The 71827-nt window shown below is 50.1% G+C and overlaps 1 protein-coding gene and 1 pseudogene across 3 annotated transcripts; one reads left to right on the top strand and one right to left on the bottom strand.

Annotated features, from left to right (window-relative positions):
• The first annotated feature begins 14548 nt into the window (after window positions 1-14548).
• On the top strand, window positions 14549-33971 carry LOC139232586 (zinc finger protein 271-like). 3 transcript variants are annotated; one of them, XM_070863013.1, is made up of 2 exons: window positions 14549-15150; window positions 32791-33971. In XM_070863013.1, exons 1-2 carry the CDS (start codon window positions 14564-14566, stop codon window positions 33800-33802), a joined length of 1599 nt encoding a protein of 532 aa, XP_070719114.1. In that variant the 5' UTR covers window positions 14549-14563; the 3' UTR covers window positions 33803-33971. The 3 variants fall into 3 exon arrangements, with proteins under 3 accessions (XP_070719114.1, XP_070719112.1, XP_070719113.1); XM_070863011.1 differs by lacking the exon at window positions 14549-15150 and adding an exon at window positions 31225-31319 and having other exon boundaries at window positions 32674-33971; XM_070863012.1 differs by lacking the exon at window positions 14549-15150 and adding an exon at window positions 31225-31375 and having other exon boundaries at window positions 32674-33971.
• Window positions 31871-32109, bottom strand: LOC139233222 (U2 spliceosomal RNA; annotated as a pseudogene).
• Window positions 33972-71827: the final 37856 nt, after the last annotated feature.

The raw sequence follows: 71827 nt of genomic DNA, 5'->3' as shown, positions 1-71827 counted from the left end.
CCAGACAGGGATGTACAATTGTTGAAGTTTCTGAATTAACTGTGTCACTCTCCATCTTAATAAAGAATTCTACCATATTATGGTCACTCTTCCCCAAGGGGCCTCGCACAACAAGATTGCTAATTAGTCCTTTCTCATTACACATCACCCAGTCTAGGATGGCCACCCCTCTCGTTGGTTCCTCGACATATTGGTCTAGAAAACCATCCCTAATACACTCCAGGAAATCCTCCTCCACCGCATTGCTACCAGTTTGGTTAGCCCAATCAATATGTAGATTAAAGTCGCCCATGATAACTGCTGTACCTTTATTGCACGCATCCCTAATTTGTTGTTTGATGCTGACCCCAACCTCACTACTACTGTTTGGTGATCTGTATACAACTCCCACTAGCGTCTTCTGCCCTTTGGTATTCGATAGCTCCATCCATACCGATTCCACATCATCCAAGCTAATGTCCTTCCTTACTATTGCATTAATTTCCTCTTTAACCAGCAACGCCACCCCCCTACTTTTCCTTTCTGTCTATCCTTCCTAAATGTTGAATACCCCTGGATGTTGAGTTCCCAGCCTTGGTCACCCTGGAGCCATGTCTCTGTGATGCCAATTACATCATATCCGTTAACTGCTATCTGCACAGTTAATTCGTTCACCTTATTCCGAATACTCCTCACATTGAGGCACAGAGCCTTCAGGCTTGTCTTTTTAACACACTTTGCCCCTTTAGAATTTTGCTGTAATGTGGCCCTTTTGGCTCTTTGCCTTGGGTTTCTCTGCCCTCCACTTTTACTTTTCTTCTTTCTATCTTTTGCTTCTGTCCCCATTCTACTTCCCTCTGTCTCCCTGCATAGGTTCCCATCTCCCTGCCATATTAGTTTAACCCCTCCCCAACAGCACTAGCAAACACTTCCCCTAGGACATTGGTTCCGGTCCTGCCCAGGTGCATACCGTCCGCTTTGTACTGATCCCACCTCCCCCAGAACTGGTTCCAATGTCCCAGGAATTTGAATCCCTCCCTTCTGCACCACTCCTCAAGCCACGTATTCATTTGAGCTATCCTGCAACTCCTACTCTGACTAGCAAGTGCAAAGAAAGTACTAGGGTTAATTCCCAGAGGAATATAATACGAATGCATGTAGGTAATGTTACATTTATATAGAACCTTGGTTAGACCACACTTGATGTACGATCTCCTAGGATCCTCTAGGAATGAGTGACCATAACATGGTTGAATTTCAAATTCAGTTGGAGGGTGAGAAAGTTGGATCTCTAACCATTGTCCTAAGCTTAAATAAAGGAGACTACAAAGGTATGAAGGCAGAGTTGGACTGGGAAAATAGATTAAAGTGTGAGATGGTTGATGAGCAGTGGCAAATATTTAAGGAGATATTTCATAACTCAACAAAAATATATCCCAATCAGAAGGAAAGACTTTAAGGGATAACCATCCGTGGCTAACTAAGGAAATAAGGGATGATATCAAATTGAAAACAAGGCATACAAAGTGGCCAAAAAGTGGGAGGCCAGAGGATTAGGAAACTTTTAAAAGCCAGCAAAAAAGGACTAAAAAAATGAGAGGGGGAAGATAGATTATGAAAGTAAACTAACACGAAATATAAAAACATAGAAATTTACAGCACAGAAGGAGGCCATTTCGGCCCATCGTGTCTGCGCCGGCCGACAAAGAGCCACACGGCCCTTGGTCAGCAGTCCTAAAGGTTACATACAAACCCATGAACAATGACGGAAAGGCAAAGAGCACCCAGCCCAACCAGTCTGCCCCACACCACTGCGACACCCCTTATACTAAAAACATCTACACTCCACCCCAACCGGAGCCATGTGATCTCCTGGGAGAGGCAAAAAACAGATAAAAACCCAGGCCAATTTAGGGAGAAAAAAATCTGGGAAAATTCCTCTCCGACACATCCAGGCGATGGAAACTAGTCCAGGAGATCACCCTGGCCGTATTCTCTTCCCTGCAGTACTTAACATTTTATCTGCGCCGACCAAAAGGTCATCCAGTCTAATCCCAATTACCAGCTCTCGGTCCGTCACCCTGCAGGTTACTGCACTTTAAGTGCCCATCCAACCATCTCTTAAAAGTGGTGAGGGTTTCTGCATCCACCACTCTTCCAGGCAGCGAGTTCCAGATCCCCACAACCCTGTGTAAAGCAGCCCCCCTCAAATCCCCTCTAAACCTTCCACCAACCACCTTAAAACTATGCCCCCTCGTAATAGCCCCCTCCACTAATGGAAATAGACCCTTACTATCCACTATGTCCAGGCCCCTCAATATTTTGTACACCTCGATGAGGTCTCCTCTCAACCTCCTCTGTTCCAATGAGAACAAACCCAGCCTATCCAATCTGTCCTCATAACTAAGATTTTCCATTCCAGGCAGCATCCTAGTAAATCTCCTCTGCACCCTCTCTAGTGCAATCACGTCCTTCCTATAATACGGCGACCAGAACTGCACACAGTACTCCAGCTGTGGCCTAACCAAGGTAACATAGAAAATAGGTGCAGGGGTAGGCCATTCGGCCCTTCGAACCTGCACCACCATTCAATATGATCATGGCTGATCATGCACTTCAGTACCCCATTCCTGCTTTCTCTCCATAACCCTTGATCCCTTTAGCCGTAAGGGCCACATCTAACTCCCTTTTGAATTTAAGCATTATTATACAATTTAAGCATAACCTCTCTGCTCTTATATTCTATGCCTTGGCCAATAAAGGCAAGCATTCCATATGCCTTCTTAGCCACTTTATCCACCTGGCCTGCTACTTTCAGGGATTTGTGGACAAGCACTCCAAGGTTTGTTCATCTACACTATTAAGTGGCCTACCGCTTAATGTGTATACCCTTTCCTTATTAGCCCTTTCAAAGTGCATCACCTCACATTTCTCTGAATTAAATTCCATTTGCCATTGCTCTGCCCACCTGACCAGTAGATTGGTTTCCTCCTGCAGCCCATGACTTTCCTCTTCATTATCAATCACACAGACAATTTTAGTGTCATCTTCAAACTTCTTAATCATATGTCCTATATTCAAATCTAAATCATTGATATATACCTCAAAAAGCAAGGGACCCAGTACTGAGCCCTGCCGAACACCACTGGAAACATCCTTCCAGTCACAAAAACATTCATCAATCATTACCCTTTGCTTCCTACCTCCAAGCCAATTTTGGATTCAACTTGCCACTTTGCCCTGGATCCCATGGGCTTTAAACTTCATGGCCAGTCAACCATGCGGGACCATATCAAAAGCCTTGCTAAAGTCCATATATACTACATCGTATGCATTACCCTCATCGACCCTCTTGGTTACCTCCTCAAAAAATTAAATCAGGTTAGTCAAATACGATCTTCCCTTAACAAATCTGTGCTGACTGTCCCTAATTAATCTTTGCCTATCCAAATGCAGATTTATCCTGTCTTTCAGGATTTTTTTCAATAATTTTCCCACCACTGACGTTAGGCTGACAGGCCTGCAATTACTCAGCCTATCCCTTTTTCCCTTCTTAAACAAGGGTACTACATTAGCAGTCCTCCAATCCTCCGGCACCATGTCCATCTCCAAAGAGGACTGGAAAATGATGGTCAAGGCCTCTGCTATTTCCTCTTACTTCGCTCAACAACCCGGGATACATTTCATCCGGGCCTGGGGACTTATCAACATTCAAAGCTGTTAAACCCCTTAATACTTCCTCTCTCACAGATAGTAAAAGTTTCTACAGGTATATAAAAAGGAAAAGAGTGGCTAAAGTAAATGTTGGTCCCCTAGAGGATGAAATTGGGGAATTAATAATGGGGAACAGGGAAATGGCAGAGACTTTGAACAAGTATTTTGTATCGGGCTTAGAAACATAGAAACATAGAAAATAGGTGCAGGAGTAGGCCATTCGACCCTCGAGCCTGCACCACCATTCAGTAAGATCATGGCTGATCATTCCCTCAGTACTCCTTTCCTGCTTTCTCTCCATACCCCTTGATCACTTTAGCCGTAAGGGCCAAATCTAACTCCTTCTTTAATATATATCCAATGAACTGGATCAACAACTCTCTGCGGTAGGGAATTCCACAGGTTAACAACTCTCTGAGTTTCTCCTCATCTCAGTCCTAAATGGCCTACCCCTTATCCTAAGACTGTGTCCCCTGGTTCTGGACTTCCCCAGTATCGGGAACATTCTTCCCGCACCTAACCTGTCCAGTCCCGTCAGAATCTTATAAGTTTCTATGAGATCCCCTCTCATCCTTCTAAACTCCAGTGTATAAAGGCCCAGTTGATCCAGTCTCTCCTCATATGTCAGTCCTGCCGTCCCGGGAATCAGTCTGGTGAACCTTCGCTGCACTCCCTCAATAGCAAGAACGTCCTTCCCCAGATTAGGAGACCAAAACTGAACACAATATTCCAGGTAAGGCCTCACCAAGGCCCTGTACAACTGCAGTAAGACCTCGCTGCTCCGAAACTCAAATCCCCTAGCTATGAAGCCCAACATACCATTTGCTTTCTTCACCGCCTGCTGTACCTGCATGCCAACTTTAAATGACTGATGAACCATGACACCCAGGTCTCGTTGCACCTCCCCTTTTCCTAATCTGCCGCCATTCAAATAATATTCTGCCTTCATGTTTTTGCCCCCAAAGTGGATAACCTCACATTTATCCACATTATACTGCATCTGCCATGCATTTGCCCACTCACCTAACCTGTCCAAGTCACCCTGCAGCCTCTTAGCGTCCTCCTTAGAGCTCACACCGTCACCCAGTTTAGTGTCATCTGCAAACTTGGAGATATTACACTAAATTGCTTCATCTAAATCATTAATGTATATTGTAAAGAGCTGGGGTCCCAGCACTGAGCCCTGCGGCACTCCACTAGTCACTGCCTGCCATTCTGAAAAGGACCCGTTTATACCGACTCTCTGCTTCCTATCTGCTAACCAGTTCTCTATCCACGTCAGTACATTACCCCCAATACCATATGCTTTGATTTTGCACACCAATCTTTTGTGTGGGACCTTGTCAAAAGCCTTTTGAAAGTCCAAATACACCACATCCATTGGTTCTCCCTTGTCCACTCTACTAATTACATCCTCAAAAAATTCCAGAAGGTTTGTCAAGCATGATTTCCCTTTCCTAAATCCAGGCTGACTTGGACCGATCCTGTCACTGCTTTACAAATGTGCTGCTATTTCATCTTTAATAATTGATTCCAACATTTTCCCCACTACTGATGTCAGGCTGACCGGTCTATAATTGCCCATTTTCTCTCTCCCTCCTTTTTTAAACAGTGGTGTTACATTAGCTACCCTCCAGTCCATAGGAACTGATCCAGAGTTGAAAGACTATTGGAAAATGATCACCAATGCATCCACTATTTCTATGGCCACTTCCTTACGTACTCTGGGATGCAGACTATCAGGCCCCGGGGATTTATCGGATTTCAATCCCATCAATTTCCCTAACACAATTTCCAGCTTTATAAGGATATCCTTCAGTTCCTCCTTCTCACTAGACCCTCAGTCCCCTAGTATTTCCGGAAGGTTATTTGTGTCTTCCTTCGTGAAAACAGAACCAAAGTATTTGTTTAACTGGACGGCCACTTCTTTGCTCCCCATTATAAATTCACCTGAATCTGACTGCAAGGGATCTATGTTTGTTTACACTAATCTTTTTCTCTTCACATATCCATAGAAGCTTTTGCAGTCAGTTTTTATGTTCCCAGCAAGCTTCCTCTCATACTCTATTTTCCTCCTCCGAATTAAACCCTTTGTCCTCCTCTGCTGTATTACAAAATTCTCCCAGTTCTCAGGTTTGCTGCTTTTTCTGGCCAATTTATATGCCTCTTCCTTGGATCTATCCTTAATTTCCCTTGTTTGCCATGGTTAAGCCACCTTCCCTGTTTTATTTTTACTCCAGACAGGGATGTACAATTGTTGAAGTTCATCCATGTGATCTTTAAATGTTTGCCATTGCCTACCCACCATCAACCCTTTAAGTATCACTCACCAGTCTATTCTAGCCAATTCGTGCCTCATACCATCGAAGTTACCTTTCCCCAAATTCAGGACCCTAGTCTCTGAATTAACTGTGTCGCTCTCCATCTTAATAAAGAATTCTACCATATTATGGTCACTCTTCCCCAAGGGGCCTTGGTAGAAGACACGAAAAACATCCCAATAGTGGATAATCGAGGGGCTTTCGGGAGGGAGGAACTTAATACAATCACTGTAACGTAGAAGCAAGTCATCCTCGTTTTGAGGGACTGCCTATGATGATGATGATGATGATTTATATCAGACAAGATATTCGTGTAAATGGAGTGATGTCTCCTGCAAGGTTTTGCCCTGGGAAAATGTTGGTGGTTAGTTGGGAATGTGGGTAATGGAGATTTCCTGTGTAAATAATTACAGAATCACAGCATCTTTAACATGCACAGCGGGATGTTTACTCGGTATCTAACCCATGCTGCACCTGCCCTGGGAGTGTTTGATGGACAGTGTAGAGGGAGCTTTACTCTGCATCTAACTCCGTGCTATACCTGCCCTGGGAGTGTTTGATGGGACACGTGGGCTCACCTCGATGATCACAACATTTAACCCAAAGGTGATAGAATATAAAGCCATCAGTTTCTTAATAGAGTATTAAAGATGCTAACACTGGACTCTTGCACCTGATAATTAATAGGACAAGGTGTTAGCTAGAATCTTACACTCCTAAGTCTTTCTGCTCCTCTACTCCTTTCAAAGTTTTACAATTTCATGTACATTTCCTACTTTTTTCTTCCTCCTAAAATCTATCTCCTCACAACCCTGCAGTCTAAATATCCATGAACCACTACTCTGTTTGCTGCCCTTTATCGAACTTCCTCTTCATGCTGCCCCACTCCCGTTAATACCATGAACCTTAATTTGATCAACAGCCTGTCCGGCACATTTTCAACCACCTTTTGACAATACATCTGCACAAGTGCCGAGTGGATGATCCATATCGGCCTCCTCCTGAGGTCTCCATCATCACAGAAGCCAGTCTTCAGCCACTTCGATTCACTCCACGTAATATCAAGAGGCTGAGCGCACTGGATACAGCAAAGGCTAAGGGCCTTTGTGCTGAAGACTTGTGCTCCAGAACTAGCCGTGCCTCTAGCCAAGCTGTTCCAGTACAGCTACAACACTGGCATCTATCCGACAATGTGAAAAATTGCCCAGGTATATCCTGTCCACAATCATCAGCAAAGTGATGGAAGGTGTTGTCGACAGTGCTATCAAGCAGCATTTATTCACCAATAACCTGCTCACCGATGGTCATTTTGGGTTCTATCAGGACCCCTCGGCTCCAGACCTCATTACAGCCTTGGTCCAAATATGGACAAAAGAGCTGAATTCCAGAGGTGAGGTGAGAGTGACTGCCTGTGACATCAAGGCAGCATTTGACCGAGTGTGGCATCAAGGAGCCCGAGTAAAACTGAATTCAATGGGAATCGGGGAAAACTCTCCACTGGCTAGAGTCATACCTAGCACAAAGGAAGATGGTTGTGGTGGTTGGAGGTCAATCATCACAGCCCCAGGACATCGCTGCAGGAGTTCCTCAGGGCAGTGTCCCATCTTCAGCTGCTTCATCGCTGACCTTCCCTCCATCATGTCAGAAGTAGGGATGTTCGCTGATGATTGCACAGTGTTCAGTGTCATTCGCAACTCCTCTGATAATGAAGCAGTCCACGTCAGCATGCAGCAAGACCTGGACGACGTTCAGGCAAGTAACATTTGCACCACACAAGTGCCAGACAATAACCATCTCCAACAAGCGAGTCTAACCACTGCCCCTTGACATTGAATGGCATTACCATCGCCAAATCCCCCACCATCAACATACTGGAGGTCACCATTGACCAGGAACTTAACTGGACCAGCCACATAAATACAAAAACAGGTCAGAGGCTGAGTATTCTGCGGCGACTGTCTCACTTCCTGGCTGCTCAAAACCTTTCCACCATCCACATCACTTGCCTGGATGAGTACAACTCCAACAACACTCAAGAAGCTCAACGTCATCCAGAACAAAGCAGCCCACTTGATTGGCACCCCATTCCCCTCCTTAAACATTCACTCCCTCCACCACCGACACACCATGGCTGCAGTGTGTACCATCTACTGGATGCACGTCAGTAACTCGCCAAGGCTTCTTCGGCAGCACCTCCCAAACCTGCGACCTCTGCCATCATGATCATCATCATAGACGGTCCCTCGAACAAGAATGACTTGCTTCCGCACCAAAAAGATTGAATTCACAGATGTTTCAATGTAGAACCCGATATTCCAGTCCTGAACTCCAGAGGTGGAAAATGCCTGTGCGTGGATTTTTTTTAACGTGGGGTGACCAGTGCACATCAGCTACCACACGGGCTTGAGAGAGCTAGGACTTTATCCAGTGGCCAGGGTTAACCAGGATGACTGGAGGCCTGCTCTGCTGCACGGACGAGTGTGCACACATATCAAGTGTGGATTGGCCCGTGCTGCCCCTGGGCCCTCGGCTCTTCTGAGCCACGAACCCTCATTTACCACACCTCTGCCACAATCTCTCGCCACTCCTCCGCCACAATCTTTTGCCTTTCCTCTGCCACAAAACGTTTGCTGCACCTCTGCCACGACCTCTACCGCCTAGAAGGACAAGGGCAGCAGGCGTATGAGAACCCCATCACCTCCATGTTCCCCTCCAAGTCTCACACCACCCTGACTTGGAAATACAGGCAACTCTCGATTATCCGGGTCCCTCGGGGATTGGGCTATTCTGGGTAAACGATTTTTCCGTTAGGATGAGTCTACATTTTAAAGTTAAAACTTTAATGAATAAATACAAACAGTAATAAAAGATGGACATTACCAGCATGCATGTACAGATTCTGTGTCTGGTTTGCTGGTACGCTGGTGAAGTTAGCAGTCTTGTGATTAAAGTCTGTGCCTGGAACCCAGTGCCAGCACTGCCCCCGTTCCCAACATCAGCGGAGGCCGCGAGAGACAGCGGCTGCAGCAGCGCGCACACACACACGCCAGCAAAGCAAGGGCAGAGGAGAGTGATTTTTATGGTGAGAGAGAGTGTGTGTGTGAGAGAGAGACCCTTTGACAGGTCGTCCCGGAGTCCCCCCGAATCCGGTGCAGAGTCCTTTTGGCCCGGGACAGAAGTGGTCGGTACGGGGTCTCTTCGGACAGGGACAGAAGCGGCCGGCACGGGGTCCCTACGGCCAGGGAGAGAGAATGTGCGAGTGTGAGAGAGAGAGAGAGAGAGAATGAGCACAGTGTTCGGAAGGTGATTTTTCCAAATTATTTGGGGCTGTCTTTTCACTTGTTAGCAATAGAATTTTAAATCCTATTACAACGGTTTTCCATTGGATCCATGTACGGATAATCGAGAGTTGCCTGTATATGTTCAGCCATGAACTCATTGAATGGCGGTGCAGGCTAGAAGGGACGAATGGCCTACTCCTGCACATATTTTCTATGTTTCTATGTTTCTATATCGCCGTTCCTTCATCGTCACTGGGTCACAATCCTGGAACTCCCTCCCTAACAGCACTGTGGGAGCACCTTCACCACACGGACTGCAGCGGTTCAAGAAGGGCAATTTGGGATGGGCAATAAATGCCGGCCTTGCCAGCGACGCCCACATACCAGAATGAATAAAAACAACACCCACTGCATTTCCTTTCTCACCGCACTGTGTGTCCTGACTGAATCCATTCCATTCCCAGATGCTGCAATGTTTGGGTCCAGTTCCTTCCGGGAGTTTGCGAGAAATCAGCTTCAACAATGGGTCAGAGTTTCAGCCAATGAGGGAGATCCGGGCTCAGCCCCGCCCACTGGCCCCACCCCCACACTCTGATTGGTTGGAGGACCAACCGCCCGCTCGGTCCTCCAGCCCCGCCCCCGCTCTTCCTATTGGTCCGGAGCTGCCGTCACTCCCCCGGGCAGTATGAGCTGAGCATGCGCGGGCCTTGGCAGCTGAAGCGGACATTTCTGGTGAGCGACCGGACCCCAGGGGGTTACAGACCCCAGGAGGTGGGAGGAGAGGTTTACAGACCCCGGGGGGAGCGGGATATAAACGCAGTGAGCGTGAGCCACCGGCCCGTTTCCCCCAGACCAGGAGGGAAGTCCTGGAGCGTCTGTAACTGAAGGACAAATGAGTCAGTATTTGGGGGCTTGGTTTGTGGAACAAATCTATCGGTGATTGTAATGCGACTCTTCCCGTGTCCTAGCTGCTGGGAATGCTGGCTGTGAAGGGCCGGACTGTGAGGGGGCTGCCCCCACGGTGTGTCACTGATCTCCCACATTGATGTGTTTGTGCGGTGTGTGTGTTTGATGCAGTGCCCGAGGCCCTCACTGTAACACTCTCACATCTCCCACCTGCAGTGTAATCTCCGTGCTGTCTGCTTCCTGTCCAATGTGCCCCTGATCCCAGGCTGTCCTCTTACACCCACTGGGAACACTGGGACAAGAGCCAGCTCACACAGGCACAAATCAGGGACGCAATGTTCAGAAGAACAAAGAAACAGGAGCAGGATTTGGCCCCTCGAGCCTGCTCCACCATTCAGTGAGATCATGGCTGATCTTTACCTCAACTCCACTTTCCTGCCTGCTCTCCGTATCCCTTGATTTCCTTAATATCCAAAAATCTATTCATCTCTGCCTTGAATATACTCAACGACTGGGCTCCCACAGCCCTCTTGGGGTAGATTCAAAAGATTCACCACCTTCTGAGTAAAAACGTTCCATCTCATCTCAGTCTTAAATTCTGAGACTGTGGCCACTGGTTCTAGACTCCCCAGCCCGGGTGAAACATCCTCCCTTCATCTACCCTGTCAAGCCCTGTAAGAATTGTGTATGTTTCAATGAGATCACCTCCCATTCTTCTAAACTCTAGAGAATATCGGCTCAGTCTACCCAGTCTCTCCTCAGTATCAGCTGTGGCTCACTGGGTAACACACTGACTTCTGACTTAGAAGCTTGTCGGTTCAAATTCCACTCCAGGGACTTGAGCACATAAATCTGAGGGAGTGCTGCACTGTCGGAGGTGCCGACTTTCGGATGAGACATTAAACCGAGTCCCGTCTGCTCTTTGAGGTGGATGTTAAAGATCCCATGGCACTATTCTGGTGGCCTGGCCAATAGTTATCCCTTAATCAACATAGCAAAACAGATTATCTGGTCATTATCACATTGCTGTTTGTGGGAGTTTACTGCGTGCAAATTGGCTGCCACGTTTCCCACATTACAACAGTGACTACACTCCAAAAGTACTTCATTGGCTGTAAAGCGCTTTGAGACGTCCGGTGGTTGTAAAAGACGCTATATAAATGCAAGTCTTACTTTTCTTTCTCATAAGACAATCCCCCCATCCCAGGAATCAGTCTGGGGTTGCACTCCTTCTATGGCAAGTATATCCTTCCTTGCGTAAGGAGACCAAAACTGTACACAATACTCCAAGTGCGGTCTCAGCAGGGCCCTATATAATTGCAGTAAGACGTCTTCACTCTTATACTCAAATCCTCTTGTAATAAAGGCCAACGTATCATTTGCTTTCTTAATTGCCTGCTGTACCTGCATGTTAACTTTCAGTGATTTGTGTACAAGGACACCCAGGTCCCTCTGAACACCAACATTTCCCAATCTCTCATCATTTAAAAAATACTCTGCTTTTCTATTTTTCCTACCAAAGTGAATGACTTCACATTTCTCCACATTATATTCCATTTGCCATGTTCTTGCCCACTCACTTAGCCTGTCTATAACCCCTTGAAGTCTCCTCACAACTTACATTCCCACCTAGCTTTGTATCATCAGCAAACTTGAATATATTACTTTGGTCCCCTCATCCAAATCATTGATATAGATTGTGAATAGCTGGGGCCCAAGCACCGATCCTTGCGGCACCCCACTAGTTACAGCCTGCCAACCGAAAATGACCCGCTTACTCCTACTCTCTGTTTTCTGTCCGTTAACCAATCCTCAATCCATTATTAAATATGAAATAATTATTTTGTTTCAGTATTTACTAGGGAGGTAGAACAGGTGGATATGACATTGGATGATGAGATTAGTAATGAGATAACTACATTTAAAATGAAAAGAGAGGCTATATTAAATAAACTAATCATTTGGGAGGTCTAACAAGGCAAGAGAATACACATTAAATGGTACGACACGAAAAAGTGTAGAGGAACAAAGGGACCTTGAGGTGCAGGTCTACAGATCCCTGAAGGTAGCAGGCCCAGTTTTGAGCTGCTAGATCTGTTCTGGATCTATCCCATTTAGCATGGTGGTAGTGCCACACAACACGATGGACAGTGTCCTCAATGTGAAGACGTGACTTCGTCTCCACAATGACTGTGCAGTGGTCACTGTTACCAGTGCTGTCATGGACAGATGCATCTGCGACAGGTAGATTGGTGAGGACGAGGTCAAGTAGGTTTTTCCATCGTGTTGGTTCTCTCACCACCTGTCGCAGGCCCAGTCTGGCAGCTATGTCCTTCAGGACTCGGCCAGCTCGGTCAGTAGTGGTGCTACCGAACCACTCTTGGTGATGGACATTGAAGTCCCCCACCCAGAGTACATTCTGTGCCCTTGCTACTCTCAGTGCTTCTTCCAACATGGAAGAGTACTGATTCATCAGCTGAGGGAGGGTGGTAATCAGCAGGAAGTTTCCGTGCTCATGCTTGACATGAATCCATGAGACTTCATGGAGGTCCGGAGTCAATGTTGAGGACTCCCAGGGCCACTCCCTACAGACTGTATACCACTGTGCCGCCACCCCTGGTGGGCCTGTCCTGCCGGTGGGACAGGACATACCCAGGGATAGTGCTGGAGGAGTCTGGGACATTGGTTGAAAGGTATGATTCTGTGAGTATGTCGATGTCAGGCTGTTGCTTGACTAGTCTGTGGACAGCTCTCCCAATTTTGGCACAAGTCCCCAGATGTTGGTGAGGAGGACTTTGCCGGGTTGACTGGGCTGGGTGTGCCGTTGTCATGTCCGAGGCGGTGCCGAGGCTGATGCCGGGTGGTCCGTCCGGTTTTATTCTTCTTCTTATGTTTTGTAACAGTTGTGTACGACTGAGTGTCCCGCTCGGCCAGTCCAGAGGGCAGCTAAGAGTCAACCACATTGCTGTGGGTCTGGACTCACATATAGCCCAGACTGGGTAAGGACGGTAGATTTCCTTCCACTTTTGATAGAATGGATACAGAGAGAATGTTTCCACTTGTGGGGAAAAGCATAACTTAAGGTCATCAAAGTAAGATAGTCACCAAGAAATCCAATAGAGAATTCAGAAGAAAATTCTTTACCCAGAGTGGTGGGAATATGGAACTTGCTGCCAAAGGGAGTGGTTGAAGCGAATAGTATCGATGCATTTAAGGGGAGGCTAGATAAGCATATGAGGGAGAAAGGAATAGAGGGTTATGCTGATAGATTTAGATGAGGAAAGACGGGAGGAGGCTCGAGTGGAGCAGAAACGCCTTCATGGATTTGTTGGGCTGAATGGCCTATTTCTGTACCGTATATCTGATGTAATCGATGCTAGTATATTAATCCCATGAGCCCTAATTTTGTTTAATAACCTCTTGTGTGGCACCTTATCGAATGCCTTCTGAAAATCCAAATACACCACATCCACTGGTTCCCCCTTATCTATTCTACTAGTTACAACCTCAAAAAACTCTAAAAGATTTATCAAACATGACGACTCTGCCCAATCGTATTATAATTTTCTAAGTATCCTGTTACCACATCCTTAATAATAGATTCCAGCATTTTCTCTATGACTGATGCCAGGCTAACTGGTCTGTAGTTCCCCGTTTTCTCTCTCCCAGCTTCAGACATGTGGAATGTTAATCTTACACAATGTGTGAGATGCTGAGCACCTATCTAACATTTCACCTTCTTTCAAATAGTTATTTCAATTTCTGTTCTGAAGCCATCGCTTTGTGACAGATTCCACTCCCCCAGGGGTCTTAGTGAGTGTAGAACTGAACCCAGCCAGAGTCAGCACCTTCAGGGGAGGGGAACCAGTGAGTGTAGAACTGAGCCCAGCCACAGTGAGCACCTTCAGGGGAGGGAGAAAAGTTGACTGACAAGAAATATGTTGGAGATGGTACAATGGGTTTAGATTTCTGCACAGGGAGGAGGGAGTGTGTGTGGGACGGGGATTCACAGCTTTGGGGAATAAAAGAGGAAAGAATGTTCCATAGTAACTAGAATTGTCTGTTTCGAATTTCGATCCTGTACTTAGAGATGACTTTTGTAAACTCCCTTTACAGGTATCAGAAGGGAAGGATTTGGAGTTGGGAAAGTTAAACCAAACATCACGTCAAGTTCCAACAGTCACTCCATTCATCAGGACCTGAATACCATCGGCCTTTGAATGTGGAAGGAGAAATATTTGTCTGAATCTTTTCACAGCCTGAAAAAACATCGCACCATTCACAGCGGGGAGAAACCGTACACGTGTTGTGTGTGTGGACGAGGCTTCAACTGATCATCCAACCTGGAGACACACCCGCACCATGGAGAAACCGTGGAAATGTGGAGACTGTGGGAAGGGATTCAATTACCCTTCTGAGCTGGAAATGCATCGCCGTACTCACACAGGGGAGAGGCCGTTCACCTGCTCCGTGTGTGGGAAGGGATTCACTCAGTCATCCTACCTGCTGACACACCAGCGAGTTCACACTGGAGCAAAACCGTTTGCGTGCATTGAGTGTGGGAAGGGATTCAGTCAGTCATCGCATCTCCTGAGGCACCATCGTATTCACACAAAGCAGAGATCTTTTAAATGTTCTGACTGTGATAAGAAATATAAAAGCAAAATTGATCTGCAGAAGCACCAACGCATTCACACTGGGGAGAGGCCGTTCACCTGCTCAGTGTGTGGGAAGGGATTCACTCAGTCCTCTGCCCTGCTGAGACACCAGCGAGTTCACACTGATGAGAGACCTTTCACCTGCTCTTTATGTGGGAAGGGATTCACTCAGTCATCCACCCTGCTTAATCACCAGCGAGTTCACACTGAGGAGAGGCCGTTCACCTGCTCTGAGTGTGGGAAGGGATTCACTCAGTCATATAACCTGCTGAGACACCAGCGAGTTCACAAGTGACTGCGGGGGTTGGATTCTGCTGTTATTGGTGCTGTTAATCACATCCAGGACATTGTGATAGTTGGGGTTTGTTTGTGCTGATGTTGTTAATCTCTATAATTGGCTGCAGATTAATATTCTGTATAGATATTGAATTAATCATCTTTGTTTCAAATAGTGTGTCGAATATTTGATTTCTCCACAATAAGAGGAGACTAATTGATGTTCTGCTATCAACTGTTCTATTTTTGGGCATTTTCCTACTCTGGACTATTTCCATTCTCATCTAGTTCACCTTCTACCACATCGAATCCATGGTCTGTTTGTGTCCATGGCTTGTGGGTGTCATAGACTGAACTGTACTGTTTCACTTAACACTCATCTGAAATCCCTTTTGAACCGCCCCTTTATAGAACTATCTGGCAGAAGATTTGAAATCTGTTATTTGCTGTATCACTTCATCCCTTTTGGATCCCATTTAGTAAAAATGCTCCACACATACTGCATGTGACAGCCTTTGAAATATTCTGATCTTTGTAATGGTCTCATCAATTAATCTATTGTTCCCAACATACCTTGCATTCTTTCTTTAATCATGATAATTGTTTCGACGGCCGTAATTATTATGTTCTTACCACTAACTCTTCAGGTCTTTAGCTCTGTTGGGGTAGAAGGAAGACTTCCTTTATCAGGTCTTTAGCTCTGTTGGGGTAGAAGGAAGACTTCTCTTCCTCAAGGTGGATCCCCTGAAATAAGGGATCAACACCCGCCCTCTGTATAGCGACCATGGAGTCATTCAGACGAAACCTCGGTTAACCGGTTTTTATTCAAGCATGCTCGGGAAGGGTTCTGATGAACACTTCTCCGATCAGAGGTTTTACAATTACAGTTATACAGTTTTTGAGGTGTGTGACCCTCCTACAAAACCACCCGTTGGCCGACTGCTATCAGCAAAGTTACATTGATTTGTTGATCCTTGTCAGCCTGACTCAGAGTGGTTTCCCCCCACTTGTCCATCTCCCATCACATGTCACCCTCCCGCAATGTGTGGTTCAGTGGTGTCAACTTAGCCTCAGTTCCTCATGACGTGTCGATTAACTTTTCCAGGGTGGTGCCTCCTTATCCCTCCCCCAAGAGCTCTAGTCAAAACGACCATATAATCTATGTTCCCAAACATTTTATTGTCCTTGTTCTGTACTGAATACAGTTTCCATGAGTCTGTTCTAAGGTTAATACAACAGATGGTTCATTAACCATCAAGCTTTGCTGCGTAGCTTCTCCTTCTTAAAACCCATTCCAGCGCGTTTTACATACAATCTGGACCATGTGTCAGATCCATTCACTACCGTCAGTATCCTCTTTAGTGACCATCTGCCTGTCTGTCTCCCACTTTGGTGACCGTATTTTATCCCCTTACAAGCTCCTCCATCAATACCTGTCAATAATCCTTGGTTAGGGGCTGGGGAAAGGTTGTAGGTTTAATGGTGAGTGGTTGTGGCTACTGGTTATTGGTTCGGATTGGGGTTAGTGGTTATTGGTTCGGATTGGGGTTAGTGGTTATTGGTTAGGATTGGGGTTAGTGGTTATTGGTTAGGATTGGGGTTAGTGGTTATTGGTTAGGATTGGGGTTAGTGGTTATTGGTTAGGATTGGGGTTAGTGGTTATTGGTTAGGATTGGGGTTAGTGGTTATTGGTTAGGATTGGGGTGAGTGGTTAGGACTCGTGGTAAGAACATAATAATTAGGGCCGTCGAGCCTGCTCCGCCATTCAATGAGATCATGGTTGATCTTCTATCTCAACTCCACTTTCCTGCACGATCCCCATTATATCCATAATATCCCTTGATTCTCTTAATATCCAAAAATCTATCGATCTCTGTCTTGAATATACTCAACGACTGAGCCTCCACAGCCCTCTGGGGTCGAGAATTCCAAAGATTCACCCTCTGCTGAGTGAAGAAGTTTCTCCTCATCTCAGTTCTAAATGGCCGACCCCTTATTCTGAGACTGTGACCCCTGGTTCTAGACTCCCCATCCAAGAGAAACATCCTTCCTGCATCTACCCTATCAAGCCCTGTAAGAATGTTGTATGTTTCAATGTGATCACTTCTAATTCTTCTAAACTCCAGAGAATATAGGCCTAGTCTACTCAATCTCTCCTCATAGGACAATCCCCATCCCAGGAATCAGTCCGACGAACCTTCATTGCACTCCCTCTATGGCAAGTATATCCTTCCTTAGGTAAGGAGACATTGGACTTAATTTTCCTCAGTGATTTGCGCAACTTTTTTTGGCGTAAGTTAAAAAATTTAAGTTTTCCCAATTAATGTGTGCCAGCGTAACTCAGTTACGATTTATTTAGGGTTTTATTTGCGTCATAACCTGATGTCTGTGCCAGTTTTTGTCAATTATGGAAGTTTGCCCCTCAAAAAATTTCTCCTAGGTCAGCGTATGTGACCACTCCTGCAAAACCTTCTGGTGAGTTAAGAAAAAGCAACGCGCATTGAAAACTTGGCGCAGAAAATGCCATTGTTTTTCAGCCATGAAGTTTTGGAGGGAGTCAAGAAGACTTAAATATGCATAATAAAGATTAAATGTTTTTACCTTATAACGCAGTAAATGGAAGTTTGATGGAATTCTGTAAGTTTTCATATTTTTTCAACTGACATGACATGCCACCACCGGTCATCAAGGGTCGCCAGGTTAGCAGTGAGGTGCTGACTGTATAGGGCTCTCTTAGCTGGGTCTTTGAGTGCCCCGGTATTGATTTTTCTGCGGCACTGCTTCTGTTGCCGTTGCTGCTTTGGGGCTATATTGATGTTGATGACAGAATGGATTAGGCGTAGGTCCATGCAGCAGTCATTAGCTCCTGTCATGGCCCGGGTGATGCGCACATCCTTGCAATCCCTGGCTCGAACAATGACGTAGTTGAGCAGGTGCCAGTGTTTGGAGTGAGGGCGTTGCCCCGATGCCTTATACTTGTCCCTCTGGCGGGACAAGGTATTGGTGATAACGAGTTCATGTTCTAGGCTTTTTGTCAGTAATAGGGTACCGCTGGAGTTGGCTTTCCCTACCCCCTCTCTGCCGATCACGCCTCCCCAGAGAGCTGTGTCCTTACCGACCCTGGCATTGAAGTCACCGAGGAGGATCAGTTTGTTGCCCGGAAAGATGCGGGACAGGGAATGTTCGAGGCTGGAGTAGAATTCCTCTTTGGCCTCGTCTACTGCGTCGAGTGTTGGGACGTTCGCACTGATGACTGTGGCGCACTGGTGAGTCAGGTTGTCATGAGACGTTTGTTAACCCCGCAGGGGGAGTCTCTGAGATGGCCATTTTCTATGGCGAAGCGTACGCCATGGAGGCAGCGTTCTTCCTCTGGTTTGCCTTTCCAAAAGAAGGTGTAACTTCCACCTTGTTCCTTGAGCTGGCCTTCCCCTGCCCGCCAGATCTCACTTAGGGCGGCGATGTCGACATCGAAGCGTCTAAGTTCCCGGGAAACTATGGCGGTGCGGCGTTCCGGTCTGTCACTGTTGGAGTTGTCCATGAGGGTCCTGACGTTCCAGGTCCTGAACTTCATATTAGAGGAGTGAAAGATGCCTGTGCGTGAGTTCTTTTAACGTGGGGTGGTCATTGCACACCGGCTACCACATGGGCTTAGCCGAGCAAGGCCTTGGTCCAGTGGCAAGGGTTACCCAAGACGACTGGAGACCAGGCACTATTGTATGAGCCTAATTGCCTACGGCGAGATGCGAGCCATATGTTCAGCGCTGGGCAGCGCTCTTCAGTGAGGTGGTGAGAAAACCGAGGCCTGGCTGAGGGCAGGCATTGGGATGGTCAGAGGTCCACTCTGTGGAAGGAGGAGAGGTCAGAGTGACCACAGCCATTGTGCACACCACGGGCTCGACACAGACTCCGCCGTTGAGTGGGGTCAGCGGCCGGGGAGGAGGCCAGGACATCACTGGTGGAGTGAGGGTCCGAACGTCGCTGGGGGATGGAGGCCAGGACATTGCCGGAGGGAAGATGCTCGTGCGTGAGAGCGAGGAGTGAAGGTCGGGCCCAAACCTGTGGGTGTAGCTGGTCAGAGGCTCACCACTGGTGAGATCGCAGGGGATTGGTTGGAGCAGCTGAATCGGCCAATGGGGAGTGAGAGTCCAGTTGGAGGGACTTGGTAGTTGGGAGGTCGACCTGGAAGGTAAGTCAGGATGGGAGTGGGCAATGGGTCCTTGCAGCACAGGTTTTAGGGATAGGTAAAGTACTTTGGGGGTCGAAGTTAGGGCAAGAGGGGGCTTAGACAGTGAGGGGAGGTTGGGGGGGGGGGGTGGGGGGAAGGTTGAGGGAGAGAGAGGTGAAGGATGGCAGCAGATGGTCAGAGGAAGGTTTGTTCGGGAAGAGCTCCCTCTGGAGCTGCTATCCCATCCGCCATCCAGTGTGAACAAGCTGGTGCGCCCACAGGTTGGCTGAATGCACGAATCTCTCCCACATACAGAGCAGGTGAACGGCCTCTCCCCGGTGTGAGCTCGCTGGTGTGTCAGCAGGTGGGACATATGAGCGAATCCCTTCCCACACACGGAGCAGGTGACCAGCATGGACTGGCATATCCCTCACTCTACCACCACCGTCAAGCCAGGGGACCAACCCTGGTTCAATGGGGAGTGTAGGAGAGGATGTCAGGAGCACCCTTTGTGATGTAGAAGTGTTTCCTAATGTCACTCCTGAAAGGTCTGGCTCTTAATTTTTAGACTCTGCCTCATAGTCCTAGACTCCCCAACCAGTGGGAATAGTTTCTCCTTATCTACCCTATCTGTTCCCTTAACATCCTTAAAACTTCAATAAAATCATGCCTTAACCTTCTAAATTCCAGGGAATAGAACCCTAGTTTGTGTAATCTCTCCGTGTAATTTAACCCTTGGAGTCCGAGTATCATTCTGGTAAACCTAAGCTGCACTCCCTCCAAGGCCAATATATCCTTCCCAAGGTTTGGTGCCCAGAACTGCTCACAGTGCTCCAGGTGTGGTCTAACCAGGGCTTTGTACAGCTGCAGCATAACTTCTACCCCCTTGTATTCTCGTCCTCTGGGTATAAAGGCTAGCATCCCATTAGCCTTTTTGATTATTATCTGTACCTGTTCATGACATTTTCTATGTACCTGGACATCCAAGTCTCTTTGGACCTAGAATCATAGAATAGTTACAGCAGAGATGGAGGCCATTCGGCCCGTCGAGCCCTTGCCGGCTCTCTGCAAGAGCACCTCAACCAGTCCCACCCCTCGCCCTTTCCCCATAGCCCTGCAATTTTCTTTCCTGCAGGTATTTATCTAACTCCCTTTTGAAAGCCACGATTGAGTCTGCCTCCACCACCCTCTCAGGCAATGCATTCCAAATCCTAACCACTCGCTGCGTAAAAAAGTTTTTCCTCATGTCATCTTTGGTTCTTCTGCCAATCACCTTAAATCCATGTCCTCTGGTTTTTGACCCTTCTGCCAATGGGAACAGTTTCTCTCGATCTACTCTGTCTATACCCCTCATGATTTTGAACACCTCTATCAAATTTCCTCTCAAACTTCTCTGCTCCAAGGAGAACAACCCCAGCTTCTCCATCTATCCAGGTGACTGAAGTCCCTCATCTCTGAAATCATTTTTGTAAATGTTTTCTGCACCGTCTCTAAAGCCTTCATATCTTTCCTAAAGTGCGGTGCCCAGAATTGGATACAATTCTCCAGTTGGGGCTGAACCAGTATTTTATAAAGGTTCATCATAACTTCCATGCTTTTGTACTCTATGCCTCTATTTATGAAGCGCAGGATCCCGTAAACGTTTTTAACTGCTTTCTCAACCTACCCTGCCACCTTCAACGACTTGTGCACATGTACCCCCAGGTCTCTGTTCATGCACCCACTTTGGGACCATGGGCAACTGTGAAGAGAAATGGAATGACTTCAGTGTGAGATAAACAGGTTAGTAAATGTAACAGATAGATGTCAGATGAAATTTGATGCAGAGAAATGTGAGGTGTTACATTTTGCATGGAAAATGGTCGGAAAAGTACATTAAATGGTTCAAATTTAAAAGGATTAGAGGATCAGGGAGACTTAGGAGAGGAAGATTCTAGCTAACACAATGTCTTATTAATTAGCAGGTTTAGAGTCCAGTGTCAACACCTTAATACCTTATTAAGAGATATGCGATGAGCAGATTCTGTCCTCTGCCGTACCTATATTGACCCATCAATCAGAGTCAACATGCAAGTCCCGCGTGTCCACAGTAACTGCACCAGGTCAGCCCGCTGGATGGAACCTTGGGCGCCCTGAGCTTGATCTCCGGTGTCTCCAGTCCCGACTGCCCCCTTACATCAGTCTCCCCTCACTTTTATACCCTGCACTGATCCACCTCTGGCACCGGACTCTTCTTTGTCTTCTCTGCTGGGTTTGGGCAGGAAGCGAGGAAAAGACAGCTGGAACTTCTCTAATCTGTGATTTACAAGGACACTTTCCCTGGTTCCCAGAAGGTACTTTTCTTCACTAATTTTCTCATTATCCCTAAACTACCCTGCCTACAGTTATGTTATTTCTTATAGTTTCTCAATTATAGGTATAAATATCACACATTATAATAGGAACATAAGAACGTAAGAAATAGGAGCAGGGGTCCCCTCCATCATTTAATAAGATCATGGCTGATCTGATCATGGACTCAGCTCCTCTTACCTGCCTGCTCCCCATAACCCTTTACTCCCTTATTGCTCAAAAATCTGTCTATCTCCGCCTTAAATATATTCAATGACCCAGCTTCCACAGCTCTCTGGGGCAGATAATTCCACAGATTTACAACCCTCTGAGAGAAGAAATTCCTCATCACCTCAGTTTTAAATGGGCGGCCCCTTATTCTGAAACTATGTCCCCAAATTCTAGTTTCCCCTATGAGTGGAAATATCCTCTCTTCATCCACCTTGTCGAGCCACTTCATTATCTTATATGTTTCAATAAGATTACCTCTCATAATTGTTGTGTCCTTAGATACTCTAACAATGACTCTATTAGGCAGTGTGTTGTACTTGAACTGTAATGACCTTAGTCCTTTATTAGTTAACTCCAGAGTGAGGATCACACCTGGTGGCCTGCCTTTTATACTAGGCCAGGCACATTTGTACAGGTAACCTACGAGTCTCCCACTGCTGTGCCCTCTGGTGGCACATCTTGCGATAGTACCAAAAGTAACCATGTAGAATACATGACATCACTCCTTCCTGAACCCTCAGTGCAAATCGCCTCTGCATTGACTGTGCTCTGGGCTTAGCTCTACGTGGGTTTTGTCTGGTTGACCTCTGGTGGGCCACCTCAACCTTGGGTGGGTAGTTAGTGCAGTAGCAGGCTGGTGGTTGCTGTTTGTGTGTGTGTGTGTGTGTGTGTTCCTAACCACTCCATTCACCCCGCCCCCCTGCCCCCGCCACATTGATGTGGCGGGGGCTCCTGACATTCATGTACATTCAAGGTCAAGTAAGTGGGTTTTGTATTTTTTTTGTGTGGTTCCGTGGTGCGATAAGTACGTTAGATGCCTTGTTGTTGCGGTGACCATTGTGTGAGGACAAGCTAGTTCCAGAGCAGGTAGCTGGTGTCCCTGCAGTCTGGTGGCGGCTCAGTGCCTGGTGCTGGCAGTGGGAACCTGGTTGGCTCGCGTAGTCTGCTCTCGGGGCTGTTGCTGTGGTCCCGAGCATCAGGCAGGTTCGCAGATGTCTCCCTGTCCTTTCTTTACGCCCTGGGTCACAGCTGCTCCCTGAGGAGCTGTCATCTAGCAGTGCACAGGGAACTGCTGACTTGCTAGCCCGAGCGTCGTTTGGTTTGGAATCCTGGTTGGTGCTTGTTTCCTCCAGGGGAACAGTGGTGGGTGACCCTACATCTAGGGGTATGGCCTTGGTGCAGTCTGCTCCTTCAGGCTCGTGGCAGTTGATACCATCAGTTTCCTGAGAGATGGAACCGACCCAAGACATGGTATCATAGAAACATAGAAACATAGAAAATAGGTGCAGGAGTAGACCATTTGGCCCTTCGAGCCTGCACCGCCATTCAATGAGTTCATGGCTGAACATGCAACTTCGGTACCCCATTCCTGCTTTCTCGCCATACCCCTTGATCCCCCGAGTAGTAAGGACTACATCTAACTCCTTTTTGAAGATATTTAATGAATTGGCCTCAACAACTTTCTGTGGTAGAGAATTCCACAGGTTCACCACTTTCTGGGTGAAGAAGTTGTTACTCATTGACCGAAAATGGCTTACCCCTTATCCTTAGATCGTGACCCCTGGTTCTGGACTTCCCCAACATTGGGAACATTCTTCCTGCATCTAACCTGTCTAAACCTGTCAGAATTTTAAAAGTTTCTATGAGATCCCCTCTCATTCTTCTGAACTCCAGTGAATACAAGCCCAGTTGATCCAGTCTTTCTTGACAGGTCAGTCCCGCCATCCCGGGAATCAGTCTGGTGAACCTTCGCTGCACTCCCTCAATAGCAAGAATGTCCTTCCTCAAGTTAGGAGACCAAAACTGTACACAATACTCCAGGTGTGGCCTCACCAAAGCCCTGTACAACTGTAGCAACACCTCCCTGCCCCTGAACTCAAATCCCCTCGCTATGAAGGCCAACATGCCATTTGCTTTCTTAACCGTCTGCTGTACCTGCATGCCAACCTTCAGTGACTGATGTACCATGACACCCAGGTCTCGTTGCACCTCCCCTTTTCCTAATCTGTCACCATTCAGATAATAGTCGGTCTCTCTGTTTTTACAACCAAAGTGGATAACCTCACACTTATCCACATTATACTTCATCTGCCATGCATTTGCCCACTCACCTAACCGATCCAAGTCACTCTGCAGCCTCATAGCATCCTCCTTGCAGCTCACACTGCCACCCAACTTAGTGTCATCCGCAAACTTGGAGATAACACATTTAATCCCCTCGTCTAAATCATTAATATACAATGTAAACAGCTGGGGCCCCAGCACACAACCTTGCGGTACCCACTAGTCACTGCCTGCCATTCTGAAAAGTACCAATTTACTCCTACTCTTTGCTTCCTGTCTGCCAACCAGTTCTCAATCCACGTCAGCACACTATCCCCATGTGCTTTAACTTTGCACATTAGTCTCTTGTGTGGGACCTTGTCAAAAGCCTTCTGAAAGACCAAATACACCACATCAACTGGTTTCCCCTTGTCCACTCTACTGGAAACATCCTCAAAAAATTCCAGAAGATTTGTCAAGCATGATTTCCCTTTCACAAATCTATGCTGACTTGGACTTATCATGTCACCTTTTTCCAAATGCACTGCGATGACATCCTTAATAATTGATTCCATCATTTTACCCACTACAGATGTCAGGCTGACCGATCTATAATTCCCTGTTTTCTCTCTCCCTCCTTTTTTAAAAAGTGGGGTTACATTGGCTACCCTCCACTCGATAGGAACTGATCCAGAGTCTATGGAATGTTGGAAAATGACTGTCAATGCATCCGCTATTTCTGAGGCCACCTCCTTAAGTACTCTGGGATGCAGACCATCAGGCCCTGGGGATTTATCGGCCTTCAATTCCATCAATTTCTCCAACACAATTTCCCGACTAATCAGGATTTCCCTCAGTTCCTCCTTCTAACTAGACCCTCTGACCCCTTTTATATCCGGAAGGTTGTTTGTGTCCTCCTTAGTGAATACCGAACCAAAGTACTTGTTCAATTGGTCTGCCATTTCTTTGTTCCCCATTATGACTTCCCCTGATTCTGACTGCAGGGGACCTACATTTGTCTTTACTAACCTTTTTCTCTTTACATATCTATAGAAGCTTTTGCAGTCCATTTTAATGTTCTCTGCAAGCTTCCTCTCGTACTCTATTTTCCCTGCCCTAATCAAACCCTTTGTCCTCCTCTGCTGAGTTCTAAATTTCTCTCAGTCCCCGGGTTTGCTGCTATTTCTGGCCAATTTGTATGCCACTTCCTTGGCTTTAATACTATCTCTGATTTCCCTTGATAGCCACGGTTGAGCCACCTTCCCTTTTTTATTTTTACACCAGGCAGGGATGTCCAATTGTTGTAGTTCATCCATGCGGTCTCTAAATGTCTGCCATTGCCCATCCACTGTTAACCCCTTAAGTATCATTCGCCAATCTATCCTAGCTAATTCATGCCTCATACCTTCAAAGTTACCCTTCTTTAAGTTCTGGACCATGGTCTCTGAATTAACTGTTTCCTTCTCCATCCTAATGTAGAATTCCACCATATTATGGTCACTCTTTCCCAAGGGGCCTCGCACAACGAGATTGCTAATTAATCCTCTCTCATTACACAACACCCAGTCTAAGATGGCCTCCCCCCTATTTGGTTCCTTGACATATTGGTCTAGAAGACCATTTCTTATGCACTCCAGGAAATCCTCCTCCACCGTATTGTTTCCAGTTTGGTTACCCCAATCTATATGCATATTAAAGTCACCCATGATAACTGCTGCACCTTTATTGCATGCACCCCTAATTTCCTGTTTGATGCCCTCCCCAACATCACTACTACTGTTTGGAGGTCTGTACACAACTCCCACTAGCGTTTTCTGCCCTTTGGTATTCCGTAGCTCCACCCATACCGATTCCACATCATCCAAGCTAATGTCTTTCCTTACAATAGCATTAATTTCCTCTTTAACCAGCAATGCCACCCCGCCTCCTTTTCCTTTCTGTCTATCCTTCCTAAATGTTGACTACCCTTGGATGTTGAGTTCCCAGCCTTGGTCACCCTGGAGCCATGTCTCCGTGATGCCAATCAGATCGTATCCATTAACTGCTATCTGCACAGTTAATTCGTCCACCTTATTCCGAATAGTCCTCGCATTGAGGCACAGAGCCTTCAGGCTTGCCTTTTTAACACACTTTGACCCTTTAGAATTTTGCTGCAAAGTGGCCCTTTTTGTTTTGTGCCTTGGGTTTCTCTGCCCTCCACTTTTACTCATCTCCTTTCTGTCTTTTGCTTCTGTCTCCATTTTGTTTCCCTCTGTCTCCCTGCATTGGTTCCCATTCCCCTGCCATATTAGTTTAACTCCTCCCCAACAGCACTAGCAAACACTCCTCCTTGGACATTGGTTACCATTATCGATGCCCTGCCGAGGTCGCTTGCTCCGCAGCTCATGTTGGCTGCTTGTGGCCACACTTCATGGTGCATGACTCTGGTCCGTAGGACACAAGCTACAGCATTGGGTAGCTCCCTGGATCTGTGTGCACCCGATGGGTGTCTGCCTGTTGCATTGGCTGCGTGCAGTGGGAATCCTGCATCGCACAGCTTTTCCTTACTTATGATGGACACGCTAGGGGTCTGATCATGATTGCGCGACTTTTCCTCACTGGTTGCATATGCACAGTTCAGATCATCAATCACACATTGTACATAATCGCATGACTTTTCCTGGCTGGTTGCATGTATACAATTCCGATTATCAGTTGCACATTTTACATGATCAGTTACACACTTTATATAATCCATTTCACCTTTTGTCTCTAACTTACAATTACTGTGACATTGCTTAAATGTGTGGAACTGTCCCTTTAATTGTAGTAGGTTGCAGGCCTCCTTTAAGGGAGTCTTGCTTGCTTTACCCCAATCCGCTTCTCTGTTTGGTGCCATGTGTTGCTCCATCAGCGCTGCACCTCATGGTCTGGCCACGGCCATCTTTGTCTTCAGCACATCATCTCATGGTTCGGGCGCCATCTTTCCTTCATCCACGATGTCGACTGCTGTGATCCTCTTCTCCCCGGGTTCTGCCTCCACAGTTGGGAAGTCGCTTCTGGATCCGATTTTCTTTCTCCGGAGTCCTGCCACTGGAGCCTGGAAGGTGCATTTGGGTCATCTCAGCTGGATCATCTCCACGCAGTCGTGCAGAGCGGTCTGTGTCTCGGGTGCTGTGCTGGTCTGCTCTCCGGTGCCGGGTCCGCTCTCAGGTGAGGGCTTGCTTTGCCTCTGAGCGCAGAGGGCTTCAATCGCTGGAGGAGTGAAGTTTTCCCACTTCCAATGGCTCTTCTCCATCTACCTTATGCCGAGCAGCATTGGTCCATCACCTGCAACAACCCACAGAGTTAACTTGTGCACTGCGCCATCATGGAGTACCTTTACATTCGCACCACCAATGACTGGGGTGATTTCATTGGTGTAAGTGCACAACTATGCCTAAACCGGGGCCAACTCGGGTCGTTCAGCCAGATTGTCCCATAGCCTCTCAAAGGCTCTTTGATTCATCACTGACTGGCTCACCCCTGTGTCCACTTCCATGAAGACTGGACTTCCCTCTATCTCGATTTTCATCTTCAACGGGGAACACTCGGTGGTGCAGATAAACATGCTGTGTACCTCCCCGTGGAACTGGGCTGCCTCTCTGTCTAACAATTCATAATCCACGCTGGATTCATGGCCATTTGCGGACTCCTCATCGACACAGTGAGTCCTATTTCTCTTACACATTCACTGGAGGTGGCCCTTTGTGCTGCAGCCTTTGCAAACATAGTCTATAAAACGGCACTGATGAGCCCTGTGATTCCCTCCACAATACCAGCATGGTGCTACTTGATTAGCCCCCCTCTGTGGAATCGGAGTTAAGGGGGGCCTGTTCTCTCTCCCCTGAGAGGATTCGCGCTCTACAGTCCAGCCTCTAAATGGTGCCACTCTGTGGGTTTGAGTCCTAAGGATGAGACATCTACCTAGAGCCGCAGGTCAAGGTCGTGAATGACTGGTTCACAAAGATGGCCTTCTGCAGTATAACTGTGTTATCTGCCGACAGTACCTTGTGAAGAAGGCCCTCATGGCCAATTCCAATGACAAAAATGTCCCGCAGCGCTTCGTTGAGGTGGGTGCCGAACTCGCACGGTGCCGCCAGCCTCCTGAGGTCTGTGGCATACTTTACGACTTCCTGGCCTTTGGGCCGTTGGTGGGTATAGAACCGGTGTCTGGCTGTGAGGATGCTCTCCTTGGGCTTGAGTTGCTCCTGGATCAGGGTTACGAGCTCCTTGTATGACTTAGTCGTTGTCTTTGCTGGTGCCAGCAAGTTCCTGATGAGGCCATCGACGTTAAGGCCCACAACTGGTTAGCAGGATAGCATGGCGCTTATCAGCCAGTGCGGCCGGGTCGTCTCCTGTCAGGTCATTTGCTGTGAAGAAGCGTTCTAGCCTGTCCATAACCGCATTCCCAATCATCACCATCGGCGAACTGCTGCAACGTACCAAGGGTAGCCATTTCCAGGTGAAAGTTCATAACCTCGTCGCCAGTTGTTGTGTCCTTAGATGCTCTAACAATGACTCCACGAGGCAGTGTGTTGCACTTGAACTGTAGTGACCTTAGTCCTTTATTAGTTAACTCCAGAGCGAGGATCACACCTGATGGCCTGCCTTTTATACTAGGCCAGGCACACCTGTACAGGTGACCTATGAATTTTCCACTGCTGTGCCCTCTGGTGGCACACCTTGAGATAGTATCAATAGTAGCCATGTAGGATACATGACAATAATCTAATCTATTCTATTACTCACTCCGGTTTGAGCTTATATTGTGGTTAATAACAGACAAACCCGGTTCTTTCCCCTGATTTGATTACAGTTTTCAACTAGTTGATTCAGTGGAATGGAATGTCTTATCAGTGTTCCAATGGTGTCCTGTCTGCCGTGAAGCTCCTGTTTGAGTTTCTAACTCAGACTAAAATTCTCTTTCCCATAATGCACGTTATATCAGCCATCTTATGTCACTGTATTTTAACCATGTTATATTAGTATTTCTAAACCCAATAAGGGTTCATGTAAACAACTCTTTAAAAGTGGGAGAACAAGTTGATCAAGTTTTAAAAAATGTTATTCTATCTTTGAAAAATAGGGTGTCGAGCACAAATCATTGGTTAGGCTGCATTTAGAATATTGTGTCACGTTTTGGGGCATTTTATTCTGGGAAAGATGTCAAGGCCATGGAGCAGGTGCAGAAGTGATGCACTGAGATGAGGAGCGAGATTAGAGAAACTGCGGCTCTTTTGATCCGAACAAAGAAGGATAAGAGGAGGTGTGGGGGGGTGGGGCGGATGATATTTAAAATGTTTGAACACTCACTGTCCCTCAGGATCTTTCAGTTATAAGGTGCGTTCTTCGATGTGAGCAACTTGTGTCAGCATCAAACACTCCCGGGGCAGGTACAGCACAGGGTTAGATACAGCATATTGCTCCCTCTACACTGCCCCATCAAACACTCCCGGGGCAGGTACAGCACAGGGTTAGATACAGCATATTGCTCCCTCTACACTGCCCCATCAAACACTCCCAGGGCAGGTACAGCATGGGGTTAGATACAGAATAAAGCTCCCCCTACACGGCCCCATCAAACACTCCCAGGGCAGGTACAGCACAGGATTAGATACAGAGTAAAGCTCACTGTCTCATCAAACACTTCTGGGGCAGTGTAGAGGGGACTTTACTGACATCCATCACCTCGATAAGCACAAAAATTCACCTAAAGAAACCATCAGCTCCTTCCCCGGACACAGATACCGAGGGACAAGGAGTATCCGGGACAATGACATTTCTCACTCAAGGGATACATTGATCCTGTTCTTCTCCTCATTAATCCAGAATTGGAGGAGCACAGTGGTCTCAAAGGGTCGTAAGGTTGGAGGATGAGAATTTTAAAGGCTGAAGTCACCAAATCACCAAAGTAATCTTCCCAGTACAGAATGTGGCTCACTATTAACAGGAAGGATGTTACTTTAACTACTAAAGCTACAGAGAGGAGAGATATTGTCCCTCTGCCAGCTGTGGCTCAGTTTGTGGCACCCTCATATCTGTGTCAGAAAACTGTATGTTCAAGTCCAAGTCCAGAGACTTCAGCATAAAAATCTAGGCTGACAGTCTTGAACAGTACTGGGGAGTGCCGCACTGTCGGAGGGGCAGTACTGAGGGAGTACCGCACTGTCGGAGGGGCAGTACTGAGGGAGCACTGCACTGTTGGAGATGCAGTACTGAGGGAGTGCCGCACTGTCGGAGGGGCAGTACTGAGGGAGTGCCGCACTGTCGGAGGGACAGTACTGAGGGAGTGCACCACTGTCGGAGGGGCAGTACTGAGGGAGTGCACCACTGTCGGAGGGGCAGTACTGAGGGAGCGCTGCACTGTCGGAGGGGCAGTACTGAGGGAGTGTTGCACTGTCGGGGGTGACGCCCTTCAGATGAGACGTTTAACCGAGGGCAGTTTGCTCTCTCAGGTGGATGTAAAAGATTTATTTTGAAGAATAGCAGGGGACTTATCCCCGGTGTCCTGGCTAACATTCATCCATCAATCAACATCACTAAAATAGATTATCTGATCATTATCAAAATGCTGTTTGTTGGAGCTTCCTGGGCGCAAATTGGCTGCCATGATTATTAAATTACAACAGGCTTCTTCGGCAGCACCTCCCAAACCCATGACCTCTACCACTCAGAAGGATAAGGGCAGCAGGTGCATGGAAACACCATCACCTCCAAGTTCCCTCCATCCCGACACACCATCCTGACGTGGAAGTATATCGCCGTTCCTTCATTGCCGCTGGATCAAAATCCTGGCATTCCCTCCCTAACAGCACTGTGGGAGTACCTTCACCACATGGACTGCAGTGGTTCAAGAAGGCGGCTCACCACCAACTTCTCATGGGCAATTAGGGATGGGCAATCAATTCTGGCCTTGCTAGCGATGACCACATCCCTGGAACAAATTAAAAAAAACAGTGACTGCACTTCAAAAAGTACTTCATTTGGTTGTAAAGTGCTTTGGGATGTCCGGTGGTTGTGAAAGGCGCTATATAAATGCAAGTTTTTTTCTGTAAATATCCTGAATAGATGCATAATGAGGGGAAATCAATCTTTGTACTTTTAAATAACAGCCGCATGGAAAGAGGGAACTGAATGACCTTTAAACACCTGATCCACCTGGCACTGGAGTGTCTGAAACTCAGGAAAGTAACACCAGGCAACACAATGCACCAAATGGCGGATGACGTTACCCAGAGTGCTCTGCGGGGTAGAATATGCAACCATCGCCACCAACAGGGGCACACTGCGCAGGCGCGGCTCCGGGAAGCTGAGCGGAGCGAGCGCGGCATTGGCAACATCGAGTGCGGCTCCGGTCCCGAGTCAGAGCGGCCCGGCTCGGCCCGGCAGGCGGGTGAGCGTGCGGCCCAGGCCCCGGGACCAGGAGAGCCCGGGGGGCGGGGAGACAAGGCAAACGATAAGTTCACCGCGGGCCCAGCCATTGGTGGCGGGCTGTGGCTGGGCGCGGGGCGGGAGGCGGGGGACGCTCCCAGGCCTCCTGTGTGGGGCTGGGGGTGAAAGGCAACAGCTTGAGCTGCAGTGGGTCTGGAGGACAAGCTGCTGCCTTTCACCCCCAGAACTGCTGGGCCCAGTGGCACTAACAATTGGCCATGTGGGACTGTCAGGGGAGGTGACTGTGGGGGAGATCAGATTGTTAAACACACCCTGTCCGCGCACACTCAAACACCATGGTTTTAGGGACAAGTATTTCTGGAAAAGCTTTTCATCCATTTTACAGATTTGTTTAATTCATTCTTGGGATGTGGCGTCGCTGGCAAGCCCAGCATTTTTTTTTTGAAATTCGTAGCCAATCGTTCCAATTCTTTGTCAAATCACAAACGCCAGAGGTCACCTTGCACACGCCAAGGATCACTCTGCGCCAATGCTCTTAGCCAAAAGGCCTAGAGCCACTGCACCGTTCCTGGAAGTACTGCAATACCAGGTTCGTGCCATGGAGGTGGATGGGTCAGGTCCCCCACACACCTCCGTGGAGGTGGATGGGTCAAGCCACCCCACCCACCTCCTGTTTCCAAAAAAGCAAGCATATACCTTCCTGATCCAGGGAGAACCACCCGGAGGTCATGGTGGCTACTCCCCTGTCAGGTCAGTTACGCATGATCTTAGCCAAAAGGCCGAGAAGCAAGCCCAGCATTTATTGCCCATCCCCAGTTGCCCCTTGAGAAGGTGGTGGTGAGCCGCCTTCTTGAACCACTGCAGTCCGTGTGGTGAAGGTGCTCCCACAGTGCTGTTAGGGAGGGGGTTCCAGGATTGTGACCCAGCGACGATGAAGGAACGGCCGATATATTTCCAAGTCAGGATGGTGTGTGACTTAGAGGGGAACTTGTTCCCATTCACTTGCTGCCCTTGTCCTCGGTGGTGAAGATTGCAGGTTTTGGAGGGTCTGTCAAAGTTCTGGTCACGTTACAGATGTACAAAATCCCTCACCTTCGCCCCCTCCCACCTCTCTTTCTTCCCATAGAGGCCAGACTCTTATGTAGGCCCAGACCGGCAGGCAGGCTTCCTTCCCTGAGGGATATTAGTGAACCAGTTGGGTTTGTAATGACAATCCGGCAACTTTCAGGGTGACCTTTTCCTTCTGCCGGCTGCACAAATGATCAGATGCATTAAGCTCAATTTTACAACCTGCCTTTGTGTTTTTGTAGGTTCTCTCTCTCACTCCCTTTTTCCTGTTTAAATTAATTTTACAGGATATTAGAAGGGGAGGATGTGCAGATGGGAAGCTCAAACCAAGATCTGATGGAGTCACCTGATTCATCAGGACCTAAATGTCACCGTCCTCTGAACATGGAAGCAGAAAGCACCAGTGGGGAGAGACCGTACACGTGTTCTTTGTGTGGACGAGGCTTCAGACGGTCATCCAACCTGGAGAGACACAAGCGCAGTCACACTGGGGAGAGGCCGTTCCCCTGCACTGTGTGTGGGAAGGGATTCACTAATTCATCCCACCTACTGACACACCACTTTGTTCACACTGGGGAGAGACCATTCACCTGCTCCGTGTGTGGACAGGGATTCACTCGGTCATCCCACCTACTGACACACCAGCGAGTTCACACTGGGGAGAGGCCGTTCATCTGTTGTGTGTGTGGGAAGGGATTCGCTCAGTCATCCACCCTGCTGGCACACCAGCGAGTTCACACTGGGGAGAGGCCGTTCACCTGCTCCGTGTGTGGGAAGGGATTCACTCAGTCATCCAATCTGCTGAATCACCATCAAGTTCACACTGACGAGAGACCGTTTAAATGCCTGGATTGCGGGAAATGCTATAAAAGCTCCAGGGAACTGACTTGCCATCAGCGTGTTCACACTGGCGAGAGACCATTCAGGTGCTCTCACTGTAGGACTGGATTCAGGCAGTCATCTGACCTCACTGTACATCAGCGCACTCACACTGGGGAGAAGCTGTTCATCTGCTCTCACTGTGGGACTGGGTTCAGACGATCATCTGAGCTCTCTGTACACCAGCGGACTCACACTGGGGAGAGGCCGTTCACCTGCTCCGTGTGTGGGAAGGGATTCACTCGGTCATCCTACCTTCTGTCGCACCAGCGAGTTCACACTGGGGAGAGACCGTTCCCCTGCTCCGAGTGTGGGAAGGGATTCACTCAGTCATCCGACCTTCTAATACACCAGCGAGTTCACACTGGGGAGAGACCATTCACCTGCCCCATGTGTGGAAAGGGATTCACCCTCTCATCCACCCTGCTGACACACCAGCGAGTTCACACTGGGGAGAGGCCGTTCACCTGCCCCGTGTGTGGGAAGGGATTCACTCGTTCATCCCACCTGCTGAGACACCAACGAGTTCATAAATGACAGCAGGGTTGGTTCTGCTATTATTGCTGCTGTTGATCACATCCAGGACTGAACTGTGTTCATTCTGATCGTTGAGGGTTGTTTCTGCTGATGGCAATAACCCTGATAATTGGGCTGGAATTTAATATTCTGGATATATCTCAAATAAATCAGCTTTGCTTTAAACACATTGCTGTAGATTTTTGTCTTTCCTACCTGAGTGTTTATCACCACCTGGTTGGAGCTCAGAGAGGGCAATCTGGGGGGAGGATCGTACGGGGGGAACAGAACTTCAGCCTGGACACAGTCCTTCAGGGCCACACTGAGAGCCAAACGGCACTTTGGTCTTCCTTGTCTCTTCACTGACCGCAACGTCGCCGTGTGGGTTAACCTTGAGGTGTGTAAGAAATGTATCCCAGCTGTGCTCTCCCATGGTTCAGAGCTCCTAGGCACGGGACAGAAGGTTCCTTTACAGCTGTGTTTAGAGTCGGGAAGAACAGGGTGAATGCTGGGAACGTGCTGTCAAATCCGAGATTGGTGTAAAACTGCGATCTGTTCCTGACTGAAAGTGACACGGCAGGCTTAAGGTTCCAGTCTAAAAATGACCGGTAATTATTTAACGTGTTTGTGTGACAGTCCTGAGTCTAATTTAAGGCGGGTGTTAACTGATTTAACATAAACGTGTTTAAAATAAATTAGTTACATTCTGCATTAAAATATCAGAGGGAGGAGGTCACAGGAGCCTGTTACCTGCCGGTACAATTATACAACAGACATTTGATCTCCAGATAAAGAAGGACCTGCAGCGTGTTCCCAGGAAATCCCTGTTTTATTGATGTGTGTGTTAGACACCGGGATAACTAAAAATACAGGACCCAGAACATCCCGGGGGCGCGATCCCGACAGTTACTCTGGGATCACTCCCACTGTGGAACTCCACCACTGACCCTGCTGAAGGTTATAGGCTCAGGGAGTGGGGCCTCCGGGAGTGGACTGTGAGAACGCTAAGTTTTAATATATATATGGCGAGCCATCCTTACTGAGGCAGCAACTCGGGGTTTACCTGCCAGCATTGGTGTAGGTAGTGAGGGATGCCTGACTCTCCAAATACCACCCACAAAAGCAGCCATTAGAGAAGCTAGGAGATCTTTGGTAAAAAAAAGATGGTGCATAATTATAGCAAAATCTTTTCCAACTATGTCAAGAGCCAGAAGACATAGAGTTACATAGAATTACATAAAGTCTGCAGCACACAAACAGGCCATTGGGCCAAACTCAGTGCTGGTGTTTATGCTCCACACGAGCCTCCCAGCACTCTCCATCGAACCCTATTCACACATCCTTCCATTCCTTTCTCCCTCATGTGCTTATCTACTTTCCCCAGGAATGCAGCTGTGCTATTCGCCTCAACCCCTCCCTTGGGAACACATTCCACATTCTTACCTCTCTTTGGGTAAAGAAGTTTCTTCAGAATTCCCTGTTGGATTTATTAGTGACTGCCTTATATTTATGACCTGTAGTTTTGGTCTCCTCCACAATTGGAAACATTTTCTCCACCTCCACCCTATATAAAAATGTTTCATAATTTTAAAGACCTTTATCAGATCACCCATTGGCCTTCTCTTTAATCTAGAGAAAAGAGCCCAGCCTGTTCAACCTTTCCTGATAAGTATATCCTCTCAGTTCTGGGATCATCCTTGCAAATCCTTTTTCCACCCTCCCCACTGCCTCTATATCCTTTTTATAATATGGTGCCAGAACTGTGCACAGTCCTCTAGTGTGGTCTAACCAAGGTCCTATACAAGTTTACATCGTTTCCCTGCTTTTCAATTCTATCCCTCTAGAAATACACCCCAATGCTTGGTTCCCTTCTTGTAAGGCCTTATTAACCCGCATCGCTACTTTTAGTGATTTGTGTTCCCCTTTGTCCTCTACCCCATTTTGAAAACAAGCGCAGGCAATGGAAGGAGCGTGCGGCAAACCAGACTCCCCATCCACCCTTTCCTCCAACGACTGTCTGTCCCACTTGTGACAGAGACTGTAATTCCCGTATTGGAATGTCACCTGAGAACTCACTTTTAGAGTGGAAGCAAGTCTTCCTCGATTTCAAGGGACTGCAATGATGATTACCCCATTTCGACTCTTATTTTCCAAGTAGTATGTGACCATCTTATTCTTCCTAGCAAAATGCACCAACTATCTTAAAATTCATTTTCTAATTAACCTCCCATTCTGCAAATTTATTAATGTCTTTTTGCATTTTGTCGTAGTCTTCCTCAGAATTAACTCTCCCTCCCAATTTGATGTCATCGACAAATTTTGAAATTGTCCTAACAGTTCCCGAGTCCAAATGGTTTATGTAAACGGTGAACAACAGTGGTCCCAGCACCAATCCTTGTGGAACACCACTGCCCACCTTTTGCTAGTCTTAGTGTAGCCACTCTAACCCCTACTCACTATATACAAGGACACACAGGTCCCTCTGAATGCAAACATTTCCCAGTCACTCACCATTCAACAAAAATTCAGCTTTTTTATTTTTCCTACCAAAGTGGATAACTTCACACTTCCTGACATTGTTTTCCATTTGCCATGTTCTTGCCCATACAGTCAACCTGTCTATATCTCTCTGCAGCCTCTTTGCATCCTCCTCACAACTTGTATTCCCACGTAGCTTTGTATCATCAGCAAACTTCGATATATTATATTTGGTCCCTTCATCCAAAACATCAGCATCTCCCTGACAACGGAGGCAGCGTGAGCCTGGAGCATCTGGAGGGAGATTTAAACATCAGCATCCCCTGACAATGGAGGCAGCTCGAGCCTGGAGCAGCTGGAGGGAGATTTAAACATCAGCGTCTCCCTGACAGCGGAGGCTGCTCGAGCCTGGAGCAGCTGGAGGGATATTTAAACATCAGCGTCTCCCTGACAACTGAGGCAGCTCGAGCCTGCAGCAGCTGGAGGAATATTTAATCATCAGCGTCTACCTGACAACGGAGGCAGCGCGAGCCTGGAGCAATTACAGGTTCTATCAAAAGGAAAAAATGAGAAATAAAAAGTAATACAATTATGACATCACAAGAATGGAAGACTGATTGGTTCTTCCAGATTAATTGAATCACTGAACGGAATGAATCTTAACGATAGCTAATAACTAATTTAATTTGATTCAATTGCTGATTTTCTAATTTTATGTTAATTCATAATTATGGTGTATATTATTTAATTTTGTTTAATTATAATCTTTATGGTCTAACCAAAGTATTATACAATTTAAGCATAACCTTCATGCTGTTATATGCTATGCCTCTGCCAATAAAGGCAAGCATTCCGTATGCCTTCTTAACCACCTTATCCACCTGGCCTGCTACTTTCAGGGATCTGTGGACCAATGGTGGAGCTTTGGAGGCGTGGCCTATTCAGTTGGAGCTCTGTAGCTGTGAGAGAAGGAACTCCCTGCTGTTGCTCTGCCTGGAAAGCCTGGAGTGAGCCTTGTGAAACAGCCCAGGAAGAGGAGGAAGGGACTTTCTACAATTCCAATTCATCCAGAGGGAGAGGAGGAGAGCAGAAAATTCAACAACCTTTAATACTGCTGCAGAGAGTTGGAGAGAGGGGGAAAAAAGAACAACTATCCAGTGTGGAAGGAAGGAGAAACTTCATCAACCAAAGATGGGTGTGTTTTGGTGCATTCCCCTAAAGACTTTGTTGTATCAGTGGGGGGAGGAAAGAAGACTTGCTAGAGGGCCGGAACATCGCGGGGGGTGTGCGTGTGTGGAAGTGTGTGTGGGGGTCTTGCTTACAGCTAGGCCCCACACACCACTGAAGCACCCCTCCCGCATTGCCTAGCCTGGGATAGCTGGAGCTTCCTGGCTGAAGAACTATTAATCACCTATTTAACATCGTTGGGCGTGTGTGCCTGGGTGGCTCCAGCTGTCCCAGGTGAAGACATCTCCCCCCACCCGAAGACCATCTACAAAGACTGTGTTTGTTTTGCCATCATCTGGGGAGTGCATCCCAAGAAAAACACCCACCCATCGCTGTGAGGGGAGACCTGCCCTCACAGCTTCCCTCTTTCCCACCCCCCACTCTCTTTCTCTCTCTCTCTGTTTCTCCCCTCTCTCTCTGAGAGCCCCTTTCCTCCTAATTGGAAAACCAATTAAGACAACTGAGCAGAGGGAGCAAGGCCCCTCCCAATTGTCAATAAGGGGAGTGGTGTGCCTCTTTTAGAGCTCCCTCTGTTCAAACACTAACGAGGCCATTTAAGACGATTAAGGCCTGTGACTTTGGGGTGGGTGTGGCCCTTAAAGGGACCCCATGATAGCGACCCCATCCACGCCGGTGTCAGGGCCAGCTGGGACATATGCGCAGGCGGCGTCCACATCCACGGCGCCTCCTGCACCTCCTGCTGCCCTGCCACCGTTCAGACTTATAATAAAAAAACACGGGGTCAAGAGCTACACTCACCCCACAATGAGCATCGAGGAGTGCGTGCGGGCGATGGCTGGGGTAGTCGGCCCCTCGGCCATTGTCGCAGCCTCCAAGATGTCTGGGAAGGCGGTGTTCTTCCTGGGGTCAGAGCGGGCGGTGTCCCTGGCCATTGAAAAGGGGCTCACGGTGGGCGGGACGTTCCTGCCGGTGGACCCTCTCGAGGCCACCGCGCAGAGGGTCATCCTTTCAAACGTCCCGCCCTTTGTTCCCGCTGAGCTCCTCCTCCCTCACCTACACCAACTGGGGGAGGTAAGGTCGGGGATCAACCCCATACCGCTCGGCCTCAGGGAGAACAGCCTGCGCCACGTGTTCTCCTTCCGCCGCCAGCTCTTTGTCCGGCTGGCGCGGGGGGAGACGTCGGAGGGATCATTTAATGTGGTGCACGAGGGGACTGCCTACCGCGTCTTCTGGACGTCGGACGGCGTGCGGTGCCATGCCTGCAGGGAAGTGGGGCATGTTCGTAAGAACTGCCCCGCCTCCAAGGCCGCCAAACCACCGAAGGCGGCCAAGGCTGGCGCCGCCGCCACCCCTCCCCCTAGTAGTGTCCGCGTGCCGGGAGCTGTGGGTGCGCGGGCATCGTCGGGGACCTTTGTTTTCACGGCCTCCGGCGGGGGGGAGGGAGAGCGTTCAATCGGAAGGAAGGCGCGGAGGAAGGCAAAACATCTCGAGGCGGGTCCCCTCAGTGCGCCAGACAGTCTGATCACCGCGCTCAGCCCAACCCTGTCACCGGCGAGCGCGAGGCGCCCTGAGCCCGTGCCCGAGTCCTTGACCAATATCACAGAGGGGCTCGGGCGCGGGCAAGATAAGAAAAAGGGTGGAGTGGAGCGGGAGGCCTCGGCAGACATGGAGGTTTCCCTGCCTCCGTGCACCCCCAGGAACAAAAGGAGGCGCCGCTCCAATGAGGCGGAGGGGGAACAACATCCCTCCGCGGAGGAGTCGGTGCCCGCTGCGTGTCCCACGTCCCCCACCAGCGCCCCCAAACTGCGCCGTAGGCGAGAGGCGTCTGTCCCCGGGGAGGGTGAGACAGTCGAGGCTGCCCAGCCTCTGCCTCCCGGGGATGATGTGGAAGATCTGCCTGTCGTGGGGGGTGTGGGGCCAGCGGAGGAATGCGTAGCCGCCGGGTCGAGCGTCCCGGGGACCGAGGCGGGCGGGGCCGAAAAGGCCGAACCTGAGCCCGCCCAACTATTAACCAACTTCCCCCGGGAGTCGCTCGGCCCGGAAGAAACACAATATGTTAACAATTTTAATGATTCTGTACACGCTGGGCCGGGGGGTGGCGGCGGGGAGGGGGAAGAACAACAACCCTCGCCCCTACTTTGGAGCTGGGGTACTTGCAGGACCTGGAACATTACTTTGGCCAGGTCTCTCCGCGTTCCCCGGTTACTGGGGCGGAGGAGGAACCCCTTCCGCTGTCGCTTCCTGACCCAGCACCGCTTTTAAAAGAGCCCAGTGGGGACTCCTCTGAAAACGATCCTGGGGATGGGATCGGGGCAGAGCCAGGGCCAGATGGAGCGGCCGGGCCGTTTGCCGTACCTCGTGCGGTCGACGGGCCGGCTGCTGGCGGCGACCTCCCGGAGGGGGACGGGGACTCGGTGGGGGACGAGGGAGAAGATCTTGAGTCCATCGCCAGTGAGGCGGTGGATCTCCTCGTGCCCGCCGCTGAGTCCCCCCTCATTCCTGTAAAGGAACTCCGGGACTTTTTGGTCCCGAGCCAGGGTCGCCGCAACCGAACCCATCTGGCCCGGGAAAGATGGTCCGAGCCGGGGCTGCTCATCGCTTCCGTCCGCGCCGCCGCTAAAACCATGGCCGCGGGCGGGCCCTTATCAAAGGCGCAAGGCCTTGAGCTGCGCCGGCTCAAAAAGTTCCTCGCTGGGCTGCTGAAGGAGTGGAGTTCAACAAAAGACTCCGCTCCCTCCCCCACAATAGGTTAGGTAGAGGTTGCACTATGCTTTTGTCATGAAGATAACCATAGCCAGCCTCAACATCAACGGCGGCAGAGGGGCACGCCGTAGATTTGACAATTTTTCGCTCCTGCGGGAGGGGAAATATGCGGTGTGCTTCCTGCAAGAAACCCACGCCGTTCTGGGAGACGAAGCCATGTGGCTCCTGGAATGGCAAGGAGAGGTCCGCATGAGCCACCTCACTACCACGTCTTGTGGGGTGGCCATCTTGCTGGGCCCGCATTTTCAGCCGGAGATCTTGGGGGTCGAGGAGCCCGTGCCAGGCCGCTTGCTGCACGTAACGGTTCGCCTGGGGGACGTGCCGCTCCATCTCGTGAACGTGTACGCCCCTCATCCCGGCCTGCAGCAAGCGCGCTTCTTCGAAGAGGTGTCCGCTCTTCTTGGCTCCGTCGACGACGGCGACTGCATTGTCCTCGGGGGGGATTTTAACTGCACCCTCGAGGTGAGGGACCGCTCCGGTGCCCCGCAGAGCATGACGGCGATGGAGAAGTTGAGGGACCTGGTCGGATCCTTCGACTTGGTGGACGTCTGGCGAAATCTTCACCCCGACTCCAGCGCCTTTACTTGGGTGAGGCCTGGAGTAGGATGGTCCAGAGTCGACCACCTTTACGTGTCTCGGGCGTACGTTTCCTGCATCCCGGCGGCCTCCATGAGACCGGTGCCGTGTTCGGACCACCACCTGGTGTGGGCGGAGCTCGCTTCGCTCCGCGCGAGGACGGGGTCCGCGTACTGGCACTTTAACAACCGGCTGCTGGAGGACGTGCGGTTCCAGGACTCGTTCCCTCGTTTCTGGGCCGACTGGAGAAGGAAGCAGGGGGGCTTCCCCTCCTTGAGGCTATGGTGGGACGTGGGCAAGGCTCACGTCCGCGTCTTCTGTCAAGAGTACGCGAGGGGGTCGACCAAGAGGCGGGCGGCCAGGGTCGGGCGCCTAGACAAAGAGGTGCTCGACCTGGAGTCCCGTCTCGGTCAAGTCGTTGGGGACCCGGCCCTGCGGACGGTGTACGAAGCGAAGAAGGCCACGCTGAAGGACCTGCAGCTCGTCGGGTCCCGAGGGGCGTTCATGAGGTTGTGGATCCGGTTCCTGCGGGATCTGGACCGCGGCTCCACGTTCTTCTACTCGCTGGAAAAAAGACAGTGTCCGTAAGCAGTTCTTGACGCTGCTGGCCGACGACGGCTCTCTCGTCTCGGATCCGGAGGGCGTCAACAACAGGGCCAGTGAATATTACGGGGCTCTGTTCTCTCCAGAGCCGTCCAGCGAGGAAGCGTGTAGAGTGTTGTGGGAGGACCTGCCGAAGGTCAGCCCGGAGGGCGCCGAAAATCTGGAAGCTCCGCTAAGCCTGGCGGAGCTGACCGGTGCCCTCGACCAGCTCTCGAGGGGAAAATCCCAGGGGCTGGACGGGCTGACCGTGGAGTTCCACAGCGCGTTCTGGGACGTCCTGGGGGACGACTACGCGCGGGTCCTGGGGGAAAGTCTGGCGACCGGGGAGATGCCCCTCTCTTGGCGCAGGGCAGTCATCGATCTCCGCCTCCTTAAGAACTGGCGCCCGGTCTCCCTCCTCAGCACGGACTACAAAATCTTCGCCAGGGCGATGTCTGCTCGCCTTTGCGCCGTGCTGACCACATGATCCACCCCGACCAGTCCTACACGGTCCCGGGCCGGACAATCCACGATAACATCCATCTGGTCCGGGACCTTATTCATCATTCCCAGGAAGCTGGTCTGTCGGTCGCCTTCCTATCTCTCGACCAAGAGAAGGCATTCGACAAGGTGGATCACGACTATCTGTTCGGAACTCTGCACGCTTTCGGGTTCGGGACGCATTTCGTTGCCCGGATCCGACTTTTGTACGCCGCCGCGGAGTGTCTGATTAAGGTTAACGGGTCCTTGACGGCGCCCCTTCGCTTTAGGAGAGGGGTGCGCCAGGGATGCCCCATGTCCGGCCAGTTATACGCCGTTTGCGTGGAGCCTTTCCTGCGTCTCCTGCGGACGAGGTTGATGGGACTGGCTCTGCAAGGGCCGGGCGTGGAGGTCGTCCTCTCGGCTTACGCCGATGACGTGCTCCTCGCGGTAGAGGATCCCACTGACCTGCAGAGGATGCGTGAGTGCCAGGAGATTTACTCGGCCACATCCTCTGCCAAGATCAACTGGGAGAAATGTTCCGGACTCCTGGTGGGTCAGTGGCGGGTGGACTCCCTGCCGGAGGAGCTCAGGCCTTTTGCCTGGAGCACGACCCATCTCCTCTATCTGGGAGTCTACCTTAGCCCCGATGAGGAAGCCTGGCCGGCGAACTGGCAAGAGCTGGAGGCCAAGGTCGCCGCTCGCCTAGGGCGTTGGACAGGACTGCTCCGAGTGCTGTCCTACAGGGGTCGAGCGCTCGTCAGAAACCAGCTGGTGGCCGCCATGCTGTGGTACCAGCTGGTCACTTTGATCCCTCCCCCTGCATTTGTCACCAAGATACAGAAGAAGCTGGTGGACTTCTTCTGGAACAACAGGAAGCACTGGGTCTCTGCCGCGGTCTTGAGTCTCCTGCTTGGGGAGGGCGGTCAGTCGTTGGTGTGCGTCAGCGCCCAGCTCGCGACTTTCCGTCTTCAGACCCTGCAGAGATACCTTTATGTCGATCCCCCTCCTAGGTGGCGTGCTCTGGCGACGTACTTCTTCCGCCAGCAGCACGGCCTCAACTACGACACGCAGCTCCTGTTTGTGAGCTTGGGGGGCGTCAGGTCCGCCTTCCAGGAGCTGCCTGTCTTTTACAGGGAACTCACCAGGATCTGGAACAAAGTCTCCACCAAGCGCTGCTCTCCACCGGCTGGAGTGGCGGCTGTCCTGCAGGAGCCGCTGCTCGGGAATCCGTACCTCCACGACCGAGGTTTTATGTGGCGGTCGGATGAGAGGGCTGTGGCTGGTGAGGTGACCAGGGCTCGATGGCGGAGGAGCGGGCTGGATGGCGCCAGACACGCTGGCGCAGCGCCTAAATTCTGCCAACGTCCGCCGCGCGGCCGATGCCATCGAGTCGCTAAAAACAGCTCTGGGCCCCGACTCCGTTAGGTGCATCGAGGAGGCTCAAGCACGTGGGGAAATCCCGTCCGAACTGACCCCTGTCCGGACGGAATTCCTCATCGGCGCCAAACCCCGGAACCTCCCTCGGGAGCCGGCGCCTCACAATTTGAGCCACCTCGAGGAAATCCCCTCCGTGCCTTTCAGTTCCGCGCGGAGGGGTTTCCTGTACGGGCTGCTCCTGCACACTCTCAACTTTGCCATCCTCGCCTGCCATCCGGACACGCCATGGCGTACCATCTTGCCGTCCGGAGGAGGCGGGGGTCCCCGATGGAGGTCACTCTATGCGGGAGTCCTCCCACTATTTATCGGGGACTTGGCCTGGAGGGTGGTGCACGGAGCAGTGCCGTGCAATAAATTTTTAAGCCGGTTCACGGGCTCCCAGGCCGCCTACAATTTCTGCGGTCTGGAAGAGTCCGTGTTCCATGTTTTTATCGAATGCACGAGGTTGCAGCCCCTGTTTTATTATTTAAAGGGGCTGCTCCTGAAATTCTGGCTGCACTTCAGTCCCACTCTCCTGATCTTTGGGCACCCTGTGCGGAGGGGAGTGGGTAGGTCCGAGGGCCTCCTCGTAGGACTGCTCTTGGGCACGGCCAAGGGTGCCATCAGCCGGTCCAGGCAGCGGGCGGTCGAGGGGCTGGTTCAACCTGACTGCCTGCCTCTCTTCCGCGCTTACATCCGCGCCAGGGTGTCCTTGGAGATGGAGCACGCGGTGTCCACCGGTACGCTCGCTGACTTCCGCGAGAGGTGGGCACCGGAGGGACTGGAGTGCATCATCACGCCCGGCAACCAAATTTTAATTTGATTTTCTGTTTTAAAGTTCCATTTGTTTTAATTGCCGGTGTTTTTAGTGCACCCCTCCCCTTTTATAGGGGGCACTCGGAGAAAAAAAATACGATTTTAGTGCCCAAAAAAACTTTTAAAAAAAATAACAAAAAAAACTCAAACAAAAGGGCCTTGGAAATGTTTGGTGTGCCCCCCAGATCGGGGGGACACGATTTAATGTTTTAGTTTCCTCCTAAAAAGAGTTCTGTGGACCAATGGTGGAGCTGTTGGAGGCGTGGCCTATTCACTTGGAGCTGTGCTGCAGTGAGAGAAGGAGCTCGCTGCTGTTGCTCCGCCTGGAAGGCCTTTATGAGCCCTGTGAAACAGCCAAGGAAGAGGAGGAAGGGGCTTACTTCATTACAATCTATCCAGAGGGAGAGGAGGAGAGCAGACAATTCAACAACTTCATTACTTCTACAGAGAGTTGGAGAGAGGGGGAAAGAACAACAACCTGTGTGGAAGGAGGGAGACTCGACAACATTCTACAGGTGGGTGTTGGTGCATTCCCCTAAAGACATTGTTTTATTGGTGGGGGGAGAAAAGAAGATTTCTTCGAGGCCCGGAACATCGTGCGGTGTGTGCTGGAGCTACCTGGCTGAAGAATCATTCATCACCCTATTTAAACATCATTGGGAGTGTGTGCCTGGGTGGCTCCAGCTGCCCCAGGTGAAGACATCTTCTCCCCCCACCCGAAGACCATCCTATAAGACTGTGTCCTGTTTTTCCATCATCTGGGGCGTGCACCCCAGAAAACACCCACCCATCGCTGTGAGGGGAGACCTGCCCTCACAGCTTCCCACTTTCCTACCCCCCTCTCTCTCTCTCTGTCACTCTCTCTGTCTCTCCCCTCTCTCTCTGAGAGCCCCTTTCCTCCTTTAATTAAAGTTAAATTAAGACAACTGAGCAGAGGGATCAAGGGCCCTCCCCAATCGTTAACTAGGAGAGAGGTGTGCCCCATTAAGAGCTCCCTCTGCTCAAAACACCAACGAGGCCAATTAAAGACCATTGAGGCCTGTGACTTTGGGGTGGCTGTAGACCTTAAAGGGACCCCGTCATGGCGACCCCATCCACGCCGGTGGCAGTGCCAGCTAAGACGGACGCGCAGGCGGCGTCGACATCCACGGCACCTCCTGCTGCCCTGCCACCATTTAAACTAATTACGAAAAAACACGGGGTCAAGAGCTACACTCACCCCACAATGAGCATCGAGGAGTGCGTGCGGGCGATGGCTGGGGTAGTCGGCCCCTCGGCCATTGTCGCGGCCTCCAAGATGTCTGGGAAGGCAGTGTTCTTCCTGGGGTCGGAGCGGGCGGTGTCCCTGGCCCTTGAAAAGGGGCTCACGGTGGGCGGGACGTTCCTGCCGGTGGACCCTCTCGAGGCCACCGCGCAGAGGGTCATCATTTCAAACGTCCCGCCCTTTGTTCCCGCTGAGCTCCTCCTCCCTCACCTACACCAACTGGGGGAGGTAAGGTCGGGGATCAACCCCATACCGCTCGGCCTCAGGGAGAACAGCCTGCGCCACGTGTTCTCCTTCCGCCGCCAGCTCTTTGTCCGGCTGGCGCGGGAGGAGACGACGGAGGGCTATTTTAATGTGGTGCACGAGGGGACTGCCTACCGCGTCTTCTGGACGTCGGACGGCGTGCGGTGCCATGCCTGTAGGGAGGTGGGGCACGTTCGTAAGAACTGTCCCGCCTCCAAGGCCGCTAAACCACCGAAGGCGGCCAAGACTGGCGCCGCCGCCACCCCTCCCCCTAGTAGCGTCCGTGTGCCGGGAGCTGTGGGTGCGCGGGCATCGTCGGAGGCCTTTGTTTTCACGGCCTCCGGCGGGGGGGAGGGAGAGCGTCCGACCGGAAAGAAGGCGCGGAGGAAGGCGAAACATCTCGAGGCGGGTCCCCTCAGTGCGCCAGACAGTCTGATCACCGCGCTCAGCCCAACCCTGTCACCAGCGAGCGCGGGGTGCCCTGAGCCCGTGCCTGAGCCCTTGACCAATATCACAGAGGGGCCCGGGCGCGGGCAAGAAAAGGAAAAGTGGGGAGTGGAGCGGGAGACCTCGGCAGACATGGAGGTCTCCCTGCCTCCGCGCCCCCCCAAGAACAAAAGGAGGCGCCGCTCCAATGAGGCAGAGGGGGAACAACATCCCTCTGCAGAGGAGTCGGTGCCCACCGCGTGTCCCGCGTCCCCCACCAGCGCCCCCAAACTGCGCCGTAGGCGAGAGGAATCTGTCCCCAGGGAGCGTGGGGCAGTCGAGGCTGCCCAGCCGCTGCCTCCCGGGGATGGCGCGGAAGATCTGCCTGTCGTGGGGGGCGTGGGGCCAACGGAGGAATGCGTTGCCGCCGGGTCGAGCGTCCCGGGGACTGAGGCGGGCGGGGCCGAAAAGGCCGAACCTCAGCCCGCCCAGCTATTAACCAACTTCCCCCGGGAGTCGCTTGACCCGGAAGAAATACAAAGTGTTAACAATTTTAATGATTCTGTACACGCTGGGCCGGGGGGTGGCGGCGGGGAGGGGGAAGAACACCAACCCTCGCCCCCTACTTTGGAGCTGGGGGAATTGGAGGACCTGGAGAATTTCCTAAACCAGGTCTCTCCGTGTTCCCCGGCTCCTGGGGCGGAGGAGGAACCCCTTCCGCTGTCGCTTCCTGACCCAGCACCACTTTTAAAAGAGCCCAGTGGGGACTCCTCTGCCGACGATCCTGGGGGCGGGATCGGGGCAGAGCCAGGGCCGGATGGAGCGGCCGGTTCATTTGCCGCGTGGCCGATGCCATCGAGTCACTAAAAACAGCTCTGGGCCCTGACTCCGTTAGGTGCATCGAGGAGGCTCAAGCACGTGGGGAGATCCCGTCCGAACTGACCCCCATCCGGACGGAATTCCTCATCGGCGCCAAACCCCAGAACCTCCCTCGGGAGCCGGCGCTTCACAACTTGAGCCGCCTCGGGGAAATCCCCTCCGTGCCTTTCAGTTCCGCGCTGAGGGGTTTCCTGTAAGGGCTGCTCCTGCACACTCTCAACTTTGCCATCCTCGCCTGCCGTCCGGACACGCCATGGCGTACCATCTTGCCGTCCGGAGGAGGCGGGGGTCCCCGATGGAGGGCACTCTACGCGGGAGTCCTCCAACTATTTATCGGGGACTTTACCTGGAGGGTGGTGCACGGAGCAGTGCCGTGCAATAAATTTTTACGCCGGTTCACGGGCTCCCAGGCCGCCTGCAATTTCTGCGGTCTGGAAGAGTCCGTGTTCCATGTTTTTATCGAATGCACGAGGTTGCAGCCCCTGTTTTATTATTTAAAGGGGCTGCTCCTGAAATTCTGGCTGCACTTCAGTCCCACACTCCTGATCTTTGGGCACCCTGTGCGGAGGGGAGCGGGTAGGTCCGAGGGCCTCCTCGTAGGACTGTTCCTGGGCACGGCCAAAGGTGCCATCAGCCGGTCCAGGCAGCGGGCGGTCGAGGGGGTCGTTCAGCTGGACTGCCAGCCTCTCTTCCGCGCATACCTCCGCGCCAGGGTGTCCTTGGAGATGGAGCACGCAGTGTCCACCGGTACGCTCGCGTCCTTCCGCGAGAGGTGGGCACCGGAGGGACTGGAGTGCATCATCACGCCCGGCAACCAAATTTTAATTTGATTTTATGTTTTAAAGTTTAATTTGTTTTAATTGCTGGTGTTTTTAGTGTCCACCTCCCCTTTTATAGGGAGCACTTGGAGAAAAAAATATATATGATTTTAGTGCCCAAAAAAAAACTAAAAAAAAACAAAAACACAAAAAAAAACCATTGAAAAAAGGGCCTTGAAAATGTTTGGTGTGTCCCCCAGATCGGGGGGACACGATTTAATGTTTTAGTTTCCTCCTAAAAAGAGTTCTGTGGACCAATGGTGGAGCTTTTGGAGGCGTGGCCTATTCACTTGGAGCTGTGCTGCAGTGAGAGAAGGAGCTCGCTGCTGTTGCTCCTGCCTGGAAGGCCTTTATGAGCCCTGTGAAACTACCAAGGAAGAGGAGGAAGGGGCTTACTTCATTACAATCTATCCAGAGGGAGAGGAGGAGAGCAGACAATTCAACAACTTCATTACTTCTACAGAGAGTTGGAGAGAGGGGGAAAGAACAACAACCTGTGTGGAGGAGGGAGACTCTACAACATTCTAAAGGTGGGTGTATTGGTGCATTCCCCGAAGGACATTGTTTTATTGGTGGGGGGAGAAAAGAAGATTCTTCGAGGCCCGGAACATCACGGGGTGTGTGTGTGTGGGGGTCTTGCTTACAGCTAGGCCCCACACACCACTGAAGCACCCCTCCCCCATTGCCTAGCCTGTGATAGCTGGAGCTACCTGGCTGAAGAATCATTCATCACCCTATTTAAACATCGTTGGGAGTGTGTGCCTGGGTGGCTCCAGCTGCCCCAGGTGAAGACATCTTCTCCCCCCACCCGAAGACCATCCTATAAGACTGTGTCTGGTTTTTCCATCATCTAGGGAGTGCACCCCAGAAAGTGCCCACCCATCGCTGTGAGGGGAGACCTGCCCTCGCAGCTTCCCACTTTCCTACCCCCCTCCCTCTCTCTCTGTCACTCTCTCTGTCTCTCCCCTCTCTCTCTGAGAGCCCCTTTCCTCTTTTAATTAAAATTAAATTAAGACACTGAGCAGAGGGAACAAGGCCCCTCCCCAATCGTTAACTAGGGGAGAGGTGTGCCCCATTAAGAGCTCCCTCTGCTCAAAACACCAACGAGGCCAATTTAAGACCATTAAGTCCTGTGACTTTGGGGTGGGTGTAGCCCTTAAAGGGACCCCGTCATGGCGACCCCATCCAAGCCGGTAGCGCAGGCGGCGTCCACATCCACGGCGCGTCCTGCACCTCCTGCTGCCCTGCCACCATTTAAACTAATTACAAAAAAACACGGGGTCAAGAGCTACACTCACCCCACAATGAGCATCGAGGAGTGCGTGCGGGCGATGGCTGGGGTAGTCGGCCCCTCGGCCATTGTCGCAGCCTCCAAGATGTCCGGCAAGGCTGTGTTCTTCCTGGGGTCGGAGCGGGCGGTGTCCCTGGCCCTTGAAAAGGGGCTCACGGTGGGCGGGACGTTCCTGCCGGTGGATCCTCTCGAGGCCACCGCGCAGAGGGTCATCCTTTCCAACGTCCCGCCCTTTGTTCCCGCTGAGCTCCTCCTCCCTCACCTACACCAACTGGGGGAGGTAAGGTCAGGGATCAACCCCATACCGCTCGGCCTCAGGTAGAACAGCCTGCGCCACGTGTTCTCCTTCCGCCGCCAGCTCTTTGTCCGGCTGGCGCGGGAGGAGACGACGGAGGGCAGTTTTAATGTGGTGCACGAGGGGACTGCCTACCGCGTCTTCTGGACGTTGGACGGCGTGCGGTGCCGTGCCTGCAGGGAGGTGGGGCATGTTCGTAAGAACTGCCCCGCCTCCAAGGCCGCCAAACCACCGAAGGCGGCCAAGGCTGGCGCCGCCGCCACCCCTCCCCCTAGTAGCGTCCGCGTGCCGGGAGCTGTGGGTGCGCGGGCATCGTCGGGGGCCTTTGTTTTCACAGCCTCTGGCGGGGGGGAGGGAGAGCGTCCGATCGGAAAGGAGGCGCGGAGGAAGGCGAAACATCTCGAGGCGGGTCCCCTCAGTGCGCCAGACAGTCTGATCACCGCGCTCAGTCCAACCCAGTCATCGGCGAGCGCGGGGTGCCCTGAGCCCGTGCCTGAGCCCTTGACCAATATCACAGAGGGGCTTGGACGCGGGCAAGATAAGAAAAAGTGGGGAGTGGAGCGGGAGACCTCGGCAGACATGGAGGTCTCCCTGCCTCCGCGCCCCCCCAAGAACAAAAGGAGGCGCCGCTCCAATGAGGCAGAGGGGGAACAACATCCCTCTGCAGAGGAGGCGGTGCCCACCGCGTGTCCCGTGTCCCCCACCAGCGCCCCCAAACTGCACCGTAGGCGCGAGGAATCTGTCCCCAGGGAGGGTGAGACAGTCGAGGCTGCCCAGCCGCTGCCTCCCGGGGATGGCGTGGAAGATCTGCCTGTCGTGGGGGGCGTGGGGCCAACGGAGGAATGCGTTGCCGCCGGGTCGAGCGTCCCGCGGACTGAGGCGGGCGGGGCCGAAAAGGCCGAACCTGAGCCCGCCCAGCTATTAACCAACTTCCCCCGGGAGTCGCTTGACCCGGAAGAAATACAAAGTGTTAACAATTTTAATGATTCTGTACACGCTGGGCCGGGGGGTGGCGGCGGGGAGGGGGAAGAACACCAACCCTCGCCCCCTACTTTGGAGCTGGGGGAATTGGAGGACCTGGAGAATTTCCTAAACCAGGTCTCTCCGTGTTCCCCGGCTCCTGGGGCGGAGGAAGAACCCCTTCCGCTGTTGCTTCCTGACCCAGCACCACTTTTAAAAGAGCCCAGTGGGGACTCCTCTGCCGACGATCCTGGGGGTGGGATCGGGGCAGAGACAGGGCCGGTTGGAGCGGCCGGGCCGTTTGCCGTACCTCGTGCGGTCGACGGGCCGGCTGCTAGCGGCGACCTCCCGGAGGGGGACGGGGACTTGGTGGGGGACTCGGGAGAAGATCTCGAGTCCATCGCCAGTGAGGCGGTGGATCTCCTCGTGCCCGCCGCTGAGTCCCCCCTCATTCCTGTAAAGGAACTCCGGGACTTTTTGGTCCCGAGCCAGGGTCGCCGCAACCGAACCCATCTGGCCCGGGAAAGATAGTCCGAGCCGGGGCTGCTCATCGCTTCCGTCCGCGCCGCCGCTAAAACCATGGCCGCGGGCGGGCCCTTATCAAAGGCGCAAGGCCTTGAGCTGCACCGGCTCAAAAGGTTCCTCGCTGGGCTGCTGAAGGAGTGGAGGTCAACAAACGACTCCACTCCTCCCCCACAATAGGTTAAGGTAGAGGTTGCACTATGCTTTTGCCATGAAGATAACCATAGCCAGCCTCAACATCAACGGCGGCAGAGAGGCACGCCGTAGATTTGACAATTTTTCGCTCCTGCGGGAGGGGAAATATGCGGTGTGCTTCCTGCAAGAAACCCACACCGTTCCGGGAGACGAAGCCACGTGGCTCCTGGAATGGCAAGGAGAGGTCCGCATGAGCCACCACACCGCCACCTCTTGTGGGGTGGCCATCTTGTTGGCCCCGCATTTTCAGCCGGAGATCTTGGGGGTCGAGGAGCCCATGCCAGGCCGCTTGCTGCACGTAACGGTTCGCCTGGGGGACGTGCCGCTCCATCTCGTGAACGTGTACGCCCCTCAGCCCGGCCCGCAGCAAACGCGCTTCTTTGAAGAGGTGTCCGCTCTTCTTGGCTCCGTCGACGTCGGCGACTGCATTGTCCTCGGAGGGGATTTTAACTGCACCCTCGAGGCGAGGGACCGCTCCGGTGCCCCGCAGTGCATGACGGCGATGGAGAAGTTGAGGGACCTGGTCGGGTCCTTCGACTTGGTGGACGTCTGGCGAAATCTCCACCCCGACTCCAGCGCCTTTACTTGGGTGAGGCCTGGAGTAGGATGGTCTAGAGTCGACCGCCTTTATGTGTCCCGGCGGCCTCCATGCGGCCGGTGCCGTGTTCGGACCACCACCTGGTGTGGGCGGAGCTCGCTTTGCTCCGCGCGAGGACGGGGTCCGCGTACTGGCACTTTAACAACCGGCTGCTGGAGGACGTGCGTTTCCAGGACTCGTTCCGTCGATTCTGGTCCGACTGGAGAAGGAAGCAGGGGGGCTTCCCCTCCTTGAGGCTATGGTGGGACGTGGGCAAGGCTCACGTCCGCGGCTTCTGTCAAGAGTACGCGAGGGGGTCGACCAAGAGGCGGGCGGCCAGGGTCGGGCGCATAGTAAAAGAGGTGCTCGACCTGGAAGCCCGTCTCGGTCAAGTCGTCCAGGACCCGGCCCTGCGGACGGTGTATGAAGCAAAGAAGGCTGCGCTGAAGGACCTGCAGATCGTCGGGTCCCGAGGCGCGTTCGTGAGGTCGCGGATCCGGTTCCTGCGGGATCTGGGGGCTCCCCCTTCTTCTGTTCGCTGGAAAAAAGACAGAGTGTCCGTAAGCAGCTCTTGACGCTGCTGGCCGACGACGGCTCTCTCGTCTCGGATCCGGAGGGCGTCAACAACAGGGCCCGTGAATATTATGGGGCTCTGTTCACTCCGGATCCATCCAGCGAGGAAGCGCGTAGAGTTTTGTGGGAGAACCTGCCGAAGGTCAGCCCGGAGGGCGCCGAAAATCTGGAAGCTCCGCTAAGCCTGGCGGAGCTGACCGGTGCCCTCGACCGGCTCTCGAGGGGAAAAGCCCCGGGGCTGGACTGGCTGACCGTGGAGTTCCACAGGGCATTCTGGGACTACGCGCAGGTCCTGGGGGAAAGTCTGCCGACCGGGGAGATGCCCCTCTCTTGGCGCAGGGCAGTCATCGTCCTGCTGCCTAAGAAGGGCGATCTCCGCCTCCTTAAGAACTGGCGCCCGGTCTCCCTCCTCAGCACGGACTACAAAATCTTCGCCAGGGCGATGTCTGCTCGCCTTGGTGCCGTGCTGGACCACATGATCCACCCCGACCAGTCCTACACGGTCCCGGGCCGGACAATCCACGATAACATCCATCTGGTCCGGGACCTTATTCATCATTCCCAGGAAGCTGGTCTGTCGGTCGCCTTCCTATCCCTCGACCAAGAGAAGGCGTTCGACAGGGTGGATCACGACTATCTGTTCGGAACTCTGCACGCTTTCGGGTTTGGGACGCATTTCGTTGCCCGGATCCGACTTTTGTACGCCGCGGCGGAGTGTCTGATTAAGGTTAATGGGTCCTTGACGGCACCCCTTTGCTTTGGGAGAGGGGTGCGCCAGGGATGCCCCATGTCCAGCCAGTTATATGCTATCTGCGTGGAGCCTTTCCTGCGCCTCTTGCGGACGAGGTTGACGGGACTGGCTTTGCAAGGGCCGGGCGTGGAGGTCGTCCTCTCGGCTTACGCCAATGATGTGCTCCTCGCGGTAGAGGATCCCGCTGACTTGCGGAGGATGCGAGAGTGCCAGGAGATTTACTCGGCCGCATCCTCCGCCAGGATCAACTGGGAGAAATGTTCCGGACTCCTGGTGGGTCAGTGGCGGGTGCACTCCCTGCCGGAGGAGCTCAGGCCTTTTGCCTGGAGCACGATCCATCTCCTCTATCTGGGAGTCTACCTTAGCCACGACGAGGAAGCCTGGCCGGCGAACTGGCAAGAGCTGGAGGCCAAGGTCGCCGCTCGCCTAGGGCGCTGGACAGGACTGCTCCGAGTGCTGTCCTACAGGGGTCGAGCGCTAGTCATAAACCAGCTGGTGGCCGCCATGCTGTGGTACCGGCTGGTCACTTTGACCCCTCCCCCTGCGTTTGTCACCAAGATACAGAAGAAGCTGGTGGACTTCTTCTGGAACAACAGGAAGCACTGGGTCTCTGCCGCGGTCTTGAGTCTCCTGCTTGGGGAGGGCGGTCAGTCGTTGGTGTGCGTCAGCGCCCAGCTCGCGACTTTCCGTCTTCAGACCCTGCAGAGATACCTTTACGTCGAGCCCCCTCCTAGGTGGCGTGCTCTGGCGACGTATTTCTTCCGCCAGCAGCACGGCCTCAACTAAGACACGCAGCTCCTGTTTGTGACCTCGGGGGGCGTCAGGACCTTCTTTTACAAGGAACTCATCAGGATCTGGAACAAAGTCTCCACCAAGCGCAGCTCTCCACCGGCTGGAGTGGCGGCCGTCCTGCAGGAGCCGCTGCTCTGGAATCCGTACCTCCACGACCGAGGTTTCAGGTGGCAGTCGGACGAGAGGGCTGTGGCTGGTGAGGTGACTAGGGTCAGGGACCTGCTCGATGGCGGAGGAGCGGGCTGGATGGTGCCAGACACGCTGGTGCGGCGCCTAATTTCGGCCGACGTCCGCCGCGCATCCGATGCCATCGAGTCGCTAAAAACAGCTCTGGGCCCTGACTCCGTTAGGTGCATCGAGGAGGCTCAAGCACGTGGGGAGATCCCGTCCAAACTGACCCCCGTCCAGACGTAATTCCTCATCGGCGCCAAACCCCGGAATCTCCCTCGGGAGCCGGCGCCTCACCACCTGAGCCGCCTCGAGGAAATCCCCTCCGTGCCTTTCAGTTCCGCGCGGAGGGGTTTCCTGTACGGGCTGCTCCTGCACACTCTCAACTTTGCCATTCTCGCCTGCCGTCCGGACATGCCATGGCGTACCATCTTGCCGTCCAGAGGAGGCGGGGGTCCCCGATGGAGGGCACTCTACGTGGGAGTCCTCCCACTATTCATCGGGGACTTTGCCTGGAGGGTGGTTCACGGAGCAGTGCCATGCAATAAATTTTTAAGCTGGTTCACGGGCTCCCAGGCCGCCTGCAATTTCTGCCGTCTGGAAGAGTCCGTGTTCCATGTTTTTATCGAATGCACGAGGTTGCAGCCCCTGTTTTATTATTTAAAGGGGCTGCTCCTGAAATTCTGGCTGCACTTCAGTCCCACACTCCTGATCTTTGGGCACCCTGTGCGGAGGGGAGCGGGTAGGTCCGAGAGCCTTCTCGTAGGACTGCTCCTGGGCACGGCCAAGGGTGCCATCAGCCGGTCCAGGCAGCGGGCGGTCGAGGGGGTCGTTCAACCTGACTGCCTGCCTCTCTTCCGCTCTTACATCCGGTCCAGGGTGTCCTTGGAGATGGAGCACGCGGTGTCCACCGGTATGCTCGCAGCCTTCCGCGAGAGGTGGGCACCGGAGGGACTGGAGTGCATCGTTACCCCTGGTAACCAAATTTTAATTTTATTTTATTTATTTTACAGTTTGATTTGTTTTAATTGCCGGTTTTAGTGTCCCTCTCCCCTTTTATAGGGGGCACTTATAGAAATGACGATTTTATGGCCCAAAAAAAAAGTCCAAAAAAAAAAGTCAAACATTTTTTTAAAAAAAAACAAAAAAAGGGCAGTTTGAAAAATGTTTGGAGTGTCCACCAGATTGGGGGGCATTTGAGTTAATGTTTATTTTGTTATCCAACCAAAAAGAGTTCTGTGGACAAGCACTCCAAGGTCCCTTTGTTCATCTACACTATTAAGTGGCCTACCGCTTAACGTGTATACCCTTTCCTTATTAGCCCTCCCAAAGTGCATCACCTCACACTTCCCTGAGTTAAATTCCATTTACCACTGCTCTGCCCACCTGACCAGTAGATTGGTCTTCTCACGCTTTTTCATCTTTCCCTCAATGGTCAATATCTAACGGTTGTAAAATTGTTATGAACTGCCTTGGGACATTTTACTATGTTAATTGCACTATATAAATAAAAGTTATTATAATTACTATTGTTATTGTGAATAGCTGGGCCTCAGTACCGATCCTTGTGGTACCCCACTAGTTACAGCCTGCCAACCCGAAAAAGTCCCATTTATTTCTACTCTCTGTTTTCTGTCCATTAACCAATCCTCAATCCACGCTAGTATATTACCCCCAATCCCATGAGTCCTAATTTTGTTTAATAACATCTTGCATGGCACCTTATCGAATGCCTTCTGAAAATGTAGATACACTGGTTCCCCTTTATCCATCCTATTAGTTACATCTTCAAAAAACTCTATGACTTCCCTTTCATAAAACCATGCTGACTCTGCCTAATCACCTGGAGTACTGCGTGCAGTTTTGGTCACCTTACTTAAGGAAGGATATACTAGCTTTGGAGTGGGTACAGAGACGATTCACTAGGCTGATTCCAGAGATGAGGGGGTTACCTTATGATGATAGATTGAGTAGACTGGGTCTTTACTCGTTGGGAGTTCAGAAGGATGAGAGGTGATCTTATAGAAACATTTAAAATAATGAAAGGGATAGACAAGATAGAGGCAGAGAGGTTGTTTCCACTGGTCAGGGATACTAGAAATAGGGGGCACAGCCTCAAAATACGGGGGAGTCAATTTAAAACCGAGTTGAGAAGGAATTTCTTCTCCCAGAGGGTTGTGAATCTGTGAAATTCTCTGCCCAAGGAAGCAATTGAGGCTAGCTCATTGAATGTATTCAAATCACAGATAGATAGATTTTTAACCAATAAGGGAATTAAGGGTTATGGGGAGCGGGCGGGTAAGTGGAGCTGAGTCCACGGCCAGATCAGCCATGATCTTGTTGAATGGCGGAGCAGGCTCCAGGGGCTAGATGGCCTACTCCTGTTCCTAATTCTTATGTTCTTATGTAATCATATGTCTGATACCTTCCACAAACTGGGCATGGAAGGTATCACGAGGTGACAATCGATTCTCACATTATGATTCAATTATGAATTGTGTGTCACAAATAGATTTTTTCTAGTTGCATAGAAATACAAATGATGTACTTGACCTGTTAAATTACTAGTTATTTAAATCAGGGCTGCAGCTACTGAAAGGTTGACTGTACTGAGGTTTGTGGCAAGAGCTGGCAGACATGTTATTCTGAAGTGTGATATCTTGCAACTGAAGTTTGTTTATGTCGTGTTGTAATTATCTTTTTCTGTTGTCTGGTGTCAGAAATAGAAATCAAAGGGAGATGATGCCCCGCTCTGTTAATGAACTCTGACACATTTCCATGCATTTCCTTTCTTAATTTACCAAGATCACAACTCCATTAGTGAACAATGGATTGTCAGTCTGGTAGGTTTCAGTGAGGTTTGAAAGGATTCACTGTGAAGCTATACTTGCCCATCTGTCTGTGTGTCACTGTGTTTGGATTGTGTTAGACCGCCTACATCCATCACAGTTTTGAAGTGTTAGATTGCACTTGGAAGAAGTTGAGTTTGAATCTGACAATTCTGAAAGTGGGAGCAGTTAATGATTTTGGTTTTTCAGATAACTATATGACCAGTCAAAGCAAATTAAAAGCTGATGCTGCTATTTACTGAACAACAACAACTTGTATTTATATAGCACCTTTAATGAAATAAAATGTCCCAATGCGCTTCACAGCAGTGTTGCAAGACAAAACAAATAAATCTGACACCAATCCACATAAGAAGAAATTACGGCAGATGACCAAAAGCTTGGTCAATGAGGTAGGTTTTAAGGGGGTTCTTCAAAGAGGAAAGAGATGTAGAGAGGTGGAGAGGTTTAGGGAGGGGACTACAGTGGAATGAGGGCAGAGTTGACTAAAGTAGACTGGAAACACAGACTAAACGGTGGCACAATTGAGGAACAGTGGAGGACTTTTAAGGAGCTCTTTCATAGTGCTCAACAAAAATATATTCCAGTGAAAAAGAAGGGAGGGATGAGAAGGGATAACCAGCCGTGGATAGCCAAGGAAATAAAGGAGAGTATCAAATTAAAAACCAATGCGTATAAGGTGGCCAAGGTTAGTGGGAAAATAGAAGATTGGGAAAATTTTAAACGACAGCAACGAATGACTAAGAAAGCAATAAAGAAAGGAAAGATAGATTATGAAGGTAAACTTGCGCAAAACATAAAAATGGAGAGTAAAAGCTTTTACAGATATATAAAACGGAAAAGAGTGACTAAAGTAAATGTTGGTCCCTTAGAAGATGAGAAGGGGGATTTAATAATGGGAAATGTGGAAATGGCTGAGACCTTAAACAATCATTTTGCTTCGGTCTTCACAGTGGAAGACACAAAAACCATGCCAGAAATTGCTGGTCACAGGAATGTGGGAAGGGAGGACCTGGAGACAATCACTATCACTAGGGGGGTAATGCTGGACAGGCTAATGGGACTCAAGGTAGACAAGTCCCCTGGTCCTGATGAAATGCATCCCAGGGTATTAAAAGAGATGGCGGAAGTTATAGCAGATGCATTCATTATAATCTACCAAAATTCTCTGGACTCTGAGGAGGTACCAGCGGATTGGAAAGCAGCTAATGTAACGCCTCTGTTTAAAAAAGGGGGCAGACAAAAGGCAGGTAACTATAGGCCGGTTAGTTTAACATCTGTAGTGGGGAAAATGCTTGAAACTTATCATTAAGGAAGAAATAGCGGGACATCTAGATAGGAATAGTGCAATCAAGCAGACGCAACATGGATTCATGAAGAGAAAATCATGTTTAACTAATTTACTGGAATTCTTTGAGGATATAACGAGCATGGTGGATAGAAGTGTACCGATAGATGTGGTTTATTTAGATTTTCAAAAGGCATTCGATAAGGTGCCACACAAAAGATTACTGCAGAAGATAAAGGTACGCGGAGTCATTGGAAATGTATTAGCATTGATAGAGAATTGGCTGGCTAACAGAAAGCAGAGAGTCGGGATAAATGGTCCTTTTCGGGTTGGAAATCAGTGGTTAGTGGTGTGCCACAGGGATCGGTGCTGGGACCACAACTGCTTACAATATACATAGATGACCTGGAAGAGGGGACAGAGTGTAGTGTAACAAAATTTGCAGATGACATAAAGATTAGTGGGAAAGCGGGTTGTGTAGAGGACACAGAGAGGCTGCAAAGAGATTTAGATAGGTTAAGCGAATGGGCTAAGGTTTGGCAGATGGAATACAATGTCGGAAAGTGTGAGGTCATCCACCTTGGGAAAAAAAACAGTAAAAGGGAATATTATTTGAATGGGGAGAAATTACAACATGCTGCGGTGCAGAGGGACCTGGGGGTCCTTGTGCATGAATCCCAAAAAGTTAGTTTGCGGTGCAACAGGTAATCAGGAAGGCGAATGGAATGTTGGCCTTCATTGTGAGAGGGATGGAGTACAAAAGCAGGGAGGTCCTTCTGCAACTGTATAGGGTATTGGTGAGGCCGCACCTGGAGTACTGCGTGCAGTTTTGGTCACCTTACTTAAGGAAGGATATACTAGCTTTGGAGGGGGTACAGAGACGATTCACTAGGCTGATTCCGGAGATGAGGGGGTTACCTTATGATGATAGATTGAGTAGACTGGGTCTTTACTCGTTGGAGTTCAGAAAGATGAGGGGTGATCTTATAGAAACATTTAAAATCATGAAAGGGTAGACAAGATAGAGGCAGAGAGGTTGTTTCCACTGGTCGGGGAGACTAGAACTAGGGGGCACAGCCTCAAAATACTGGGGAGCCAATTTAAAACCGAGTTGAGAAGGAATTTCTTCTCCCAGAGGGTTGTGAATCTGTGGAATTCTCTGCCCAAGGAAGCAGTTGAGGCTAGCTCATTGAATGTATTCAAGTCACAGATAGATAGATTTTTAACCAATAAGGGAATTAAGGGTTACGGAGAGCGGGCGGGTAAGTGGAGCTGAGTCCACGGCCAGATCAGCCATGATCTTGTTGAATGGCGGAGCAGGCTTGAGGGGCTAGATGACCTACTCCTGTTCCTAATTCTTATGTTCTTATGTTCCAGAGCTTAGGGCCCAGGCAGCTGAAGGCACGGTCACCGATGGTTACGCAGTGCTCAAGAGGGCAGAATTTGAGGAGCGCAGATATCTCGTGGGATTGTGGGACTGAAAGAGATTACAGAGATAGGGAGGGGTGAGGCCATGAAGGGATTTGTAAACAAAGATGAAATGTTGCTTAACCGGGAGCCAATGTAGGTCAGTGAGCACAGAGGGTGATGGATGAGTGGGAATTGGTGCGAGATAGGACACGAGCTGCCAAGTTTTGGATGACCTCAAGTTTACATAGGGTAGAACATGGGAGGCCAGGCAGGTGTGCATTGGAATAGTGAAGTCCAGAGGTAACAAAGACATGGATGAGGGTTTCAGCAGCAGATGAGCTGAGGCAGGGGCGGAGGCGGGCAATGTTATGGAGGTGGAAATAGGTGGTTTTAGTTATGCTGTAGATAGATAAGAACATAATAAATAAGAGGAGTAAGCCATTTGGCCCCTCGAGCCTGCTCCGCCATTTAAGATCATGGTTGATCTGATCATGGACTCAGCTCCACTTCACTGCCCGCTCCCCATAACCCTTCACTCCCTTATCATTCAAAAATCTGTCTATCTCCACCTTAAATATATTCAATGACCCAGCCTCCACAGCTCTCTGGGGTAGAGAATTCCACAGACTTACGATCCTATTAGAAGAAATTTCTCCTTATTTCAGTACTAAATGGCCGACCCCATAATCTTAAACTATGCCCCCAGTTCTAGATTCCGTCACAAGTAGAAACATCCTCTCTGCCTCTATCTTGTTGAGCCCCCTCAGTATCTTATATGTTTCAATAAGATCACCTCTCATTCTTCTAAACTCCAATGATATAGGCCCAACCTGCTCAACCTTTATTCATAAGACAACCCCTTCATCCCCGGAATCAACCTAGTGGACCTTCTCTGCATTGCCTCTAATGCAAGTATATCCCTCCTTAAATAAGGAGACCAAAGCTCCAGGTGTGGTCTCACCAATACCCTGTACAGTTGTAGCGGGTATCACTACAGCCCTATAGACCATAAGCTTGGTACCTGATTTGAAGGCCTGATCTTCGAACACTCTCTTTCTCATACACCCTCCTGTATGGCTCAGAGATGTGGACCATATTCAGTAGACACCTCAAATCGCTGGAGAAATACCACCAATGATGTCTCCGCAAGATCCTGCAAATCCCCTGGGAAGACAGACGCACCGACGTTAGTGTTCTCGATCAGGCCAACATCCCCAGCATTGAAGCACTGACCACATTCGACCAGCTCCGTTGGGTGGGCCACATTGTTCGCATGCCCGACACAAGACTCCCAAAGCAAGCGCTCCACTCGGAACTCCTACACAGCAGGCGAGCCCCAGGTGGACAGGGGAAACGTTTAAAGGACACCCTCAAAGCCACCTTGATAAAGTGCAACATCCCCATCGACACCTGGGAGTCCCTGGCCAAAGACCGCCTTAAGTGGAGGAAGAGCATCTGGGAGGACGCTGAGCTCCTCAAGTTTCTTCGTCGAGGGCATGCAGAAATCAAGCACAGGCAGCAGAAGGAGCATGCAGCAAACCAGACTCCCCTCCCACCATTTCCTCCAACGACTGTCTGTCCCACCTGTGACAGAGACTGTAGTTCCTAGGTTCCATCACCTGAGAACTCACTTTTAGAGTGGAAGCAAGTCTTCCTCGATTTCGAGGGACTGCCTATGATGATGATGTACAGTTGTAGCAGGACTTCTCTGCTTTTATACTCTATCCCACTTGCAATAAAGGCCAACATTCCATTTGCTTTGTGATTACTTGCTATACCTGCACACTAACTTTTTGTGTTTCATGTAGAAGGACCCCCAGGCCCCTATGCACTGCAGCATTTTGTAATCTCTCCCCATTTAAATAATAATTTGCTTTTTTATTTTTCCTGCCAAAGTGGATAACCTCACACTTTCCAACATTATACATGGCCAAAAGTTCATTTTAGGGTCAAATATGACACCTAGGTTGTGAATAGTCTGGTTTAGCCTCAGATAGATGCTAGGGAGAGGGATGGAGTCAGTGGCTAGGGAACACAGTTTGTGGTGGGGCCCAAAAACAATGGCTTCGGTCCTCCCAATATTCAATTGGAGAAAATTTCTGCTCATCCAGTACTGGATGTCGGACAAGCAATCTGACAATTTAGATACTCTAAGCCTTGGCCAATAAAGGCAAGCATTCTGTATGCCTTCTTAACCACCTTATCCACCTGGCCTGCTACTTTCAGGGATCTGTGGACAAGCACTCCAAGGTCCTTTCGTTCATCTACACTATTAGGTACTTGGGAGCATTGGTGCTCACTTTGCAGGCCTTGGAAGAATCAGGTTTTAAGGTAAACCCAAAAAGGCTCAGGTGGGACTAGAGCAGGTGAGGTATCTAGGCCACGAGATTAGCCAAAGTCTACATTGCCAAAAGATCACAAAATGGCCATCAGTGAAAGGCCCTGACCAATCACAGTGAAAAAGTTCCGGAAAGTCTTGGGACTATTTAATTATTGTAGAAACTTCATACCAAACTTCACAGCCACAGCAGAGCCTATTCAGTGATGGATAAAGGATAGAAAACCATCCACAGAGAAGATAGACTGGGGTCCTGAGCAAGATATAGCGTACACCGAACTTAAACCTGCCCTAGTGGCAGCACCCACCCTTGGACTACCCAATATGGGACGGCCCTTTCATATACACTGCAGCATAGAAGGTAATTTCTATAACGCAGGAGTCACACAAAACCACGGCAATAGGAAGAGACCAGCAGCATACTACCACCCAACAAACGGCAGAAGTAGTGGGATTAGCCCAATGTGTGGCAGCACTGGACTGTGCAGTGTGGGCCGTAAGGGTCAGGGTCAGGGTCATGTCAGTGCAAATAATCCTACACACCCAGCATACACCAATAGAGCCATTAAACACAGAGAAACTGAGGGCAGATCGGACAGCAGAAGGGCCGCTTGGGAGGCTGTCCTAATTCCCAAGCACCGCTCATTTCAGATATTAAGGATTCCCATCCTAACCCCGCTATCCGAGGGAGAAGAACACCTCTGTAAGACAGCAATAGAGTTAGAAAATCCCAGCAGAATATCGCGCAAAGCTATTGAGAACCCGGACCTCACTTTATATGCGGACGGACCTAGAAAATACATATAGTGGGAACCACACACCGGGTAGGCAGTGATAGACCAGGACGAGAGAGTGGTAGAGAGAGGGGGGCCTGGAGGATCTATGTCAGCACAAGTTGCTGAACAATTGCCCTAACTCGAGCCCTAGAATTAGCAAAAGGAAAGCGAGTAAACATTTATACAGATAGTAGGTTCGCCTTTGGCGTGGTACATAATTACATGGCCGCCTGGAGCCGAAGAGGATACATCACCTCTGGGGGAGGGCAGATCAGACATGAGAATATAGAAACATAGAAACATAGAAATTTACAGCGCAGAGGGAGGCTATTTCGTCCCATCGTGTCTGCGCCAGCCGACAAAGAGTCGCACGGCTCTTGGTCAGCAGCCCTAAAGGTTACATACAAACCCATGAACAATGATGGAAAGGCAAAGAGCACCCAGCCCAACCAGTCCACCCCATATCACTGCAATACCCCTAATACTAAAAACATCTACACTCCACCCCAACTGGAGCCATGTGATCCCCTGGGAAAGGCAAAAACCAGATAAAAACCCAGGCCAACCCATTAAAGAACCTTGTGAAAGCTGCAATCATCAAAAGGTGACAGATGAGATCCAAAGGGGGAACGAGGTAACCGACGAAGCCACCCGTAAGGCGGCAAAGATGGAAGCTGTGACCCAAATACTTGCAGCAGCATTTGGGCCCAAGGAAATGAATATAAAGAAACTACAGGGGGACACAGATGTTAATGAAAAGGAAGGGTGGGAGAGAAAGGGGCAGAACCAGAGGAAGACGGGATATGGAGAAATAATACCCGAGTAGTAGCCCCCGACTTCATTTGGGAAAACCGATTAGACATATATCAAGGGCCATGACATGTAAGGAGAGAGAGAACATGATACACAGACTTAAACAAGATTGGTGGTGGTGTGGTCTGGACAGAGATGTGGCCAAACACTGCCAACATTTCATAACGTGCGTCCAACACAACCCGGAAGACCCATAAAGGTCCGAATGCCCAAACTCAGTCCAAAGGGACCAAGGGAAAATCTACAAATAGATTTCACTGGACCATTACCCAACAATAGAGGCAAAACTTACTGCTTGGTAATAATAGACCAATGCACTCGGTGGGTTGTGTTATGTATTTAACCCTTTGTAACCTGCATGACACCTGACCACCAGAGGGCCCACCTGTTGGAGTCCCTAGGGGTTCCAGCATCCTGGGCATCCTGGAAAAGTTCTCATGAGGGGATTATTGGGAGGCCTTCATGGAGAGACTCGACCAATACTTCGTGGCCAACGAGCTGGAAGGGGACGAGAACGCTACCAAATGAAGGGCGATCCTCCTAACTGTCTGTGGGGCAACAACCTATGGCCTCATGAAGAATCTCCTGGCCCCGGTAAAACCAACAGAGAAATCCTACGAAGAATTGTGTACGCTGGTCCGCGAGCACCTAAATCCTAAGGAAAGCATTTTGATGACAAGATATCGGTTCTACATGTGTCAATGATCGGAGGGCCAGGAAGTGGTGAGCTACGTCGCCGAACTAAGGAATCTCGCAGCACATTGTGAGTTTGAGGGATTCCTAGAAAAAATGCTCAGAGACTTTTTTATACTGGGCATTGGACATGAGATAATCCTTCGCAAACTGTTGACTGTAGAAACTCCGAATCTGAGTAAAACCATAACGATAGCCCAGGTATTTATGTCCACCAGCGACAACACCAAGCAGATTTTGCAGAATAAAGAAGTTTCAGCCAGTACTGTGCATAAAGTAATGTCGGTCTTGAGCAGAAATGTACATGGCAGAACGTACACGCCGGCTGCGGTGGCCCGACCTCAGTTGACCCAGAGTCCGCCATCAATCCTTAACGCGAGGCAGCTAACACCCTGTTGGTGCTGCAGAGGTGATCAGCGGTCCCATCAATGCCGCTTTAAACACCATGCGTGCAATGGTTGCAGAACAATGGGACACTTCCAACGAATGTGCAGGCGAGCAGCAAACCCTGCAAACCACCACGTTGCAGAGGGAGATTGATCCACTGTGGATCAGGCTGAATTGGAGACTCGTACCGAGGAGGCAAAATATACAGGGTACACACATTCACCACGACATGTTCACCAATAATGTTGAAACTTGAACTGAACGGTGTTCTAGTATCTAAGGAGCTGGACACGGGGGCAAGTCAGTCCATAATGAATAAAAGGCCTTCGACAGGCTGTGGGGCAAAAAGGCACACAGGCCCAAGCTCAGCCCCATTCACACCAAACTAAGGACTTACACCAAGGAACTAATACCTGTAATTGGCAGTGCAGAAGTCAAAGTCTCCTATGACGGAGCAGGACACAAACTCCCTCTGTGGATTGTGCCAGGGGATGGTCCCACGTTGTTGGGCAGAAGCTGGCTGGGAAATATCTGCTGGAACTGGGACGACATCCGAGTGTTTTCGTCCGTTGATGACGCCTCATGTACCCAGGTTCTGAGCAAGTTCCCATCGCTGTTCAAGCCAGGCATCGGAAGCTTCTCGGGGGCGAAAGTGCAGATCCATTTGGTTCCCAGTACGCGACCCATCCACCACAAGGCTCGGGCTATTAATACCGTACATGATATGTGAAAAAGTGGAAATTGAGCTGGACAGGCTGCAACGTGAAGGCACCATGGCACCGGTGGAATTCAATGACTGGGCCAGTCCGATTGTCCCAGTACTTAAGGAGGACAGCATAGTTAGAATTTGTGGGGACTATAAAGTAATGATTAACCATTTTTCACTACAGGACCAGTACCCACTACACAAGGCAGATGACCTATTTGCAACCCTGGCTGGAGGGAAGACATTCACCAAGCTGGACCTGACCTCGGCCTACCTGATGCAGGAGCTGGAGGAGTCTTCAAAAGACCTCACCTGCATCAACATGCACAAAGGTCCGTTTATCTATGTAGTGGGATTTTTTGGCTATTCCTACCATGAACCTAATTTGGACTCCAACATCCGCTGACCCTGAGTCATGAAGATAGGGGAAGCAAGGCAAGAGACGGATGGAGGGGACACATAGCTACATGCTTGTTCTTACTGATATCTTCTTGTTTTTCTGCTGATAAAGGGGAACTGAATGTTTAAGCAACGACCTCAGGGTCTCATGTACCTTGTTGCGGAATGTGTCTATTCTTCTGTTGTAACCTTGATGACACATGCAGTTGTAGTTTGCGAGCTTAAATATGATTCAGTCTGGGCCAGTCGGGGAGATCTGGAGTTATGGGTTGCGGAACCTGAGCACAGATCTCCGACGTGCCCACGTCTACAAACACGTATATTAAACTTGTGTGTTTTCCCACTTAAAACAGACGGGTGTCTCGAGTCTTGTTCTTTGACATAGATTTGTACCCCAACATTTTTGGTGCAGTTGGCAGGATCTTGTGGCACGGATGAGACCACGGCAGAAGGGTCACAACAAGATTGAGTAACTTTTAAATACCACTCACAAATTCGGTGGCCCGGATGTCAACGGTCAAACTCGGGCACAGATCCGAATCTAGTGAGGTCTGCTGAGTGGGTAAGACATAATTTTAAGAATTGGTAAATTGGTACCATACAGTAATAAGTTTTAAAGTAATAATTGTAAGTAAGAAGTTAGAAGAACCGGGAAATCTTGGGGCAGGATTAAAGTCGCATGAAGGGGCCAGTGCGGTGGGACAGCCCGTAGTCGGATCACAAAATGGCGTCGGGGAAATAATTAGACTGGGGTGAGGAAGGCACCTGTTATATATGTGGACTTGTATTTACTCTGTACAGCCACCAGAGGGCTCATCCCCCAGAGTCCCAAGGATCCCATAATCCCTTGGGAGCACAGGTACTTAAGAAGGCTTCACAGGTTGGACAGGCACTCTGGAGACTTGCAATAAAAGACTATGGTCACACTTTACTTTGAGGCAGAGAGAGCAGTGCAAACCATCAAGCAAGGCTTGTAGAGGGTAACTGAAGGCTCACTGCAGACTCGCCTATCCCGAGTCCTGCTTAGCTACTGCACGAGACCCCACTCACTGGGATCCCACCTGCTGAACTGCTCAAGAAAAGAGCACTTAAGACAAGGCTCTCGTTAGTTCACCCTGATCTGCATGAACAGGTAGAGAGCAGGCAGCTTCAACAAAGTGCATACCATGATAGCGCAAATGTGTCACGCGAGATTGAAGTCAATGATCCTGCATTTGTATTAAATTATGGACAAGGTCCCAAGTGGTTTCCCGGCACTGTTGCGGCCAAAGAGGAGAGCAGGGTGTTTCGGGTCAAACTTTCAAATGGACTCATTCACTGGAAACACTTGGACCAAATCAAACTCAGATTTACGGACTATCCTGAGCAACCCACCTTGGATCCCACCTTTTTTGATCCCCCAACATACACACCAGTGGCAACCAGCACCACGGTTGACCACGAAGCAGAACCCATCATCCACAGCAGTCCAGCAGGGCCCAACACACCAGGCAGCCCAGCAAGGCCAGTTGCACAGCAGCCCAGCGAGGGCCCAACAAATGATTCAACAACACCAGCTTTCACACCGAGACAACCAACCAGGGCAAGAAGAGCCCCAGATCGATTCACATTGTAAATAGTTACACTATTGACTTTGGGGCTGAATGTTGTTATATATGTGGACTTGTATTTACTCTGTACAGCCACCAGAGGGCTCATTCCCCGGAGTCCCAAGGGATCCCATAATCCCTTGGGAGCACAGGTATTTAAGGAGGCTTCACAGGTTGGAGATGCACTCTGGAGACCTGCAATAAAAGACCAGGGTCACACTTTACTTTGAGCTCACAGTGTTCAGTCTGACTCTTTCTCCATACACAACAGCACCCCTATTAGATTCTATGCAGGCGACTGGAAGGGCTTAATCGCCAAGATGCTTAAGGATGTATGGGATCCAGAGAAGGATCCCACCGACCAAAAGACCTGGTGGCAAAAGCAGAAAAACAAACGCGCTCAGAAAGCGGGAGTAATAATAATATGGCAATTTCTGCAATGCAGTAGTAGATTGAAACCAAAAATCGAGGAATTAAAACAGGCAAGAGCAGAAATAAAGAAGCTAAGGGAAATGGAAAATTAATAAAAGAAAAGAAAAATGCTGGAAAAACACATTGAATTTACAAAGGATAAAGATAAAAATGCGACTTTGAAAGCTGCACCTGCTAGAAATAGAAACAAAGATCTTTAGGAAAATGGACTGGAGGAAGATCATCAAAATACAAAACCTACTTTGAAGAAAGGAGATTTAAATTGGCTGTGAAAAGGATATTGGTTTTAAAAAAAACTTACAAGTTAAACCCGACACAGAAGTTTTGTGCTGAGAAAGAGAAACAAAGATGTTTACCTATGGACTCGAGGAAGGTCATCAAAAAAAAAATTATTAAGTTCGTATTCAAAAGGGGAATAAATCTCAGTTATACGAACTCAGCAAAGGAAGGAAAAAAACTGGGAAGGAGAGAATTCTTAAAAAAAGATGGAACCGGCAAGGAAGTTTAGATTTTGTGCGGAGACAAATAAAACACAAGATTTGCTCAGTGAACGGACTGTAAAAACGAAATGCTGGAATGTATATAGCTTGTGGGAAATTGGATTTCAGTAAACAAAATAGCTATTAAAAATGTGTGGTCTCGTTTTAAATCAATGAAAAAAAATCTTTGGCAAGTATTTGATTTGGAAGTTTAGAGAAATTGGAGTTTAATCTAAAATGCTGTCTTTCCCGATGAGAAGGTTTTATTATGACAACTTTACGAATGGTTTCTGCTGGTTTAACGGATTCTCAATTTCTAAGCAAGTTTTGAAAGCACAAAGACTTGGAAAAAAAATTTCGGATGATTACGCGAAGTCGCGTAATGACATCAGGCCTTCTTACAAACCTGTACAGGAGTTAAGCCTTTCCATTGACAGCTGTTTTATACTGGACATTATTAATTTGGATTTCTTAATAAAAGAAAGAAGACTCACCTGACAGACAGAGGAAATGACAGTCAGAATAAAAATAAAACGAAAAAAGTCAATGTAATAATATTCGCCTGCTACAGAGGACAGATAGAAACTCAAACAAAACAAATTCAAGAGTTAGAAGCTAAGATAAATAAGCTGGAAGAGATAAAGACAGCTCTATCAAAAGCCATCCAAGAGACTCGACAGGCCTGGGCGGAGTTGCTACCGGCTATCCTGATGAGACTAATGGCAACTCCTACCCGAATGGCGGGATTAACCCCATATGAGTTTATGACTGGAGGAGCGATGCGATTACCGAAAGGGATAATTATGGGAGGATCTGATGTGGGCCCTCTGCGGGATAAGAGTAGGAGGTATGTGATGGAGTTATGCAAACAGCTTAAGGGGATGCAGCGGGAGGTGAGAGAACGTCAGGCAAGTCGATACGAACGAGAGGAATGGGAGTCCCTCGTGGATCTCCCTCAAGTAGGGGGCAGAGTAATGGTTAAGGGCCTGCCAGGAAGAACGGGGTTCGCTTCGCGGTGGTCAGGACCCTACGAGGTCCTATTAACTTGGGATACGTGCGCTTGTGTAGGTATGCACGGGATAGGACGGTGGAAACATTGGTCCCAACTAAAACCTTATTCAGTTTAACTGGATCATGGAGAACCTGCTAGTACTCCTCGTTGGGACGTTGGTCTTGGGACCTCTCATGCCTACCTGGTGTGGCAAGGAACACTGCCCAAATGGATGTGACGATCCCAGAAACACCACCGCACCAGACGGTTGTGCTCTTATAATACGATCAAACAAAAACAATACCCAACGACAGCTCCTGGGGACGACGCAACGAAAACAGAACCACAGGAACACTCACACGATACGACAACTATTGACCATTGTAACCCCCTCGGAGGGGAAAGACAACAAGGAAGGTTTTGTGGGACCACGTAGATTGATGATAACGGGGGAGGGGGGAAGGGTTGTGATGCGAATAATCGAAAGTTAATTTCTGTGGGGACCAAAGTGCAGACGGTCTGTCTAAATAATTCTAAAATAAGGTGGCAAACAGAACGGTTTAATGGAACACAGCCCGGTGAGGGGGAAATAGTACAGTTAAAATGGACTGATGATAAGCTAGAAATAAAGGTACATACAAGCACACACTGGCAAATAGTGCAATTACACCCTGAAAAAACGGAGAACAAGGTTAAGATATCGTGTACCGACAAGGTAGTAGGGTCAGCAGACATGAAACATAGAGAGTCAAGCGATACAAAGCATTTACCCCAGAATATCCATACCTGCAGTGGAGGAGGGCCCTGGAGAATAGTCCCGTGGGACCCACTCCCTAACTATTGCCCCACCCAAACGAAAGGGCCCGCAAACGGTTTGGTATGGAGATGGGAGGGAATAATGCTGTATGAGAATGTATACCATGAAGTTCTGCCCATAACCAATAGTAAATATAACCAATTTAGGACTGCCAGAATAGTGTGACCCGAAAGTACGGGCGCTATACACCCGTATGCTGTAGGAGATATTGGAAGACTATCGGGATGCCTCAGGGGCATCCAGGTATCGAGACCCTTTCAAGACAAGCCAGACACATAGGCTTGGGGTTTGGTCAATGATATCCTGACAGGAGTAAACACAGGAACGTCCTTTGTTAATGCCCTAGATATACAAGCTCTAGAGGAACAAATAGAGCGGGTCAAAGACACAGTCAGGATTCTGCTATAGAAAGGGACAGGAAACACCGAGGACCTTGCTCGAGAAGAAGATGGGACAGCGGGGAGCTTAGTTAAAGGGATTATAGTCCTGGAGGGCCACGCTGCCACCATTAATACAGGAAAGGAAGATCGGGCAGGTCAGGAAAGACCTGGATCAAATAGACAGGGGCAATGTCCCGGACTGGATTAATAGCACCCATCTGTTCTGCCTGGCACAGCATCAAGGGACACTGGATGCGTGCACTATGAAAGGAATGACAAGTCTTTCCAGCGACAGGCGGATGCAACAATTCCCATTCTGCCCTGGTGGGGATGATCCTAATGATTCAGGTAATGGCAAAGGGTGAGTCTGGACCATATCCCCAGTTTGAGGTAGAGAACCTGGGGCTAATCCGGCGTGAGAACTACATGCGGTATTACCCGATGGATCAATATGCGATCAAACGGAACGGAACCATGAGAGGGGTCTCATTATCAGAGTGCCGCAGGTTAGGAAGCCTAACGATATGTCCACATCCAGTGGGCTGGGGGAGTAAGGACGAGTGCGGATTTAATCAGACAAAGGGATGTGTCTTAGAAATAAGCCCATCAGAGTCAGAACCCACTCACTCAGCCTACTGTGGAAAAGGGGAATACTGTGTGGTAACCAACCAACTAACTTATGACTATGGTATTTATCAGTGGAACATCCCAAACCCCAACTTCTGCTTCACCCCGAGGCTACCGATAACGTTTGGACGAGCACGAATGACATATATCCATGCTCGAGAAACTATTACCCTGAACCTGACTGATGAAATTAAGCAAGATTTATACCAATACCATACCTGCCTGAGGACCTGAGGTATATAAAAGCATAAAACGATACCACATTATCGAACAGAAGCTACGTATATTGGACAAAGATATTGCAAAAGGCCTTCAGTATACGCCTTGGTATGAGAAGGCGTGGAACTAGGGACTGAATGTTAATATATACCCATGGATACGAATAATCTCACACATATTAGTGGCTGTACAATTAGTTTTGGCATTGGGATACTTGTTTATGAGTTGGACTTCTTATAAATGCCGCAGGGCAAAGAAGCGAGCTCGGACTACCGCATTGGAGGTAAAGAAATTATTGATTACAGGAATCTAATTTGGAAACTTCTGGATCTCAGTTCTCCCCAACCTAGCGGCTGATCACCGCAGCAGGGGCGGGGGAAATGAGAACCGGAGTGACAAAGGTGATCAATTGGGCTAGCCAAGGATCAAAAGGAGGGATATTGTCGTGGGATTTTTTTTGGCTATTCCTGCTATGAACCTAATTTGGACTCCAACATCCGCTGACCCTGAGTCATGAAGATAGGGGAAGCAAGACAAGGGACGGATGGAGGGGGCACACAGCTACACGTTTGCTCTTACTGATATCTGCTTGTTTTTCTGCTGATAAAGGGGAACTGAATGTTTAAGCAACGATCTCAGGGTCTCATGTACCTTGTTGCGGAATGTGTCTATTCTTTTGTTGTAACCTTGATGACACATGCAGTTATAGTTTGCGAGCTTAAATATGGGTCAGTCTGGGCCAGTCGGGGAGATCTGGGTTATGGGTTGCGGAACCTGAGCACAGATCTCCACATGGC

Source organism: Pristiophorus japonicus, chromosome 20 (genome assembly GCF_044704955.1).
Source record: "Pristiophorus japonicus isolate sPriJap1 chromosome 20, sPriJap1.hap1, whole genome shotgun sequence".
NCBI lineage: Eukaryota > Metazoa > Chordata > Chondrichthyes > Pristiophoridae > Pristiophorus > Pristiophorus japonicus.
This window is presented reverse-complemented; position numbering and strand designations above follow the sequence as displayed.

What these genes read in the sequence shown, in the direction of transcription:
- LOC139232586 (XM_070863013.1), top strand. Translation starts at nt 14,564, where the DNA reads ATGGAGAAACCGTGGAAATGTGGAGACTGTGGGAAGGGATTCAATTAC. An exon ending in AGACACCAGCGAGTTCACAA is followed by an intron (nt 15,151 to 32,790) that starts GTGACTGCGGGG and finishes AGAAAGCACCAG; the next exon opens with TGGGGAGAGACCGTACACGT.